Genomic DNA, 68,255 nt, shown 5'->3' on the forward strand with positions numbered 1-68,255 from the left:
GTAACTAAAGCACCCATAATGCCTTAATGATCAATACCAGGGGATGCGCAACCTCCGGTCCGTGGGCCAAATGCGACCCGCATATGTGGGTTCTATTCAGCCCACGAGAGATTTTCTTTCTTTCTAACCGAGCGCAATTCCAGTCTATTGCCCCATGGAGGATTCACTACCAATTGAGTTGTGCCGGAAGTGTGTGTGGAGGTACCTAATAATCTAAGTGCATATCTAGGGTTGTGTGTGAATTTTTAGTGCGCTGTCATCTATATTTCAAACTGTGAGTGAAGCGTAATGATTAAATACTGTAATTTTGCGGTTGTAGGTCTGTTGCTCTGTGAGACATTTTAACGGGGGGGGGGGATCGGCTCGCATTCGCGCCTCGAAGTTGGGAACCACAGAAAACCAACTTCAGCCGACCACCACTGTGGCACCGGTGGGGTTTGAACCAAGGTTCTTGCGATGCGAGTCCGTCACTATGATCACTCAATCACCACAGCGTCCGATAAATTTTCTCAAATATACTGTAGTATCGATCATCACATCACGATAAGTACACCAGTTTGAGACCCGTGAGTGGTAGTCACCTCGAATATCCGGTCCGCAGACTTTGAAAAGGTTGTGTACACCCCCGACCATCACGGAACTCACATTGACTTAATGCTGTTGCTTGAATGCAGAGAGTGCTCGAGTCAAAGTTCTCAACCGTGTCATCTTTCCGGCGTCCCTCTGGTGTATAAACCGCATCAGTACAATTATCCGAAAAAATTGTAAATTTTCATATACAATGCATCAAAAATTAAAAAAATTTCTCTGCAAATTAATCCATCTAATACATTTAGAGAATCAGAGAATTTTAAAACAAATAATTTTCCTGAATTTTACTTCAACATTTTGTTTTTCTTCACCCGATTTGGCAGCCCTCCTACAGTGGCATCCTACAGACATCCCTACTTGAATGGGATGTTCAAAATTATAAGGAGCTCATTGGAATAAAGGAGGAAAATTTCCTCAAAATGACTAAATTTACAGTAGAGGTAAAGAACATATTCTTCCGGAATGGGGACCGCTTTACAAAAGTCGAAATTAGCCAACAGGTGGCAGGAATATGGGAGCGGTAGAAGAAAATTGAACCATGTCTCTCTCTTGATCAACATTCAAGGGGAGTTATCAAAATTTAAAATTTGTAAATGTTCCGTTTTGATTGGAGCTGGTCGAGTCAGAAAAATTGGAAATTTCTAACATAAGAAACGTGACCATTCTGCAGTGGAACCTTCCGTAACGGATACCAGCGGCGGCTTAAGCGAGGATGCAAGGGGTGCGGTGCACCCGGGCGGCAGGTTGTAATGGTCGGCAGCTTAGATTTTATTTGGGCTACTCCAATTTTTTTTAAATTTCACACAGTAAAAATTCACTTGACATCACGCTTTTGAGCTATAGCTCGGCAGCATAGACTTTGCGTAAACTTGAGGGAATAGGCAGGGGGCCTGGGCAACACCCCCCTCAAAAAAATATCTTCTTTAGAAAGGGAGGGGGATGTTGGCCTGGGACCGATATACCACAGAAACAAGAATGTAATCTATCAGAGCCGGATAGAGACAGAATCTCTGCGAATGCACGACTAATTTTTTGCGCTTCGTGCCTATCCCATGGCCCCCACATCCAGCGTGAGCCCCCTTTACGTTGGAATTTTTCACGGGCCCAAAAGCCAGATTTTTCATCCCTTCTATTATCACAAGTGGCAAGAGTTCATTTTGGTCACCTCAACTAGCATTTTTTCCCTGAACGCTGAACGGTCGAATGAAGGCAAAGGAAAAATTCAGCTTCTCACTTGTCCGTTCCCGGGAGCACCAGAAACATACATCGTTGTATATCATCTTTAAAGGACAAGTGTAAGTGATGATGGCCCACCAATAAGTGCTGTTTTGAGGATTAAGTAATCTGGCATTATTAAGAACGATAAAATAATCCTGGACCACACATAAAAAAGCTTAGAAAGTCAGAAAGCAGGAAAATCTGCTTTAAAAGCATAGTCACGAACATTTTGCACGATTTTGTACGGCTTTCTTCTGAAAAAAAATCACGTCTATCTCTAGGTTCCCTAGACTGGAGCCCTGTCAGCCTCAAACCAGGGTAGCGTTTAAGAGTGGCAGGTAATGCTCACACCGCCCCTGACCGACATCCCCGCTAGCTACGTACTACTAAATCACATATGCACCTCGTCCACATTCCTCTACGTAATTTCCAAAGAACTGGTACATGTTGGAGTGTACGTGTTGTGAACCTAACGTGAAGTTTGTTTCTGTGTAATGCTTGTTAAAGTGCTGCCACCTATTTTTCGAATCATGAGTGAAGTGATTGAATATTTGCACCGTTGTAGGCCTGTTGTTCCCTGTGGCGACTTCCGTTAGCTGACATCTCCGCTAATAGACACCTTGTTTTGAATTACGTCGACGGGATTCAATTTATTTCATTATTCAACTGGACATTCCCCGTCAACCGACAAAATTTTTGGTCCCGTGGGTGTCCGTTAGCGTTATCGAGAGGTTCTACAGCAAAATGTGACTTCGAAGCGCTTATTATGAAAAATATGTCGCTTCGAAAAAAAAATTCTCTTAACATAAGAGATTTTACCAGATTCGGAAACTGAGAAGGAAGGATGCCTGCGTACACATACTTGGTGACGCCACTTCTAATTTCACAACAGATGGCGCTACTATTCTGACCGATAAAACCGGCCACAACAATAACTTTTTCTAACTAAATTTGCTTCTTTTCAAAAGAAAAGTCTCTATCAAGCAAGATGTATTATTGAATCATTTAAGCCCACAGAAGGGCGGATTTTCCGGAACGTAGGAGGACGCTTGAAGTAACATCAGATAGAAGGACGTTTGGTTACCTTATCGTAATGTAGGTAGGGCAACAGCTCTGTTATGTTCCCTTTAGAATGAAAATTACCAAAGTGAATGAACAAGGTGGGGGGGGGGGGCATATGTTCCCTTTTGGTAGAAACGACTAAATTTACATTTCAATTTATACCAAAAATATTCCCGTCTGAATAAATCCTATTGCAGTAATCCTAAAGTTACCAACGGTCCTCCTTTTTGATGTCATTTTAAGCGTCCTCCTACGTTTCGGTAAATTCGCCCCTTTGTCCTCCTTTTCATGTTTCCAGAATTACTATTTTTTTTTCCTCCACTTTCAAACACATTAGATATGAGCATTCCCCCTCCCCCACACGCATCCTCCAATATCGCCGTCGAAATTTCCAGATTTTTTCTGTTTCTGCTTTTTTCAATGGTTCTGTTTTAGAGTTGGGAAAGATTATTGTTGTGACCAATTTAATTGATCGGAATAGTGGCGCCATCTATTGGGTAAATTTGGATAAGCATACACCTTTCTCAGTTTTACCAACGATTACATCTATAGCTAGATGTAGTTATAGGTGGTGTTGGTTTTACGCATATCGTAACCCTACTGTTGCATAATCCGACAGAGCTCATCCCAAAAATTCAGAAACAATCGAAAAATGAAATTTCGAGAAAAAAATGGAAATGCTCGCTTTTGGAAATAAGCTTCTCACATGAAGAGTAGATCGCGATTCGCGAACCATATAGAGCAGTGATTCCCAACCTCGGCGATGAAATGTTCCGGGGGGGGGGGGTAGAAACTACGGATATAACATAGGATTCTATGGGTTTGATTGCGTTGGGGGCGATGGCGGAAAAAAATTTCTGAAGAAGGGGGGCGCAATGGTACAGAAAAGATTGTGGTTGGGAAACTGATATAGAGCTATAAATTGCTATCTTTTGCATGGGTGGAGATACGGGAGCGCCGACTGATGTAATGTATATATGAATTGACATCATCGTGACCTCCCAGACTTTCAAGTCTATATCCGGCTGTGCCTTCTTGATTGCGAATAACAAACGACTTGGAAAACAATAATCAGACTCGATTTTTAGTGTCGTCATCTGGTAAAGACAAATACAAAATTAAAAGTTCTTTGATATCTTTTAGAAAAAAAAAAGTTTAGGTCTTTCAGATGACACACAGAAAATTACTATTTCAGCCTGTATTTGCCAATTGTCAGAACAGCATTGCTAAAATCACGAATATTCACAGTTCCCCTCCTCTCAACTCCAAACAATTAAGAAAATTGTATTTGTATCGAATCACTCTCCTTCAATACAGTATTTCTTTAATTTCTGTTTTTCAAAAATTTGATTCAATGTTTTTTTTCATTGCTAAAAGGCATTTTTTCCTGGTAAATTGGAAAGAATTGTTTGCAATCAATTTTGGTCTCCGGAACTCGTTAAAACAGCCTGTTTAACACGTAATGAAAAAAAAGAACCTATATTATAGTTGAAAAGAAATTAATCCCGGATAATCTTAATTCTTCACAAACCCGAACAGGGTCTGATCCCATTTAGTCCGGATTAGCGAGGTTCTACTACTATTACTTACCATGCACCTCGTACACATTCCTCTACGGAATTGGTACATGCCGGAGGAAATGTGTGTTCTGAGTGTAAGTGTGGCACTACCGTATTTATGCTGTCGAGTTGCGCTTGTTCCGTGCTGCCATCTACCTTTTATTTTCTGAAGATAAAGAGAGAGAGAGAAATGCTTGGATTTCCATATTACATCAGCATCGTGTTGTAGGCCCCAAAGCAGAATGTGCCAAAATGTGCGACGTACGTCGCAGAACAACCAGTGCTGTTGCAGAACAATCTGGAAGAATTTTAAGAATAGTGTAAAAAAACGCTATTATGTATATGCGAATTTTTACAGCAGAACATTTTCAGTCAGCTGAGGGCTCGTTGCAGAACATCGCAAAACATTCTGCTTTGGGGGTTGTAGGTATGTTTGCACTCTGCAGAGACTTTTTCAAATGGGAGACCGGAGCGAGGTTCCAGTATGTACTCTGCATTATGTTGAAGAAGCGTCATTTCATAACAGAATTTTTTCCAAAGCACTCTGTGGGCCCCCAAACAATTTAACCCCCCCATCCACCCTTGGCCCCCCTTAACCCATTAAAGACGACTTTGGTTTTTAAAAAAAGAAAAGAAAAACAGTGGGACCACTCCCACCATTTATTGGGAAAGAAAAAAATTAAAATTTCGAATGGCAAATTTCCTTACCAACCAGCGTCAATGTGTTAAACTGCTCTAACACCGCGAGAAGGCCATGTTCCCAAGCTGAGAATCACAGCAGTCTAGTATTATTATTAATTAAACGTCAATACTCCCTACCATTAATATCCACCCGATCTTCTGCTAGGCGTAACGCTACATATTCTTTGCCAATTATTCACAAAAACATAAAAAAAATTCATTTCTCTTACCTAATACCTAAGTTTTATAACTCTCTTTACTCGTACAAAAAGTACCTCAAAAGATATCTATTGATGATATCTCTGTGCACACACTTTTAGTCTTGTTTTTTTACAGAAATCGCCCCTCACACTAATCAAAGTAATTGATTTTCTCCCATTATATTTATTAACATTTTAAATATTTTGCCTTTCTGGCAGTAGCTCAATTATTCAAATCATACTTATCCCTAATTTCGATATTTAAAATGCACCAACCATGCATTGCCACAATGACGTTACTATTAATTTTTTTTGTTTTCCCCCTTCACATATCTATTATTTGATATTTAACTATAAATTTCCCTCCTCATTTATATTTGTGTTTATGTAAAAGTGTTTGTATATAGGTATTTCCCCTCTTCACACATTGTACTTTTTTTTAATCAATAACCCATCATCCAGTATGTGACAGTCATGTTCACCTTGGATGAAAAGTTGTCTCTATTTGTATATGTATGCTTGTACATTTCTTTGCTAAATAAAAAAAAAGATTACAACACTGAGAGATGGTAGAGGTGTTCCACTACACATGGTTGGGAAGCAAAGTATCTAGGCAAGTGATTTTCAACCTTGAGCCATATGGTCTTAGGATATTTTCTGGGGGGGGGGGGAACGTGTTAAAATCAGGTGATTAAGGGGGGGGGGAAGTCACAGAGAGCTGTGAAATTATTCAGAAATTAAGAAATTTAGCTTTTAAGTGAAATATGGTGGGTAAAAGTACAGATTACTTTTAGAAATTAGCAGAACCAGGGGGGCCATGATAATGCATGGGCCCATCTGGAGGCTTTATGAGCGAGGAGGAGGGGGGGTGACACACGATCATACCTGGTGATATGATTTTCACGAATAAGTATGCAAATATTTAAGCTGTTACTTCTAGCAAAGTACAGGACCCCCAGAACATCACTTTGTCCAGAGGCCCCATGATCTTGAGAGGGCCCTGAATGAAACCACGACAAGAGGGAACTTTGTCCAGGGTTCTGGGAACCGATCATATTAATAGAATTTTTTTGTTAGAAATTTTTAAAAAAAATCAATTTAATATGTGGAAAGATCCTCATTTTGTAGATGAGGGGTGGGGGACACAGAGAAAAAGACCAGGTGCCACAAGTATAAAATAAGGGGTGATAAACACTTGATTTAGACAACAATGACAGATACTTTTCCCGTCAATTGTTTGGTGATGATGCTTTGGATTCAAACAATTACAGGCTAACGGACAATTACAACTTTTTGAATAGTATTTCATGATTATGGCAGGGCGGCAAATCATACTTTTTACCATATATAATCTATATTTTTTACCACCCTTTTGAATCATACAAAAAAATTCTTAAAACATATAATATAGAAATTTATTCGTAAACTTTTGATTATGTTAAAAAAAATTCACAATGTACAACTTGCAAAAATATTGTGCATTTATAAATCACAGAATCATGTTGCTATACATGTATAAGCATAAAAATTTATTCATTTATCTATAAATCGACTTTCAAAATTGTACAGTGGTGCTTCAAAATTTGATTCCCAAATTTTTTGAGACCCTGCATGCATGAAATCTCAGGACAGGCATTGTTGCCCAATTCAACATTAGTTTAAGAGTCAAATTGCAAAAAAATTGCACTGTGTGAAAAAATATATATATAAACCCACTCCCCCATCTTTTCCCCAAAAACGTCTCTGAAAATTAATACTTTTTCCCTGTGTATATAGATAGAATGGGAATAGTGTGGAATAGATGGGAATAGTGTCAACATGAAAATACTGCAAACAACTTCAGCTATACTAATCAGTGATTATAAAAACCAAAGGCTTGACAAATACCAGAAACCACAGTGACTAAAAAAAAATCAGCTTTGGCAGAAAAAAAATCTATGTGTGATGATTGGAGTCCGAGGACAATGCAGAAATTTCGGTGTTTATGTGAGTGTTTCTACCCACATGGGAATCTAACCCCTCTGGTCATCGGGAACCAGAAAAGCCCCAAAAAAAATTATTTTGGCCATTTTTCTCTGGGGAAAATAATGTTTGGCTCCTAGAAAATTTGGCGGATACATTATTATTTGGTATTTGTCAAGCCCTATAATAAGGAATTTCAAAATATACAATAATAATCTGGTATTACATAATACAAGGTATAACACAATAGTTGGACTACCACAAACAAACATTTGATGTGTAATGTATTCAATAGATTCATATTATAACAAATGGTATGCGTAGGGGGAAAAATCACCAAGTCAAATAATAATTTCAATATTCACCAAGTCGACATTAATACAAATCATAGTCGTTTTAAAGCAGGGCACTTGGGCTGGTGGTCATAAACTTCCTTGTCTGTTTGAAACTGTTGCATGCACCGCCAGCACATATGGCATTGGCATTTCCAACAGGTTACGTGAGTGCAGCCTCCATTTTTCTCTATAGGCGATTTACATGACGGGCAACACTTTCTGTTTTCTGGGTCTTTTTTCATCCAATTCTACAACATGGAAGAGAAATGAAATAAGTAATGAACTGAATCATATGTATCACCATATGTAAATACATTTATGATGCCACAATCATCTGAATGATAACCTAAATACATGCAAACATAGATAAACAAGCTTTTGGGTTTCTATGTCGAGGTGGACTTGACATAGGGTAGCATCAGGAAACAACAGTACTTCATTGCTACAACACACTTATGATAATAGGAAATCACCCATGAATTTGGCTTCATAGCAGAACTCATAAGCTATACAAAAACTGAAAAGGGACAAACATACAGGGGCCTTCCTCATTGCGAGGGAGGTACTATAACGTACAAACTGCACCACCAAAGTGCCAGAAAACCTCTGAACCACAAAGGGTTAATAATTTTTCAGTATGTTCCTAGTACAGGAAGTGGGTACATCATTCTTCAATGCGTCTCTTTTACTTTCGCACACTTTGGTTTCATCATCAAAATGCAGCCGTACTTGGAATACTGATGATAAAGCAATTTTGCATTGGTCCTGTCAAATTTTTTGCTGCCACAATACATTAGTACTTCATAATATATTCCAGTGAATTTCATATTGCATTCCGATTCTTATTAAGCTGATATGGATATAACAAAATTTTTATACAATGACTTTGTTACAAGCGAGTTCGACTGCAATCTTAATCTTCCAAAAGTTTTTCTATTTTCTGATTTTTTTTTAGGTTTTTTTCTGCTGACTTTTGTCAAAAGTTTCATATTTCAATAATAATAATGACAGAGTTGCCAACTGCTACGCATTGTCCATTGTTTCTACAGACAGCCGCAATAAACTATGGGGCTACTGGAGACACTCTCAATACTACGGAAATCGGTTTAAAAAAAAACAGGTTTTTGAGTTTCATTCTGTGTTTTACTTATATATTTTTTTAAAAATTGCATTGATCTTTATCACAACAATGAATACACATGTGATAGAGTTCGAGAGAAGTCAAATTCAGAGTTCATCTGTTTTGTGTGTGGAAGGCGATATGTAAAACTGCATCTAAACCCGCCGCTCTACTCGAGCCAGAACGAGCAAAAACCTGTTTTCAATCAAAACTGCTCATGCTGTGGGCTAAAAACAAGTTATTGAGTGGTTCAGTGCAGCAGACCTGGCTTCATTTCCCAAGTGCATGGTCGAGCTCGCAGAACTTATGTCAGAAAGAATGCTTCGTTGTAGGTGCTCTAATACGAAGAAAACGGGGATGAGGGTCTAGGGTTGCTAGAAGTTTCTATATACGATTCACAAGGGCATGTGCAAGTTGGGATTGTATTGAATATTCATGACTTACTAAGGGACTCTACGACTTCGGAAAGTTGCTTTGGAAGGTGGGAGGGGGCTCATGTGGCCCCAGCGTTTTTAGGTTCCAGTGGTAACAGGTGCATTATGTATTTAATGAACTTTCAATTAATTTTTTTTTAAACTGACTTTGAGTATTTTTTATTGTGCTACGACTTTGCCATGGGAAGGGGGGGGGGGGGCTAGCAAAGCTGAACACACACATTCATCACTACTGACAACATTTAAGCCAATGCTGGCATGTCTGTAATAATAATTAGTTTATTGAAAAAAAGAGAGAGAAAAGAAAAATACAATACATATATATACATACAATATTCTACTCAAGCAGATGCTTGATTCCTCCAGAGTATACAAACAAATATTTCTGTGGTGGCAAACACTTCCACGTAATAACAAGTAAAAACAAAATATACAAACAGACAACATTGTGTACTGAAGGCTGAGAAGTACCTTCTTATTGTAGTAAAAGATTGATGTAATTAATAATTAGTTTTTTGAAAGCTCTTAATTAATTTTCATATTTTATTTCATTTGGCAGATTATTAAAATATAATGGAGCTAAATATATTAATTGCTTTTGGGTTAATGTTTTTTCAGGTTGTATATTATATTGAAAACTTCGACGAAGATGTGTGTTCGTTGGGCATTGTCTGTAATTTTTTTCAGAGCACTTATTAAAACATTCAATTTGGACTCATAATCACCTCCCCAAACAAATATAGCATATATAATAAGTGAGGGGCGCGGTAGACCAGGTCAATAAGATACTCGCCTGAAGTACCAAAGGATGTTTAGAGGTGTCGTGAGTTCAATACCCTGTTCGTTCTTGTAAGAAAACTTTCCTACACAGAGGTACAAGAGAAACAGTGATATGACCACAGAAAAAGATTGCTGCCGCAGGGAGTCCCACATCAAGGGGTTAGCACACCAGCCTCTCAGTGAGGATAAAAAACGCTGCTGATCAGAATCGGAAATAAATTGTAGGTCCCAGTCTAATTAGCCCTCAAGTCAGAACATCCCAACTCATGGCATCGAATTATAAGAGTTTCAATATTTCTATTATATAATTGAACATTTCGTTTTGCTGAGATTAAAAGTTAACTTATTATGCCTGAACCAAGTGTTAATTCTTGTTAAATCCTCTTTAGTATCAGATTTCAACATGGTATATGTTTGTTATGACAAAGAAATAGCTGTGTCATCAGCATAGCTAATCGAATAACCATGTAGGTAGAAATGATTGATATCATTAACAAAGATTAGAAATAAAATTGGTCTAAGAATAGAACCCTGTGGGACACCATTTTAGTTACTATATGTACCTATTTACGGTTTTCGGACAAGAATTCCCACCCATTCATACTCAGGAATTTTTTACAAAATTTCCCGTTCCCAAAATCCCGAGAATTCTGGAAAAATGCTGTTGCAACACAGTAACACTTGCAATAAAATATAAAAAAGAAATCAATAGGGAATATTCATTGAAAAATTAATCAATTTTCTCTAGCATTGCTTGGAAAAGAAATAGGGGAAAGAAAGATACATGGAAGGGGGTGGGGGGGGGCGGAGCTTTCAGTTTCCAATTCTAAAAACTTTACAAGTAACTTTGTGCCTGCTATAAAATCCTAATACTGAGAGAACTATACAAAGAGCCTGAAGCAAAACAAAAAGTCTTTCTTTCCTCTTCCATTTTATGAGCCTGTTTGGGGAACACCCACAGATGAACACAAGATAAGATCTGAAAAGAAACTTTGCCTTTTAGAATGTATTGTGCATTTTTCCATAGAAAGTGTTCAGTAGATACTCTCCTAGAAAGCACCCTGCCTTTTGTGATTTCTTAGATTAATTTTACTTTCCCATCCACATCACAATGACAGGCTATTTCGCAATTGTAAGTAGAGAGGCCAAAAATGTGAGGGAAAACAGAAGGATTCCTAGGGCCTATACATTATACAGCCCTGATATAGCAACACTTTGTTTTTTAAACAATCCTAAACACAGATAAAGGTTGGTACAGGATGAAAATGCACAGCTGGACAAGGGTCTGAAACAACCCCACTTCAGGGGAGAAAAAGAGTGATTCAGGAATTTTTCAATTACTTTTTCTTTAAGTGGGGTGATGATTGTCCACTTTTTGAATGTCCAAAACACTATTATACAAATGGGAGAATAATTTGTTCATGATTGTATACAACCTTCAAATGTTTGCAAAGAGAAGAGGGGAGGGTGCTGCCTGTCTTTGAGGTAGGTGGGGGGTATTTTGGAAAGAGCTACACTTTTTTTAAGGGTGACCATTAAAGCCAATGGTCTTTAATGGTCACAAATCAACACTGTCAAAATTTTTTATCATGACTTGTGATTGTGTAGAAACAGTCAACGCGTTTGAGATGGGGCCTACTAGTACAAAGAAAAAAAAAATAGATTCAAAAACATAATCTGGAGAGAAATTCTCTAGTTTTTATTTTGTGCAAAAAACGTATGAATAATTATTTTTATCAAAGGGATTGTAAAAATTTGATCAGAATTAAAGCTATAGAAAAGGTAAGATATATATATATATATATATATTTTTTGTGCCCCTGTATGGAGCTCGTTCGTTTTAATATATCTGTTATTTATTTTGAAAAGGATTTAGTGTCCTTATACCAAAGCTGTTCTGAAAATTCTCTTCCAAAGAAATTTTAAATTACTCACCTTGTGGAAAAACATTTTAAATCAATAGAAGTTGATTGAGGTATCCGTCTATGTTTAAAAGCTCATTTTTAAAGAAAATATTAGGGTTTTTTCCATTTTTATGAAAGCCCTATTTTTTGTGATTCCAAACCACGCTTTGCTTTGTTTATATGGTGTTTAGAACTGAAGTTACGTCCATTTTATAGTTTCGTTTTTACATCAAGTAATCTGTGAATGAAAATTTATAAGGCATTTTACGAAGAATGTTATTTCTGACATTTCACTTGAGTTTGACACATAATTTCTAAAAATCTATTGACTGTATCATAGCAAAATTTTAATATTATATTTTGCCGTTTATTGTTAAGGGTTGTAAACTAAAATCTAAGGTGTATTAAATGTATTTGTCTAAATGCAGTGTTTTATATGCACAATATGTTAAGTGCATTTAAAAAAATTCCCACATATATCAACTGAGTGAAATGACTTCTGCCAAAATTTGTGATTCGAGTCATAGTGAAAACGTTGTAATGTTATGTGGTGCATAAATGAAATATTTTAATATGAAAAAGTGTAGAGAATAATTGAAGCCAAACTTAAACATCATATAAATGAGAAAGTATTATAAATTAGAGTCGTATAAACGAGGTTCCACTGCAAATAAGTGATTTCCTGAATTCTCTGGAAATACAATTTCTTGTTCCCAAAGGCTCCAACATGTCGGGAATTTGGAAACCCCTATACCTATTGTATCATTTATTTTACTGCTTGCATTCTATTTGACAGATAACTTTTAAAAGGCTTTTTTTAAGTCTAAAAATACAGCAAGGGTTCCATTGCTGCCAATACTTTCATATACTTTTTTTGAAAATTTCAAAATTGCTATCTCTGCAGTTGCAGATTATTTTTTGTTTACCTGACTTTCCAGGTTGCTGGGAACCCTGCATAAACAGTCATGGTTGTGGGCTGAATGTAGAAATTATCATTGAATCACATGATAAACAATGCTTGAAAAATAATAAATATATATATAAAGGAACTCACAGTTAAAACCTTATCATCCACATTCTTATACATTTGATAATAAGCGCAATCTGTTCCAAAATGGTATAGAATGCCACACCTGCAAACAGATTCAAAAAACAATTAAAGATGGAAAATAAATACTGATTGAGACAAATATTTGCAATGTATACATTATCACTCGCTTTTAATTGGTCTTCATGACTGCTGCATAGGTCTATTAAATCAATTTCAATGTACAGTAAAACCCCCTCTTATAATGGCCAACCCTCTTTTACGGCCAAATAATGGTTTCCCAGGAAGAACCCTATTTAAATAATGTACTTCGAACCTCCTGCTAAATGTCTCACACACGCCATTTTCATCATTCATTCTATTAGGCTTAAACTTAAACCCCTGTAAGGACACAAACATTCTTTATTAGAATATTATATTCATCCCATAATTTTTCATATGGATTTACTGCAATAAAGATGTAGCATATAAGGTTTCAGAAGTTAATTTTTAGCTTTGGCAGCCAAGGCTATCCTGGGCCCCCCCCCCCCAACCCGGGACAACTGATTTTTCTGAGGCCCAACCTGGCAAATTCTTAAGAATTTCCAATTCTCATTTTTGTGAGGTCTCCAGGCTGTGACAGAGTGGGCCCATGCTTTAAGAAGGGAGCGTTGACATCCCATCTGAATCCACGGCCTGTTTAATAATATTTCTTTCATTTCGTTAAAAAAAATTTTTTTGTCCTAAGGGCGATGCCTAATATTTAACCAGTATTATTATAAAACTCTTGAAGAAAACTTGAATGGCAAGTGAAACATTTAAAATTAAGTTTTATTTAATTACTAGTGTTTTATGAGACTTGAATGAAAATACTGCAGCTTATATGAAGCATCAGTGTTTCCCCAAAAACTTTTTTCTTCAGGTCATTTTTCTTTATTTACAAGAAACTATGATTGTTTATTTTCTTTATCCATTGTAAATTAAAATTGCATATTTGTACCAAAGCATCACACACAAACTTTAACTGATGTTATTGAAACTGGGTTTATTTCAAAATGAACAACAGTCGAACCTCCCAGGCGAGAATGCGAGCCAATCTCCCCATTAAAAAGTCTAACCACAGAGAGCAACAGGCCTACAACAGTAAAATAGTGAAATTTTCAATCATTACAGTGCAATCAAAGTTTGAAAATAGGTGGTAGATAGCAGTACTATAACAAGCATGAATGCGAGCTGGTCTCTCAATTGAAAAAGTCTCACCGCAGAGAGCAGACCAGGGCCGTCATTTCAACTTTTTCCGGGGGGGGGGGCGGCGGCAAAGAGCATGTACTAAAGGTACGCATATATATATTTGTATATATATATATATATATATATATACCATTTGTAGTGTATTTTCAAAAGCCGGGGGGGGGGGGACGTTGCCCACGCCCCCCCCCCCCCCAAATGATGGGTCTGGAGCAGGCAGACCTACAACAAGATACTGACATTCACATTACTGAAAATTCAAGCATTTTCATCTTTGCTTAAGAAAATGGAAACAGATGGCAGCACGAATATGACATGAAACAGAACACACATTCTCTGTCATGTGCCGATTCGTTAGAAATTCTCTAGAGCAGCGGTTCCCAATCTTTTTTGCATACCCCCAGTTAACTCAGTTCCTTTCCGCATACCCCCAACCCCAAATCCCCCTAGGCATCCCCCAATCTGTTTCACCCATTATGGATTCATAATATAGCTTTTTATTTTTGAAGTAAGCAAACAAATTAACACAAAATTGGAAGAAAAAATTAATGTGATGTTTGAGACTGCACTGAATTACAAAGTTTTGAAACTTAGGCTCAAAAGAGGATAAATACAAACTCAAATCTGGAGCTGCATTCAATTTGCTTATATATTTATTTTTTATATAAGTATACGAAAAAAAAGCACGCTCAATAAGTTCCGTGCTAACAAACAGCAACAAAAACATTATGGCTTTTCTAGGAAGTTCACAGCAGCGAGCCCAAAAACTGACTAGGTTCACCATTCCGCCATTGAAGAGGATCTTCAGAGTGGTATCAGATGCGAGCTCTAGCAATTTCTCCTTTTCTGGAATCGACAATGAAGCCGGTTCAAAATATTCCTCTTTGAAAGGATTAGGCATACCCCCGGTTCAATACTTTCAAGTGACCGACTGTTAAATTTAGCTCGGCTTGTGACAAGAAATTGTGAAGTGCTTTGAACACTTCCAAAAACTACCTCGTGCTGAAGTTTGAACAGCCGTGTCCGGACTTAACCCCAGGACAACAACCATCTAATTCGGTGAACAAAAACAAAATGTTGTGAAAGCTGTCCATGTCTTCACACAACAATTTAAACAATCTGTAGTTGGTAGGATTCCCCTTGATAAAGTTGGCAACTTTGACCGCTTCATCAAGAATGTTTTGCAAATTTGGAGGCAGGGCTCCGTCTGTGAATAGAGCAGTGAGTCCATTTCATTTTGGGACGACTTCTGCCACGAAGGCCTGAGTAGCAACCTTCTGTAGATGTTCCTCCATCTGTGGTGAGCCCAATACATTTTGACCGTTGAATTCCTTTTTCAACGAGATAATAATCAATTGCTTCAAATAAGTCTTTAACAGTCGTACGACCCCTTCAATGGATGGCAAATAAAAAGATTTTCTTTGAATTCTCTTTCAAGTACTTAGCAACTATAAGTAGCACAGAATATTGTGCAACGTTTTGGTACTTTTTTGACTTTGATAGAAAAAAATTCAGAACCTTTGACCTAACTTATGACTGCGCACTCAACGTCATCTGACATGCACTGTATTCTTCAAGACATCATATTACTTAATAATAACGTGATCATCACGTATTCCCAAGAGGTCTTTACAATCCGTCCAGAGGCAAAGAAGTATCATTTAACAGAGGTATTAAAGTCATTATATGAACACTTTCCTCTACAAGCATGCATCTGACATCTTCGATGCACAGTGAAATCAAATTTTCACCATTGGTCTGATTCGTAGCATACAAAGGCATTGTAAAGGAAGCTACTTTACAGGGTGAAACAACCAACTGAATTTCATTCATCAACTAATCAATTAGAATTTTTTGCTACCGAATAAATGCTTATAAACACATTTTATTGTGGTACTAACAATGTCAATTCAGAAGAGATGCTAACAACAGCATAAATTTGGCGGCATCTGATAATAATGCTACCTCTCAATATAACGATAAGAGGCTATTCAAGTATTACATCAGCAGATTTTTAGCCATTTTTGATCACTTCCCCTTACATTGAACATTGAAGGACCGGGCGCACCCCGCTTCCCATCTCAAGGAGATATCAAAGCGTTCCCGAAAGATGGGTGCATCCGGAATTTTATTAAATATGTATATATATATATATATATATATATATATATATGAATTTGTATAACAGAATAACAAGTCCAATTACAGAAGTATAAATCAACGGAATAATTATGATAAATCGTGATCTAAGAATCGAAATCTAAATTAATATTATAACGTCCTTGGCACGTCCGGACTCGACAATCAAATTCCGTTGGTGGCGGCCGTCCGCGTTCGTTGGATGTCACTAGTCGTGTAGGCCGTACAACGACGAATCGATGTCATGTTTGCGTCACATGTCATGGTCCAAGTGTTCAAGTCAGCACTTCCCCTTACAGCAAAACTGATCCCCTCCCTCACCCCCATCAGCAAAATTTTGTCAGCTTTGTCCCCCCCCCCCCACCACATATTGGAATCAGAGGTGTGCACAGGAGGGGAGATGAGGGGCTCGTGTTCCCTTCCCCCTCCCCAAGACGATTTGAAAAATTAGAATACAGGAAGAAAATACCTTTATATGATATTATATTCAATTTCTGTTAATTTCAATGCTATTTGAAGGCTAAGAACTCAAAATTTCTCTCTAAGAAATTCATTGCAATCCAGTCCTTAAGAATTTTGTGCCCCCCCCCCCCCCCCATCAAAAAAACGGTCCTACGTCTCTGATTGGATTGATTTCTCTTTGAGAATATACATAGGGAGTCCGACCACCAGTTTGACACTGCCATAGTGAACTTTGGTATGTATTTCATTACACCTGCGAGACTAGGCACAGACGACACGCGGGACGACAAAGAGAGACTTTGTCGGAATAAATGCATCGAAATTATCCGATCGTTATAACAAATATCTTTTTCATTTCCCCCAGTCCTTTTATATCAAACGTATTCCAAAGGGTTGAAAAGAATATAAAATTCACAAAGGGGGTACGAAGATACACGGAATTTCGAGCCAGAGGGGAATTGGTGATGCATTTTAAAGAGAAACGCAAACTATAAAATCCTCGTACGATTTTGTTATTCGCCTGTGTAATTCCGTATGAAAATTTCATCACCCAGAAATTCGCGAATCAAGGGAAAGGGTCGTAGGAAAATCGTAGAGGGCGATGCACTAGCCGTTGTAGTAATAATTATTATAAGCGGGTAACGACGTCGTCCATCAAGCGGATATATTCCTCCCGGGAGGAACGGTTTATGTTTGACTTTTAACTCATCAAGTACAAATTATCACGTGCCATCGTAGGAGCTTCCTAATTAGACTTCTGGGATATTAACGAATGAAACACGGCATATTATTTCCTTCCCCCTTGCATTCGATAGACCCATCCTCACCTTCTCTCTTTATCTGTCTCCCTAGCTGCATCATGTCGGTTTACACATGCACAAACGCTTGGCAATTCTGTCAAAGTTTCCTTCACTTTTCAGGACCAATTTTCTCAAAAGAGTTTGAACACTTTGCTTAGTTCCTTCAGCATGGCAATCTTCAGATTAGAGCTCATGGACAGCGTCACGACAAAAATAAATCTTATCAAGATTTTAAAATTTACTTTAAATGAAAACTAACCTACATTCTGTTGGTGTACATGGGGTTTTCAGCCGAAGATACGTCTTATACCTGTGTGCAATGAGGGTATCGTAGGTATGCAGCAACAATTTTTAAAATAAATTGAAGGATTTTTTTTTTTCTTAAGGAGGCCAAACATAATTTCCCAACTTATAATTCTGTTTCGTAAATGTTATTATTTTTGGTATAATTTAGCTCTAGATTTTGGTCAAAATCTGGGTCAATAATTAACCCTATATGGACCAGTGTGTATTTGAATATATATGGCAAATAATGGTCTCAAAAACTGATTATACCTAATTATTGTTTATAATTTGTGTTAATTGCATTTTTATTTAATTGGGTTGCTGTATTTTGTAAATATATGACATCCATATTTTTATGGGCATCTTTTTATCAGCCACCTCGTTGGGCATTTTGCCTGTTGTGGCGTTGTATTTGTATTTGTATAGGGATTATTTTTCACATGATTATAAACTGAAAACACTATATTTTTAAATAGTTGATAAGGTTTTCGCGGCCATCATTTGATAAAAATTGTTTTTTCGGGTTCGAAGACCGTCGTCCGTTTGAGTTTGTTCTCAACGTTTCCCCAACACTAGTGGTTGGCATCATCAGGAGAATTGATAAACTGGATCAAAGTCAAGTTTTCCGGAGTCTCAGGTTGTATTTATGCACATAAGTGGCTTGAACTACTATATTTTTAACTATATTTTTAACTTGTGTATTAATGGTCCCTAATCCCTTTACAACAACATTTTTTTCTTGGTCCGCAGAGTATCATTGTATAGAGGTTTCACTTCATATAAAAATTGAAACGAGAGCATTTGCATATTTTTCTACACTTACTTCCGACAGATAGTATTTCCACATGCCACACAAACATATTTACTATCTATAGAGTCACGAGAAACACGATAGAGCATCGTGCAATCAGGACTTGGACAGAACTTGACTTCCTGGTTATTTCTCTTGACGTAAGAATCCAGAGCCTTTGATTGGATCTGTTTCTGCAAGCTCTTGTTCTTGCTTATGGCCCATTCTAAATCTTTCAAGCAGACAGGTTCACCACAGCCCTATGTATATGTTCAAAATTTATATCTTATATGTATATATAGATAGAAAATTATTCAGAGTAATATTAAATTAAATAATTGGCTGATCGTCAACCAGATCTACACTTTTAACACACTGACACACAAAAATCGGTCAAGGGGAAAGCGGCATAACATTAGCAATGAGGACATTAAAATGTAACATGAGCAACTCTGCGCTCAGGCCAACATGAATGTTGGTACATCAAAGAAATGGCTCATTCGTGGGAGCTAAGCTGAATCAGTCTTTCAAGCTGGGATTGAGTGATGGAACACACCAAAAACAATGTTTTTCATCATAATTTATCTGTGATCAGATGTGAAGCACCCCCAAAGCCGAATGTTTTGCATCGTTCTGCAACGAGCCCTCATCTGAATAAAAATGTTCTCCAGCAAAAGTTTCCATAATAGTCAAGACACAAGAGTTTTTTTCTTATTTCAAAAATTCTACCAAACATTTTTCTGCTATAGAGGTCAAAAATTTTGGTATATTCTACTTTTGGGGAAAGAGTAAAGCTGTGAACCATTAACACATTATATATAAAGAAATCCTATTCTATTTTTCAATCAAAGAAATTCTCCACAACTTTTAAACAATCCCTTTCTTATCAATGATGGTTCTGTAGGCTGCCAAATCTATATTCAGTATGGTAGACACTCTTAAATTAATAATTATGTGATGACTTTCTATTCAATGCATTTCTATTCAATTTTTCATCTTTGGGCATAGTTGCTAGATGTTCCATATGCACCAGATTCAGGGTCGTCCGCATGAGCCCCAAAGCAGAATGTTTAGCACTGTTCTGCGACAAGCCCTCAGCTGACTGGAAATGTTCCCCATAATGTAAAAATCCCCATATATGTAATAGTGGGGGTTTTTTTTGGTTTTTTTTTTTGCACTTTTTCTTAAAATTCTTCCAAATTGTTCTGCTGTAGCTGCAATTTTTCTGCGACGTGCATCACAGATTTTGGCACATTCTGCTTTGGAGCACATGAGGAACATACAGTGGTGTCAGAGCCAGGGGTGCTGTGGGCGCTTGAGCACCCATGAAAAACTGTAGAGCGGGTCCGAGCACCCCAGATTCATAAACCAAAATTTCATACATGAAATTCAAGATGATGACTCACAGATCTGAAACACCTCACATGCATTGTATATTACAATTACATTTTACATCCATGAATTCTTGGGGGAAGGGGACTAACCCCTCTTACAAAGTTCATTGTAGGGGCATCCATCCTTAGTCTTCAGGTTCCGTTGTCTATGTCCAACACATCTGTAGGTAAGATGAACTTTTCTACAGATATACAAACATACACTTTGCAATAATCAAATTTATGACTCAAAAATAAAAACAATTTAAAACTCATAAGAGTGATGAATTGAACATTTTTCCCGAAAATGAGAAGACAGCTAAACAATAATTTGTAGAAATTGAGAGAATGCTTGTCCCCCAAAAATCTGGACATATGGTCTCCTGATCAAAATTCATGAAGCGGCACGCCAACAGAAAATAATTTCGATCGTGGTATGGCTTTAACAAAGGTTGGCGACCCCTGGTTTTACTTCTTTTTTTCAATTTGAAAAATTCTAGTTGCTAAATTTTCATATTATTGACAATACTTTATGTGAAGCAGGGAAAAAAAAACAACAAACATTTGTCAGCCTCCAGAGAATTAAATGTGCTTCCTAGTTTGAAACTGACCATTTCTGTGCTACTTTCGTGTTTTATTAGTTTGAGCAATATGTTAGAGTTTTTTACACACATGCATATTGAATTGTTAAACTAGAAACTGGTTCCATCTCTGTGCATCCAATAAGACAATAAATTTTATTATTAGTTTTATCCGGCAGCTGCAAGAAAGATGTTTTTGGAAACATTTTAACCCCAAAGAAGTGAGGATTCTTGAAACTCAAAACTTTTGAAAACTTTATGGGACATCCAGGGCCATCTTAATATATGGGGCTAAACCAAGAAAGGATCAGGGGCCTCAGCTGCACAGAGGCCTCGACAATTCTGAGATTTGGTACAATGGTACATGAGAATAAGTATGTAAATTAACAGGTGGAGTGCTAGCATAACATTTTAACAGAGTTTTGTGGTGATGTTGAAACACCCTTAGGAGACCAACCTGCATGCTAGTAAAATATTAAGAATTTTTGGGGGTTCCCTAAAATAGCTTCATAACTATTAAGGGTTCCAGAAGAGTTTCAAAGAAGCTTCCATGTTGGAAATCTCTGTCCTAAAATGTAAGGTCACCCGTGAAAGAAACCAATTATATGTGAATGCATATTTAAAAGCATCACAGTTTCCAATTCTAATATTTACTTTATCGCTCAACGTAAAGAAATCTCAGGCATGTACTGTGAATAATAGTTTTCTTGATGTGGCAGTTGTTTCTTGGTGTTCTGAAAACACATTCTTAAAAATGAAAAGATTTTGATAATACAATTACTTCTTTGCAGCAAACTACAGGCATATCTTCTACACTTTGGAGCTGAAGTAAAAAGCATGTAATGCAATATGCATGACCACAATATGCCAAACGATATGCAGGTTGCACAACAGATTCAAAACAAATGGGACAATCCTCTGTAAAAACATGTTGAACCTCTCTACCTCCCAATTCTTCGAACATCTGTGAGATGAGCTTCTTACACTGAAAGCAAAGGGAGAAAAAAATTCATCTGTAAATTTTGAAAGCATTCTCTAATGTTAACATCATCAATACTACTTCCATGGCAAAAGAAAAATACTATCACATCTTAATACGTCACATTTGTGTTACATACATTACACCCAAAATTTCACCATTACATTTAATATCAACTTTCTAAAAAGTATACATAGGTAAATTACTAAAGAAATGCAATAATAGCCAGGTCATCATAAAGCTGTAATAACTATTCTAATAATGATATAAAACAGAGCTTGACAAATGAAGATAAAAAATCTAGGTGCAAACAAAATATTTTTGGAGAAAAACATGTTTCTTTCTTTCGAGCTAGCAATTGAAAATTTTATGCACCAATACCAATTTTTTTAGTCCCCAAGGTGACCTGGCATGGGGCGTTTGTCAGGCCCTGGTATAAAATAATTTGAGATCAATTATACATTACATATATATACCTGATCAATGTCAGCTGTTTTTCCTGAAACTGTCAGCACTTTCCGATAGACATTGATACTGGCTGAAGATAACTTGCATAGTGTTTTGAACTTGTTTAGGTTTTCTCCATATCGTCTGACCATCTCTTTAAGAAGACTTTTTGAACCAGATATTAGACTTATTTCCTCTGAGCAAACATTTGCTATGGAATCCAGGTACTTATTTATCTGTGTTTTCATATTAGTCTGTGCCGATTCTGGACCAAACAATGATATTACTTTGGTGCAGCCATTGAATGTCAAATGGCCATTGGAAACCTGAGATTTCAAGTTCTTCAAGAACTGTTTACCAGCCGGCAAAAACAGCTTTCCAAGAACTTCACTTCTATTACAATCGATTTTTTCTCCCTCTATATAAGTTTGAAAACACCTACTGGCATCAAGTATGTTGCAGATGCCATTACTATGAAGGCTTATACGGACTCTATGATCTTCAGTTACAGCTTGGATGTCGAGCCAATCTTCTTTGTTCACTGTGGTTGCGTTGAAAAAATTTAAAGCATCATCTATGAGAGGCATTATAGCAGTAAACACTTCATTATTGCAAAACAGAGATGTTTCTACGATAGGTTTCAATTTATTAATGCTCAACCCATCCAAATATGGCGATTTCTTCAACCAGTCATAAGCTTTCTGTCCATCCTGGAAATTATGAAAAACTGCCATCATTCTCCATTCCATGTCAAAATCTCTCGGAGGTTTAAGGTTAATGTCCAGTTTGTTTTCTGGAGTGTACAGCATTAGTACAGAATGGACGGAATTTCTCATCGAGTCGATATTTTCTTCAGAGCTTGTGAAACTCTTTTCTCTAACTATCACCAACTTATTGATTTGTACGTCAGGAGGAAGATATTTCAACAGGGAAGCTCTGAGATCTTTATCATTTGCATAAAGTGGAACATTAGTAACACAAAAATCATGAGGGTCCTTTCTACTTATGGAAACCCTCATGGACTGGCTTGGCTTCCCGGTGGAGGAATAATAAGTCACGTTTGTGGTCATCAAGCGATGAGATACTAGCGGAAATGAAGTCTCTGGTTTCACATTGAAGAAAACTAATCCCTTACAAGGTCTTCGACTAATGTTTATTTCTAATTTGAATGACGACGGTGAATTTGCAAACCAAACAGGTGCATCAGGAACAACAACAATATTTTTTTCCAATTTCAGACGTTTTACTGCATCGGAAGCACTAGATACAGACCTGAATGTAAACTTTCTGTGCTTTTTATATTCCTTAACACTTATTATTTCTCCAAAAGGTTTTAATAGTGTGTGAAGTGCTTTAATATCATAGTCTCTGGGTGTTATTTTAACACTGCGATATTCGCCTGGAAAAATTATTTGCTTCACAATCAATTCCGCTCCAAGCACCACAGATAAAGACTGTACACCAGCAAAGTCAGTAAATTCATGTTCGAATTCTTTTAGTTTCATCTTAGCTTCAAGCACCATTGGTTTGAACATGTCTTCAACAATTTTGTGATAATCTGGAGGAGTGAAAATGTCCAACTGACCTTTCTCATAATCTGCGTCTATCACACAATGCGGGGATTCCGTAATATCTTGTAACTGACTTTCCAAAGTTTTAACATTACTGCCTCGCACACCAATTATACTCCTCAACACATTTTCACTTAAATTGTGGAATGTGAAAGGTTTCGGAACTATGTATAACAAATAAAATGGATCTGTTGTGAGCTTACCATCTGTCATCGCTTCATCGCACATCAAATTAGTAACCATAGTAATGTTGATAAGAAAAGTCTGAGAAGTCTTGAGGATAGAATCGTACACGAGAAACTGAGGTCTCCATTTCCCTAAGCTGTATAGAGATGAGGAAGGGTGTATGTGCAAACTTTCAGTGATATTCGGTGATATATACCCTATTCTGTCATGACCACCATAAATACACAGGTTTTGAGAAAAACTATGAAAGATTATTTTGTGTAGTTTTTCAATGGCTTCGGCATCATTGCTCATTTTAGCATTAATTGTAACCTTCAGCTCCTTAGTCAGCGTCTGAAGTATTTCAGTAACCAGCTCATTAGCCAGTCTCATGGACTTTGCATTGATGAAATTCATGCTACACCAACGAGACTTTTCACTCTTTGATACGCTCAACCATTCTTTATAAACTTCAAGATAAGTAAGATAGTCACTCTCTGATAAACAAAATCTCACTTTCTTAAGATCAGCAACAGATTTGTTCTCAGAGTTCCTGAAGAAGATGCTCCTGGATAATGTGGCCAAGGAAGCAATTATAACAGTTTCGTATCCCAGTTCTGAATCTATGCCCTTCAGCAATAAATGCGCAAGTCTAGGTTCTAATGGGAGAATTGCCATTTTCTGACCCATGACAGTAACCGTGCTTTGATCAGATGCAACAGCTCCGAGATGGACCAACTGCTCCATAGCAACTTCCATGGAATGTCTTGGTGGAGATTCCACAAATTCAAACTGCAAAGGATCTTGAATGCCCGCAACCATCAGCTTGAGTATGGCTTGACCAAGATTGACTCTCAGTATTTCCGGCACCATCTGGTCTGCCATATCGTTTGTATAGTTGGAACGACTGTACAGCCTGTAGCATCTTCCACTTTCAACTCGACCTGCTCGTCCTCTTCTCTGCTCAGCAGAGCTCTTGTTCACGAACCCAACAGCTAATATACTCAGATTACGGACAGCATCGTATCGAGCTTCCTTCACCATCCCACAATCGATAACATACCTGATCCCAGGAATTGTGACAGAAGTTTCCGCACAATTGGTAGAGAAAACTATCTTTCTGCATTTAGCGGGAGTCCTTTCAAATATTTTTTGTTGTTCTTTTACGTCCATTTTGCCATGAAGACAAAACACCAAAAGCCGGGAATCACATTTTACAGTCTGATTAAAAACCTGAACTGCCTTTTCTGTCTCTGCAGGCGTAGGTAGAAAAGCAAGGACATCACCAGGGTCCTCTCTAACTAATCGAGAAGCAGTATCAATCGTCTTGTCGAAATAATTTGATCCAACATCTATATCATCTTCTAACCATACATCCTCTATGGGAAAGGATCTACCAGAAATGTTCATCACGGCACTGTTGGGCAACGAGAAATATTCTTGAAACAAGCTGACTTTGATGGTGGCCGATGTTATGACGACTTTTAAATCACTTCTGGACCTGAGACATCTTTTGATCATACCCAGCAACAAATCAGTGTATATGCTTCGCTCATGCGCTTCATCAATTACTATGCATGATACACCATTGAATAATGGATTCTTTGTACATAATTTGAGCATTGTGAAATCAGTAACATATAAAATTTTGGTTTCTGGTGACTTCTTCTGAGACAATCCAACCTGGTATCCAACAATATCTCCGACCCTGCACCCAATCTGGGAACTTACATGGTTTGCGAGCGATACGGCTGCAATCTTTCGAGGCTGTGTACACACAATCATTCCATTGTTAGCAAATCCTTCCCTCCACATATACTGACATATTTGAGTGCTTTTACCGGAACCAGTTTCAGCTTGTATGACCACTACTCTGTGACTCCTCATGGCATTTAAAACCGTGTTTTTCTTTGCATAGACAGGGAGAGCATTTTGAATGCAACAACATTCTCTCGAATAATCAGTCAAGATATCATCTGCTTCTACCTTCAAATCTAGACTGCTCATTTCTTTGAGCTTTTTACGAACTTTCTCAGTAAAACTCAAAAATGTAGATTTCATTTCATTAAGCTCATTAAGCTTACCCGCTCGTGCTGCCCTAACATCTGCAGTAAAAGCAAGTTTACTATTAGAACCTTGTGGACAATCCCTCCTTACTTCTTCGATACGTTTTTCATGTTCTGCTAGATACCTTTCGCACTGGGCATTAACACGCTGGACATTCTGCATGATAATCTCTCGTTCCTCTATTGCAAAATCTATGAGATGGTTGTAGGAACTACAAAGTAGATTTGAATCATGAGACAAATCTGCATCATCCGAGTCTTTTACTAATTTTAAGAACTTTGGTGCTGTAGAATTTCTTTTCTGTGCCTCCATCAGTAGTTTCTTAGCTTTCTTGATTTTGTTCAGACTGTTGAATATTATAAGAAAGATACCACCGTATAGAGAAGAGGACCACTGCAAATGAAAATCATGATGTTGAAACATTTTTTCAAATTCGAGTTCCCAATATGAAACATCACCAAATCGGAAATTCACAGAAACATACAATGTAGCAGTCACACTTTTTTGAGGTTCACATTGATTATTCCTACCCGAATTAGTGCTGTAATTGGCGAGCGATTGCATTACATCCCATATTTTTCTATCTAGATTGTTTTCCTTATTCTGCTTACCATATGATGCTATGTCCGTTTCCTCTAGTGATTTACTTCTACCAGAAATTATTTTTTTGGTCGAATCATGAGGTTTCTTCTTGTCACCAATTTGTTTCACCATCGTCCTTCTCTTACGCTGAACATTAATTGCATGATTATAAGGCCTAAAACTTTGTAATATGTGGTATGCATTGATGCACATTTCTTCAGTACAAAATGAAATTTCAGTGGTGGTGCTCGTCAGCTTTTGCATGTTATTCTTGATATGTCTTATCTGAAATTTCAATAACTTTTTCAAATTCGGCCACTTGGCTTCACTTGGCAAATTTGAAATCAATAGATAGTGCTCCAATGTATCACCGATGGAATCATTTGGAACTTCTTTCAGAAATTTACTGTATGGCACCCACTCGTTCGCTACATTTCCTAATGACATTTGTGAGACTTCAGCTAAAATACCATTGAAAATCAAAGTCTTATGGATATTTTTTTTACAAGGCATGCTACTCAAAGCACGCACAGCTCGTGTCAAAACAGTTAGCAAAACAATAGAACCAGAGTCAAAATTTTTATTAGAAGAATGACGGAAAACAAAATTATATAATTTTCTATCAGCTTCAACTGCTTGCTTTGTATCGGCAAGTATCACTGAAACACCACTTGCAGATAGTTCGTCACCAACTCTGGAATCCAAGCCAAGACTGTAAACAACTGTAAAATTTACCTCAGTGTAGCCCAAACAGAACTTATCTCTGATTTTCTGCACAATCGCTGTCACAGACTTTCCAGATGGTATCGGACAATCTTCCAGTAACCAAAACACTGCCACAAAGTGATTTGCATCAATATTATGCATCTGAGTATTACTTGCAGATTTTACTTCATTTCTTGAAGAAAAGCTATTCATACTCTCTGGCTGACTTTCAAATGATCTAATAGACTCTTCCTCGTCACTTTCTGAATTCCACGTTTTAACAGAGGAACTGTGAGAAACTGTAGACATGGTATCATCATCTGATTCATCCGAAGATAACCTTTTCAGCCCATGACTGAATTGAAGCAAACACTGCTGTTCTACAACTGCTGGTTTTTTATTTTTCCACCACTTGTCTCTCTGCATGCGCGGTGGAGGCTTCGTCCTCCGCCTGGATCTATTTTTCTTCATTTGATTACCAGATTCATTTCCTGAGTTGGTTTGTGATATTAAATTCTGAATATGTACTCCACTGATGCTCCCACATTTGGCCGATATTCTGTCTACATCCTGAAGCTGATTTGAACTAGTCTGCACAAAAGTTCCTGCCACACTCGAAGAATTGGTATAGCTTCTACTTGAAGTATCTATACAGTTTTGTCTTGCGAAAGGGGGAGGTGGCGACACTGGACAACTAGAAGATGGGTAGTCACTTCTATGCAGTTTATCTCTATTTGACATCCCAATTTGCAGAGTCAAAGGATTTTGTTCACTAAATATTGGTGGTTCACTGCAGTTCAAAGAAAAAAGATGTGATTGTTCACTTCTGTTTGAATTGTTACACTGTTTCTTCCCTGTATATGAAAATATACGGTTAGATGAATTAGTTGAGTTAGTAAGATTATATAAATTTGTGGTCGATTCATTTGATTTATAAGGAAAAGGGTCTTTTGTACTCGGAACTAAATGCTTTTCGTTTTCCGTAGAATTTTCTGAATCAATACCAGGGTTTTTAACTGCATTATTTATTAAACTTGAAGCTGAAGCAAGTTCTTGCTGATTAACAACTGTGTGCAGTATATTAGCTTTATTTTTAATTTGCGCAGCTTCACATGGCCTGCTGCATCCATCATCTACAGGAATTATTTTCAGAGTGGATTTGCAAGCTGTCTTATTCATTGGTTGAGAGTCCTTAAAAGAGGCTTGTTCCAAAATAACATTGCTGCCTCGCACCTGTTTCACCATACTCTGTTCCAAATTCATCACACCGCTTCGAGTTTTTGAGGCAAGTGACTCTGTGGTTGTATTCGAGCTATGTCGCTGATGCTGGGGTCCATCTATATTGCTTCTAGATTTTGAGCTGACTGGATGAATTCCAGATGAATATCCTAATGGGACTGCTGATGTACTTGAGCTACTTTGTTGGAGAGACATAGCTTCAGCACTAGTAATGGGTTTAGAGGTGTGAGAAGCAATGCCGGATGACATGGAAGTAACAGAGTACATGCTAGGAACTAGTTTTTGGCAAGAGAGTCCATCTACATTACTGCTTGACTTTAAACTGCCTTGGTTGACTCCAGTTGGACGAGAAGCATTCTTCCTTGACAGCATGGTAGATGTCCTCGAGTCACATTGTTGGAGAAGGTATGCCTTCGGATCAATAGCAGGTGCAGTATATGGTGTAGAAGAAGTAGGATATATGCCAAACATTGGGCTTTTTAGAGAGATTCCACCTGCATTGCTGCTTGATTTTAAACTAGCTTGACTGACTCCAGTTGGATGAGAAGCATCATTCATTGACAGTGTAGCCAATGTTTTTGAGTCACGTTGTTGGAGAAAATATGCTTTCTGATCAATAGCAGGTGTAATTGTAGATGTTGTAGAAGAAGCAGGATATGTGCCAAGAATTGGGTTTTTACGAGAGAGTCTATCTATGTTACTGTTTGATTTTGAACTGGTCTGGTTAACTTCAGATGAATGAGAAACAAGATTCCCTAATGGTGTAGCAGCAGTCCTTGAATTCTGCCGTTGGAGAGAATTAGCTTTTGAGTCGGTAATGGGAACAGAACTACGAGAAATAGTTCTAGGTGGCACAGAAGTAGCAGAATACATGACAGAAACTGGTTTTTCTGTGATCTTGATAGTTCCTTCAGATGATCTACTATAATTATTTTTTTGATTACTCTGTCCTTGTAATTTTTTGACATGATTCTTGGTTTCAGCATGGACTGATCGACTTATCCTGGACTGCAGGCCAGCTGCATCAAATCCTGTCGCACTGTAGTTATGATTTCCCGCACGTTGCTGAGCAGCTCCGAGTGGAGAAATGATAGATGGAGAAATCTGAGACTGATGTTGTCGAGAAGAGCCCAGATCCCTCCTTCTGGTAGATTCAGGGGAGGGACGATCACCACCTAAGAAATAATAGATAAAAGTATCAAAAGTTGTAACTGTTATGCACAGCAGATAGATAACGATGTTATGTTAAGTATGAGACAATGTATTAGGCTTACGTGCAGTTGTAAAAATAAAGCAAGTAAATTTCTAAAACTTTTAGCATTTTTAAGATTTGAAATATCCTATTTCTTACTGAACTCTGGATCATTCAAGTAATGGAAACACATTGTTAATTGTGTCAGTCAACGTTAGGGGTGTGAACGTTTCTATCTATACAGGGTGATTCAGAAAAGATGAGAAAAACTTTAAGAGGTGGTAGTACACATAAAAACAAACAATTTTCACCAAAGAATGCATGGTGTAAAACGAAATGCAAACGTGTTACAGGGAGCAACATAGTTAAACCAAGAATACGAGGAGAAAACACAAGAATTAAGCAATTTTAATGAATAATTTGCAATAATTGCTCAAAAGAACGACTGACCACAGACGGTGATGCAAGAAAACAGCGGCAAAGAAGGGATTGGCAAACACTCTGGAATATTCCAGGCATATCGCAAATCTCCCCAGCAGCAGCCGAAAGTCTTGTGATTAGGTCCCCTTCATAGAGGACTCTTGAGTACTCTCCAGAGGAGTCTCATACACCAGACTCTTCAGCTGTCCCCACAAATAAAAATAAAACAAGGCACGACAGATCAGGAGATCATGGTGGCCAAGCTACAGGACTACCTCGCCCAATCCATCGGTTTGGAAAATTGGTGTCCAGATAGCGTCGTACCTCTAGCCCAAATTGGGCAGGAGCTCTATTGTGTTGGAACCACATACGCCGCCGAAGAGCAGTTGGAACATCCTCCAGCAAGTCTGGCAGCACAAAAAGCTGATGTTGCGGAAATGTCCAGTATTTGCCCTCATCAAGGCATTCTGGCAGAAGATACGGCCCTATTAGGTGGTCACTAAATGATTCCTGCCCAAACATTGATGGAGAAGTGTCACTGATGCGCATGTGGATATGTGGCATGTGAATTTAGACACCCAGACATGTTTATTGTGGGTATTAAATGCACCATCTTGTGTGAAAGCACATTTATTAGAGAAAAGAACAGGTGACGTAAAATCTGGGTGTGCTGCACTCTGCTGTAGGAGCCAGCGAGTAAAGTCTACGTGCGACGAGCATAATCTTCTTCATTCAATGTTTGGACTTGTTGAAAACGATATGGTGCAATTGTGCAATGCTATTGTGGAACATCAAGGCTATGGCCCACAGCTCGTGTGCTTGTAGTTGGTTGATCTGCCACCATCACCAAAATCTTGTCTTCCACATCTGCTGTTCTGGCAGTCTTTGTACAACCTGCATCAGACCGGGAAGCAAGAAAGCAACCCGTTTTGCACAGCTGCCAATGCAAGTGCAGAAATGTTTTCGGTTGGGCAACTGCCTTGTAGTAAAATACATTTCAGCTACTTCGCAAGATTCATTTATCCATTCAGTAAGTCATTTGGCAAACTCAAAAGAAACATTGACAATTTTACAATTAAGTCATTTATTTGAGCACAATTCATATCTTTAAGTTACATTAAATAATTACTGTTAAAGTTCTTGTTAACATTAATCATATGGACCATGATCTCAACATAAAATAGGATCAATCTCACCTGATTGCGTCTATGACTTTCCCTATTACTTGGGAAAATCGAAAATTTCCACGGAAAGTCAGACTATGATCATGAAGAACAATCCATTTCGAACGGCGAGAGTGCAGGATCACCATGTACTACTTCCCTTTGCAGCTCCATAAATGAAATGAATGTCTGCTTTTTCAGTATTACTAAAGTGTGCCATTATCTCACACATTACAACTGTTAGAACGGTTGCACACTGGACTAACTTCACAGGGCTGACGTCCGCAACTTTTATTCACTGTGATGCAGATTTGCAGATGGTTTCTTCTTTTTCTCTAGGTTACATTTGCATGCATGGTGTTCTTTTTCTCCTGATAAATTTCAACAGGAATGTTGCTTTAATGTCTGCGGAGCATCCATTTCAAAAAGCGCTAGCGCGTTCTATGTTAGACCACATATTTTTTTATGACAATTGTTTTTATTGGTGTGTACTATCACCTCTCAAAGTTTTTCCCACCTTTTCTCAATCACCCTGTATATTTTAGCTCTTTTGCAACATTATGGAGATATTTACTCAAATCTGAAACCAGGTTTAGCTCCCATTATTTCAGATAAGGGAGGTTATGCTTAAGTTCGGGAGGTCATATAAAGAGAATGACAATCTAATACAGTTGATGCTCATTATAACAACCCCATGTTATCGAGCCCATTCCATTACAACGACTGGTAGGATAAGTTTCAAACGCTTTATATAAAGACCATCATATATGTTCCCTTTTTGATATAACGACCATCCCAATATAACGTCTGTTTTCAACTAGACGAAGAGGGATGTTGTATCGAGCGTAGACTGCATTTGGAAGGGCAATGTAAAGTGGATCCAGCTAACAACGTTTTCCAAAAAACCATCATGGAAAAAAATTTTGTAGGCGGAGGAAATGCTTTAAACCTCAATGACTATTAAGTTAGGACCTCGAAAATAAATTTTACCACGCGGGAACATTATAAGCAGTATACAATGATTACCATGAAATTATATATAATTTTGTCGCCAGTAATTTACACGAAATAAGACATACTTGTGTCGCCAGTAATTTACACGAAATAAGACATACTTGTGTCGCCAGTAATTTACACGAAATAAGACATACTTGTGTCGCCAGCACATGCGATACAGTAAAACTTTGGAGTGTGAATAACTCTTACAAGTGCTTTGAAAGATGAGCAAAATTTCTATAATTTTTTTCAACAGATCTTTACTAGATAATTGAGATATTTCTAGCAGCCGCACCGCTTGACAAATAAAAAAAAAATTAGGTGCCAGCAAAATTTCATGTGTGCCTAGCTTTCCTTCTCCCCCCAACAAAATCAATACATCCTTAGACATGTATAGAACCCCTTTCTATGATATAGTGATTAAACGCAATAATATAGTTTTCCACAATTTTGTGCTGTTCTGTGGCGAAACCCTGTAAATCAGGGTACAGTTTTCCTTAGAAATGCATAAAAATATTAGTTAATTGGGACCAAATTTTAGAAAGAACATATTTTTCCTTCGTACTATGACTATAATGCTATGAAATTGAGAAACCACATCACCTACACTGGAGAAATGCAGATGTCGGGTGGGAGGGATATATGATCGAAGTGCTTGAAATTTTCAAAATGATGGATAGGATGGGATAAGAGTTATTAATGCAGTCAACAAAGTACTTCGAAAAAGGGGACACAAGTATAGTTTAGTAAGGAACAACTTGAAGCTGTGGTGTAGCAGGGAATTTTTCACTAACAGGGTTGTTAGTAAAAGGCGAAAGATTAGCTCGAAGGTTGAAGAGAAGCCAGAGCATAGGGTTGTTAGTACATGGAATAGGTTATCTTTAAAGGTTGTAAATTCTAACACAATTAACACATTTAAAAAAGAAGTGCCATAAGCAGAGATGCCATTAATGGGCTATAACGTGTCAAATACCCAGAATTTTAGAGAAGGACGCGTAAAAATTTTGTTCACGCGTCCTCCAGGACGTGTTCTTTCCTAGTTCTGCGAAGAAAAATTAGAGAGAAAAACCTCTCCCCAACACTTTTCCCCTTTCTTTTTTTCCTTATTTTTACTGTGTATCATGATCGTGCGACCTTGAAAAACGTACACTGTACCGTTTTGATATACCGTATATACTCATGTATAAGCTGAGTTTCTTTGTGGAAAAATTCATTCCTCAAAAGTGGGGGGGGGGGGTCGGTTGGCTTATACTCGGGTAAGTTTTTTTATGAGAAAATATCGACACCCCCCCCCCCCGACCGCAATGAGTAGTCATTTTTGTAGCAGTGTTCGAGAAACCGGCCTTATTGGTATGGGATATGTTTAAACCCCACAGAACTGATAATGTTAAACCCAGGCAAAGAAATTGAAAACATCACTGGCTTTGATACTAGATGTGCTAAAGTTGATTGTACAGCCTTTAGATGTGAGCATCAACAAGCCTTTCAAAGACTATTCGAGGAATTTGTGGATCGAATGGATGAGTTCCAATGATAAAGAAACCAAAAAAAGTGATAGAATCTAATGGCCTAGTGTGCGAATGGGTACATGGAATTCTATTTCCACCAATCCTTCAAAAAGTGTTGCATCAGCAATGCGATGGACGGAACTGAAGATGATATCCTCTTTGAAAGTGACAATGGCGATGAGACAGCCTAGATGAGGATAAAAATGAAGATGCCGCACCCCCTATGATGATCTGATGGATTACGATGATCTTGGAGACTCAGAAGAAACAGATTAAAAAGTTTGAATCATTTTCTATTGTACATTTCCGCAAGCTATCAATTTTGCACGAAAATATAAAATTTTTTTTTCTCTAAAATGCACAAATTTTTGGGGGGTCTGCTTATACACGAGTTTTCAATTTATTGCAGTTTTGGCGGTCCCGAAGTGGGGAGGTTGGCTTATACACGAGTATATACGGTATATACACACAAATTGTTGAAGAATATGATGAGGGATCTCCAGTTGCTTCCCTAAATGAGGGGACGTGTGCAGAAGTTTCAAATTTCGGAGCTTTTGTCACCCTGCAGATTTTCTCCCTTCAGGTTATATACAGGAAATTACGGTACTTTCGCGGCTATTGGCTGGCATTCAAAGACCATTTCCATACGGACGAAATTTGTCTTGTTCCTACAATATTGCGAATGCACGTTTTTTTATTTTTTTAAATCGTGAAGGATTGGAACGCCCGTTCAAATTGTAAAACCTTCCCGATATCGTGGAAAAAAAACCGAATCTGTCAAAACTTGATCTTGAATATCCACAGTTTTGTCATCTAGCTGCTATGCGGTAGTCACCATTTCGCATCGCTAAAATCAGGGGTGTGTAAGCAGAATCGGCTGTTTGAGGGGCACAAGATCTAATTCTTCACAGATAGTATAAAAGAAATTTTATTCCAATATTTTAATTCTCCACAAAAATATTTTTAATTTTTGATCTTCGGGGGAAGGGAAGAAAAGAGGCCCCTTATAATCTCCACAAGTTTTGCTTTTGGTAAAAATCTGTGTTTGGAACTTGCGATTGCAAAATGGTAATTGGTTAAATTGGTAATGGTAATTGTCGAAAGATTTCAAATTTTCAGTAGGCTATTCCTTTGAAAAAACTTCTGGTTGCCACTGCAATCACACAGACCTACAACACAAATATGCATACATTAAACTTCAAATGCACGCATTACCAGTTTGGAGGATAGATGCAGGGCCGCAACTGGGAGGGGGGACAATGAAAGTAAATGAACCTTTGGATAGAACATGTTTTTAGAAATGAATTACTTGATTCACAGATACCTTCTTCTCTTACCCAGAACATGACCCACCGCTCAGTCTCAACGAAGAAATATAAGCAGGTGATCAAAGACCTGGGGCATGCTGGAAGAAAATCCATAGAGATACCAGTGAATTATGGGGGGGGGGGGGAAGCCATAATTTTTTTCAAGATAATTTTTTTTTTGAAACGGACCCATTTTCACTCAAAACAGACCCAGATTTTTCAAATAACCTGGGTCCCGGGACCCAGGTAAATTAGAGTCCAGTGGCATCTCTGATAAGCATATTGGGATAAATTGAGACGCTATCCATACTTAAATAAGACAACCATAATCCTTTGCATGGGCAGTGTATTATATAGTAATGTGTAAAACCTCTCTTAACCCTTTATACATCTCAGGATAATAATTTCCCACCACTAAACATTAAGTAAATTATTAAAATTTATTCTTTTTTCTTGTTAAGTTATATGAAGTTGGTGATGTTGTTCATAGATGTAAGCATTTTATTCATATGAGATTCATTTCCTGCCTTCGATGAATGTTTTTCATGAAAGTGGGAAGTATATCTCCCAGTGGTTCAGTGGGTAGTGGTACTTAGCTGGATGTTGTTGTTCTGTGGGGTTCACGTTCAAATTTTCCATATTAAAAAAACAGTGACTTATTTGAAAGATATGCAACCAGTTTCAATCCGATTCAATGTATAATTTGGTATTACACATTTCTCGATGGCATCAAAAGTTTTGCTCACGAGAGAGTTTTAAAATAATAATGACAGATTCAATTCTACATTCTTAATTTTTCTTTTGGTGTTTTTTTGTCAGCAATGAGCCATAACTTATGAATTTTTTTGCTGTTTTCGAATTTTTGAATGTGTAACCCTTATAAATAACATTTTTATTTTGTTCAAATGTTATAGCAAAGATGTTATAGACAGCAATTCCTTTATCATTGCACGCATAGATTCTAGCTCCTTGAAAGGCATCTGCCCTATGCATGAGCCTGCAAGTAATGGGGAAATTAGGCTCTGTCAAAAGGCCAAACGGAAAACAAGTACATTTATAACCCATAATCATTAGAAACCCATAATAAAACCAAATTATACAGTTCTACTCAGTTTTAGAAAATGAATTGATAAGCACACTTTACAGCAAAGCACACTGGTTACGTACCCTTAAACAGATTTTGCAAGAAGACAAATAATTCTGATAGGCGGCCCCGTGATCAGAAATAAATTGTGTCTTTCAGATGTATCACATATACCAATTCATATTGATAAATACAGGAGCTGTGCATTCTGAATAACAAATGCCAAAGAAAAAAAGGAACAATACAATCTGTAAGATGTGTATGGCTTTATGTAAAGTTTGTTTTGCGGCTTTTCACAGCTCCCAAGTCTGATATTCAGGGCTCCGCACCTGCAAAACCAAAAGAAAACAACTGAAAGGGATTTTTTAACGCCCTGTCTCATGTCGGAGCCACATTTTGAGCAAAGCATTTGAGACTTCAGGAGCCCAGCATCTCCAAGAAATTGTAGAAAAAGGGGCCTATTTTGGCACAGGTACGCCTGATAAAAAACGAAGTTACCTACTCCCTCATTGCCCAAGGTTGGACTACCATTAGAAAATTTAAGAGATCCAGTTCGTTTGAAATAACGTCCTGGTACTTCTTGACCACACTGAGGACTGAAGGCATGATAAAATAGTTGAGAAATCACAAAAATCTAATCAAAAAAATATAAAAAAGAAGTGTAACGGAAAAATACAACCTGGCAAAAAATGACAAAAATCCAGAAGAAATAATCCGAGGTAATCCGTTGGAAACTAGAAACGAAATGACGCTACTGCACAAAGGGAAAAAACACTGTTGTCCGTTTGAATCACCCGCGCTTTAAGCGCCATCTATAATGGATGGGTAATAGAAGATTCTAGAAAGAAGCTACTGAGAAACAATCTAGAACAACGACAACCCGGCAAAACAAGTGAGAGCACCGGCGTTGGCGATCTGGATTATATTGGATTTGGCGGTCTGGATTATACAGCGCCCGTACCGGATAATAATTTCCCACCCCCCATAATTCGTATAATATCAATGATGTTCATACTATTTCTAAGTAACATGATCTGATATACCTTCTGACATATAACATGGCAAAAAAGGGATTAAAATCTGTGCCTTAGGCTTTTGCGCTACAAAGGACAGGTCTCAAATGCTGTCATTTTTCTTTTTACAGCCAAATAATAACCCCTTTGTATAATAAAAGTATGAATTTCAAATCCCTGATTAATGCCACCTTCTTTAATAGAAATTTTTCTTTGCCCCGCCTGGTGTTCGCAAGAGGTTTTTACTGTATTATTTTTTTTTCCTTTTGCAATATATGCCTTTATATGTATTTATGGCATTTTTGTTTGTGGTGGAGCATTTGTCTAATTTCAGCCACCTAATGGGGAAATTCGCATGTTGTGTCTTTAACGTTTGTATATGAATTGTTTTGAAAAGTGAGCCTTTATTTAAAGATAATAATTTCAGCAACAGGTGGAAAATTGTAAATATAATTTTCATATTCCTCACTTCATTTATATCTTTCTTTAAAAAAACAACCAATTTTTTTTACCTCTGGGTCATCCCCATATGCCCAGCAAAACAAATGAGATAACAATCCTGAGATTGATTAGAGGTTTTATCCGCATATTTATTATATATAATTGCTAATTAACAATTCAAAAGCGGAAACAACAATAGGCATTTTTATTAAGAACAATTATTATTCATCGTGACAAAATAGAAATGTCAATTAATTACCCGATTCAGAATTCCCCATTTATCATTTATTTCATCAAATCGTTGCCGCAGGAGCAGGACACAGTCTACTACAAAACAAACCAAGATTTGTTTGATAAAAGTTTTAGTTTTGGTTCACAACAGACCAAAGGTTTATTAAGCGCTACCTAGCGGCGAGGTGAAAAATACATGGACTTGGATGTTTTCGGTGAATGTTAGGAAAGGGAGCAGTTACATTCACAATAAGTTTCTCAAACATGAGTTTTAATCCCAGCGAAAATGTTTTTGTTCATATATTTGAAATTAATTCCAAACTGTAGGTAACACAACGTGAGTTGACTATGATCAATAATCACAAAAGAAAATTGTTTCTAGAAATGCGGTTTATATGGTCATACATTAATTCAGCACAGCACTTCAAGTACTCTCGTTCTGATGCGTACTCGTATGTTTTACTTTCTTTGATGGCATCACATTATTCGATTTCGGCGGGTAAAGTTTGTTTATCTATTTAGTTGATTGCTATAGATGCTGAAAACCCTGAATAATTAAGTCAAGTCAAGTTGGTTGTTGATTCCTGTGATTGTTTACACGTGTTAGTAGAGGTAATATAATAAGCATTTCTATGAAATCTATATAGTAATAACGCGCGGTATTTAATTATTTGATTCGAAAATTTGTTACAGCCAGTGAAATAAAAGTGTAGTAAGTATTTTGTTTTTCTCTACGAAGTTCACCAAATATGCACTTTATATTGTAATCCAAATTAAATTGACTAAGGTTTGATATAAATTACACTTCTATTCGAAAAATAATAATACCAAAAAAAAAAAAATATTGGATACGAATGGAACTTATGATTGCCATATTAGAATGTATAAATGATCACAATATCAGGACAAAATTATTTATTGCAGAGAACAGAGCAATGACATAAAAAACACTAGTACTGTATCCATAGGCGTACACAGAATTTTCTTAATGGGGGGGGGGGGGTGTTTACGTTTTTTCCTGTAAAATAACACTATAATCTCGGCTTGTGGGGAAGGGGGGGGGGTTAGAACCCCAAACCACCACTCCTCTCCCCGCCCTTACAAAGTTCTCGCTGTTGCTGGCAAGTAACTAGCTGTATCCACACAATGTTAAAGCTATAGAGAGAGTTGACTTATAGTGAGTGTTTTAACACATTTACCTGTCTCGATTCCTTGTGCTGAATTGATTTACTTGAAAAATCATTTCTTTTTTTGCATTAATTTGATTGTATTATGACATATTTTACACATTTTACTTCCGTTCTGAGAAAATATAAGCTGTTGGCAGCTGCCGCAGAGAAATCAATCTTTTTTGTGATGTGGGCTGTCAACACTGTGTCGCGCCTATTTTTATTTTTAGGAAACTTGTAAAAGTTAGTAACAATTGCTATAAATGATATAAAAGAAAGGACTTCCAGGGCTGTGGTAAAAACACAGTAAGTTTTTTTAAACTTTTCTTCTATGCTCAAGAATAAGAACTTGCTTCAGCTATGCTGGAAGAGTGGGGGACTGTTTTAAAATAATAACAGCCATTTCGACACATTCAACGCACACATCAGGCAATAAGGAGGGGATGTGGACAGGCTGTCAACAACCGCACTCAACGTGCTGAATGTTGTCTCATAAAAAAGTATTGTAAGTAAAAACTTGATTATCAGGACAAAATTATTTATTGCAGAGAACAGTGCAATCACACAAAAAACACTAGTACTGTATCCATAGGCGTACGCAGAATTTTCTCAATGGGCGTTCTCAATTTTTTTCTCTCTCAAGGGGGGGGGGGTTTAAGTTTTTTCCTGTAGAATAACGCTAATCTCGGCTTGAGGGGAGCGGTTAAAACCTCAAACCCCTCCGTCACTTGCGTATGCCAATGCCTGTATCTTGTTTTTTTTTTTTTTTTTTATGGGAGAGTATACAAGGTCTCGCTGTTGCTGGCAAGTAAGTATGTTAATATACCATCCACTGGTCATATGCCTACAATAAAATCTCTCCGATTGTAGACACCATATATATTTAATATAAAATTCCATATTTTTCACATGAGTATCTGAATATAATTGTGTTCTTTGCTTGTGACAATATGGGCCATAATTAATTTTTAATATCTCTTTCTAGGGAGCAAGGTGATCACTTATTGTGATTAGCATAGTTCCGTGCGACGCTTTGTGTCAGAAATACTGATAGCTGATATCATTTGCTTGACATATATACTCATTTTATCTACATATATCCAAAAATGAAAATCACTGAGTATAGAGAAATTATTGATAAGTACAACAGCATGAAGAAGCGGAACTGCATCCCAGAACTTATGAAAGAATTCCCAGATGTTTCTGAAGAAACTATGGATTGTATTATTTATCAGGAGTATCAGAGGAAGATGCAGAGCACAAAAAAGTTTCACGTGGTGCCTGATAAAGTCGACGAGTATTATTCGAGGTATCTGCATTCATCCAAGTCTGAAAAACCTGGTTTTTTGCTCAAGATGGCTGATGAAGTGGATTTGTCTCCAGCGCTGATGGCAAAAATAGTTTTGGAACATCATTACAAATTGAAATACGCGGAACTCAAGCCAATCAATCTCAAAGAAAAAATTGAGAGACATTTGAAAGATCCTTCGCTGATACAAGATGGTCAGCTCGCGTTAGAAATAACTTTTTGTAACCGAGATGATCAGTATTATGGCTACATTCCAGATGTGATAAGAACTTCTCTTGGCATGGAGTATGAACTCAACCTCAGGAAAAAATTGACGATTATGGGAGTTTCTTTCCTAGATGAAGAATCGCTGCGATCGAAAGGGTTTGACAAAACCCCCGACATCAGACTGGAAGTTCCCATCGCTATTGGAGATAGAGTCATAAACTGGATAGAGAGTAAGGCATCCTTCGGAGACATAGAGCGGCACAAAAAGTACCTGGAAGAGCAGTACTCCAAGTATAAACATAGGTTTGGCCCGGGTATGGTGATCTATTGGTTTGGTTTCATCGATGAACTGACTGCTTATAAGAGAAAGAAATTGATCATCAGCGATCATATGCCTGAGAATATAACGCTATTGAAAGTCCTTCCGATCAAAGAGAAGTCAGATGGTGCTAAGGCTGTGTTGAGTGATTCAGAGAACGATAGGGAATGAGATAACAGCTTCTTAGCTCACCATTCAACGATTATTCTTTGCTCTATATAGCTAGCCTTGTTTCCTGCTTCCGTACCACCAACTTTCAGAATGATTGTTTTGGTATGGAAATGAATCCATGTAATGTGTCATAGGTGCCAATGCTTCCGATTTACCCAGAAGCCGTCCGATTTTCAGCCTTATTAAAATCTTCCGATCGGAGATCAGATTCCTCTGATTTTTGCATCTTCATATAAAAATCCCTAAAAGTCCTCAAATTGTACTTTGTTTGAATAGAATATCCCTAAAGAAAATAGTTACTCTTCCAGTCCTTACAATTTCAGGCTGGCCCCTGTTTCTCAGGAAAAATATGGAAATGAGGATTTCAAGTAGCTACAGAAAATCGGCAATTGTCGCCAAATATGATGCCAAAAACATGCAAAGTGGCCAGTTATTGCTAAAAAAATTCGTCCTGGAAATACAGGATTTATATATAGTCATCCGTTGAAATTTAAAAAGTCCCAGGCTTTTCCCTTTTATTTGTGTGACGTGTTTTCTTTGATGCGGAATGTGCTATCACGTGATAAGCTACAGATTTTTCAAGTCTGTCAATTGGCACCTATGATGTGTGAATAGGGTCGTAACACATGCGGTACTTAAGAATTTGATTCAAAATTTATTCTAAAAACAAGTAGCAGATATTTAAATTCGGAATCACTTGTTGGTTTCATAACAGAAGACTTTGCAGTTTCTTGAAGGGAAAAATAAATTATGGTTACTGTTTTAACTAAACCTCAACGGTTGTCCTTCATGACCATATCACACTGGAATCGTGATTCTATTGCATACTACAGTGTGCAATCTTCTAGCTCAAAGTAATTATACCATGATTTGTCTCCTGCTTTTTCTATGCAGACAGAGTTCTTCGTGTTTAATGCTGAGAATCAAAAACAATTTGCCTTCTGGTGTTAAGTCGGTATGGAGAAAATCCACCTACAATGCTCTCCAGCATTTCAGGTCATTGGAGACAATGTCGAATGCAGCATCAAGCTCACCAAATCATGGATGCTTCATCGCCAGTTTGCTTTGACTGTGTTGCTGTTGTCCATAATCAGACAAGCAGCATCATAGACTCGTATGCTGTCCTGAACATTGCAAATTTGCAATTCTGTGACAGCCACTATGTAATAATGGTAATAAATCAGTGAGAGTTTTGCAGGCATTTTTCTTTGTATATTAAGATGATTTTTCGTGAATTTCCAGCAGCTTGCATCCCTTGGCCATCAAATACACTGGTGTAAGAAATTAAGCGAATTTGCAGACTTGGTCCATTATCTCTAGAACTACTGTACCGGTTTTAATGAAATTTGATATGTACATACATTGATACAATACAAAACAAATAACCATTCAATAATTGTAATACACACGCATGATCCTGCATAACACTCATTGGAGTCGGAAGGTATGAAACAGCGGTTGCAGAATAAACAAAAAAATGGGTTAATAGGGGGGTATGGTCCCCTCTTACAGATATACAGGTTTCGCAGCGTAATTTCATACTTGAAATAAGGCAGTTTATCATTTCCTGTGGCAATTGGCCCCACTCGTTCAGTAACACGGTTTTCATTCCCTGGATGGTTCCGAGTTGCAATTGCCCTCCCCTGAGCGTCCCAGACATGCTCTATACGGTTAAGGTCTGGGGATCTGGCTGGCCAATCCATCCGGCGAATATCCTCACTCTCTAGAAAATCGTCAAGCAGAAGAGCTCTATGTGGCCTCGCGTTATCGTCCATTAAAATGAACTCGGGGCCAGCTGCACCCCTGAAAAGACAAACATAGGGCTCCAAGACCTCATCCCTATACCTCACACCAGTCACAGTGCCTCTTTCAAAGACATGGAGAGGTGTGCGGCCATCCAACATGATGCCTGCCCAGACCATTAAACCTCCTTCGCCATAATGGTAGATTTTGCGGACATCGGAGGGTAGGTAGCGGGTCCCTGGTTCTCTCCATATGAACGTACGGCGAGAATCGGTGCTTAGGCTGAACCGGGACTCATCAGTGAAGAGAACGGTCGCCCATTGATCCATACTCCAATCTCTATGCTCTCTGCACCATGATAAACAGATTCTCCTGTCCGTAGAAGTGAGCGGGACGCAAACAGCAGGTCTTCTTGTAAACAACCCTCTCTCATGAAGTCTTTTGGAAACAGTCACCCTTGATATACGGGTTCCTGTGGCTGCATACAAGAGAGCTGAGAAGCTGTAGCTGTAGCACTCCTGTTACACCTCGCTATAATCGACAAATGGCAATCTTCTCTGGCCGTCGTGGCTCTTGGACGACCTTGCCCACGCTTTCGCTTGATGGATCCGGTATCCTAGAACTATTTCCATAAGTTACACACAACGCTGGGCGTTAAATTGAACTCTCTACAAATCTGGACTTGAGATTAGCCTGCTTCTAGCCTCCCCACAATTTGCCACCTCATTTCATCATCTAAACGTTGGTGGTTACTCATTTTTACTGTTACAATTTGAAATTAACCGATTGCTGCAAAGTAACACCAAGAAATTTGCCGAGGTGTGCTAGCGAATGAAATGCGTCTTAACTTACTCGTGTTTATAAAGCCTGTTTCTCTACTGGCTCCGCCTACACACACGTGTACGCTTACGTATTTGACGTACAAGATTTGCATTTTTGTCTAGAAGCAGTGGTTTTACATTCAGTTCTTTTCATGAAATTCGATAAAATATGCAAATTCTCTTAATTTATTTCACCAGTGTACTATATATACTGTTTCCCCGAAAGTAAGCCCTATATAAGCCCTAGCTAAAATCATCAATGAGATGCATTTAGTATGTGATTGCAATACCTGACGGATGTATTGAAGTATATAAAATGATAATGGTTTAATTATTATTCATTTTCAGATAAAAATATAAATAAATGATGATATATTGAAATTTATACTCGAAATAAGTTTTAATATAAACAAAAATTAAATTGTCGTAAACACCCAAGCAGGCATTCTTGGACAAGAGGTGAATGCCCGCGTAAACAGATAAATTTGACTTTTATCAAAGAAAATGAAGAAGATTACTGCTCACAGCATTTTTAATTATAAATAAAAAAACATATATAACCGGTATTACACTATAAAAGTTTTAGAAAATTTCTTTTATAAAACTTAAAAATACAACCAATAAGTGTATTGGATATATTCGAGCAAATGCTAGGCTTACTGGTTGTTTTTCAAGTTTTGTAAAAGAAATTTTCTAAAACTTTCGTAGTGTAATCTCGTTCTATGACATATTCCTGAAACTCAATGAATACTGTTGTCATAAGCTGGGATTACACTATAAAAGTTTTGTGAAAGATATTTTATCAAAAATTTTGTATAAAATGTATTTTATCAAACTTTTATAGTGTAATCCCGGTCATAAATAAACAACCAGTATAGCTCGACGTTGAGGACTGAATGAAGCAACAAGTATTTCTGGTGGGCACAGACACACCCTCACCCCAAAGCAGAATGTGTCAAAATCTGCGACGTATGTCGCAGAACAATTAGCTCTACTGCATAACAATTTGGAAGAATTTTAAGAAAAAGTGAAAAAAAAAAACACTATTACATGTATGGGGATTTTTACCTGCATAACATTTCCAGTCTGCTGAGGATTCGTCGCAGAACAGTGCTAAACATTCTGCTTTGAAAACTCTCACCTCATTTGTCCTGAAAATCTAAATTGAATTTCCTGTTTACTTTAAATGATGGCACCCAAAAGAAATGTTTTATGAAGTTGCAATTTTTTGTCGATTTTTGTGTAACCATCATTCATAAAGGTCTTCAAAAAGATAAGAGTTATTCTACCAGAAAATAAGCGTTATCATGATTTTTCGGGATGATCCTAATGCAGTTTTTTGAAGAAAAAATGAATATAAGACCGGGTCTTATTTTTGGGGAAACACTGTACTCTTTGGTCCTACTTAGACAGGTTTGGAATCACACCAGCTATCTTCAATGTCTGTCTGGACTGACATGATGGGCACACAGTTCCAGACACAGCAGAAGTGGAACATGCGGCCTCTTTTGCTGTGGTATGTTTCAGAAGAAGCGGTCAGAACTGGGTTGTGCTTGGGGAAGGGGGGGGGGAAAAGAAGGTTAAAAACTAAACAAAAGAAAGCGAGTACTGTAGACCAGAGCTTTCTATTATAAAAGTTCTTGTGGAATCCGTGTGGCTGTCACAGAATCCAAACAAATTTGGAATATTTACAGGTTGTCCTGTACATATATTAGAAATGTTTTAGAATACTTAAGAGTACACACAATTTTTATGATTCAAGTAAACTCGCTCCTAGGGAATAAATTAAAAAAAAATCTGGTTTTTCGATATTTATTCTGAAATATCACAGTAAATACGGGCCCTATGGTCACCCCAATGATTTCCCGATTAAACTTGAAATACAAACTCAGTTGTAATGACATAGAAGATTCTGTGAGATGTTGTTGTTATAACAAAATTTCACATGGTTGAGCATTTTGCTGGGAGAGTTGAAATTATGCACTTCGGAAAAATATATCTCTCTTATGAACAAACTCAAAACAGTGAGAAAGAGTGGTATAGAAATGGCTGCAAAAAGTTTTACTCAAAGACTTACACCAAAATTGAACAAAATAGGCCTATGTATTCTGACATTCTTAATGGAAATTCTCCCATTGCGTCAGCAGGTCCTTTGATAAAAAGAGTTGGAAATGGCTTTGTATTTTCTAAAGCCGGTGATGATCATTTTGAACTTCATTCGGCCCAAAGAAACCCCCACCAATTAGTTCTCATTCCCACAATTTATTTTAATTCTCGCAATTTGTTTTTACTGCTAAAATGAGGTAAAATTGTTCCTAGAAATGAACGATCAAAATGTTTCATCTGTTAACAATAAGACACACGTGCTATATTTAGCATTCTTAATTGATATTATAGGACAGTGGCACAGAGAATGAAGAAAACTGGGGGGGGGGGGGCTGAAAGTTGCTGGTCATCTCATATATACGCTACTCAAGTGCATATACAGGAGAAAAAGGGTGCATTGCATTGTTTTATCAGAAATTCTTGGGGGGGGGGGGCCTCAAGAAGCTAGGAGCTTCCGGCGCCTATGTTATAAGGCATCTGAATAACTTAAATATCCAACTTCAAAGGGAAAGATTAGCTAATGGCACATATTTTTCCTTGCACTGACAAGTTTACATGTAAATTGAATTTGCTCAAAAGCCATTTAGAAGAGAATATTCACCATTATATTTTTGGTTGGTAGAATTAATTTTATGTGGTTTATTTAGAACTCTTCTTTTTCACTTCCCTTCGATTAATTTTTAATTGCTAAATAACAAATTTTTGTTATTAATTAACAGGTTTTTTAAAGTTATTAACTTTTAATAATTAGCAGTCCCCCTTGAGGGATAATTTTGAAGCAAATGGCCCAAGGTCCAATCGAATCTGGCACCCTCTGATATACAGATGCACCTTAGCAAACAAAAAGGGTACCTCCAACCGGGGCAGACTTTATCTCGATTTTCTGTACCTTATATTGAATTTCGCTCATTTATGGCATGTGAACTGCTTTTTACTTCTTGTTTTGAAACTTTTTCAGTAACGGTGAGATACCAATGATTCGTTTTCACAACGTTCTATTTAAATGGGATAATCACACCCGGGCTTGAGGGTAGGTTTGTCTTTTAGGTAAAAATCTTATTCTTTTTCAAGAAATATCCCCTTTGAGACAAAACTACCCTTCCTAAATAAAGCTGAATGTGTTTAGTTATTTTTTTAATAGGTACTTTTTTTGTCAATAAAAAAAAAAAAATCTTGATTTTTTGAGGAAAAGAAACGAAAAACTACAATAAATACTGTTGAAAAAAACAAAACTTTATTAAGAAAATGCAAGGAACAAAAAAGAAAATAAGATTAGGCGTCGCAGAACTAAAAACTTGAAAGGAAAATGCGCCTTCTTTTAGGAAAGAAAATCGTTCATTTCTGGGATAGTGAAATGAACGATTCTCTTTGGTTTGTGTAAAGCAGTCAATTCTCAACCTTTGAAATGCTACGGCCGGTAGAATTACATTTTAGAGTGGAAGTGATCATAAACTCGACTAATGGGGAAAAATGAAATGAGAAGAATCACTTGCGGACCGGTTTGACTGATCGCAGTTTCCGGTACCGCACCGTGGCCCGGCGGTTGAGAAACACTGGTGTAGAGACTCTACACTGTAGAGGCACTTAAGGTGATATTTTCTTTACCACTTCGTTCCACTCGTACTGAAGAAGGTCCATAGGGTATGACACCTAATTAGAGACAACTTATGACTGGGCCTCGATCATTAATTTCCGAAATTCTAACACGAGGAATTTTTTAATTTTTCCTTGCTTTGCATCTTTGACACTACCTTCATACTAAATTTCACATTTCTCCCAGATTGATGTTGATTCCCAATGATGATGAAAACTTGAAAATTATTGATTGTAACCACCTTGTGTGAGGGGTGACTTTGGATCAACAAGCTAAGTGAAGGATGGAATGTCAACTCACTTTCGCAATTAGGGGCCGTTCAAGTATTACGTAAGCAAATTTTTAGCCATTTTTGACCGAACCCCCCTCCCTTGTCAGTAAAATTTCGTCATCAGCTCTGCCCCTCTGAATCCTAACTCATATTTTCATAAAGGGTGGTTGATGACGTAAGCATTATCCAAACCCCCTCCCCCCTTGTCATTAAAAGCAAATCGGAACTCCCCCATCGATGATGGCATATTACTTGAACGGCTCCTTATGGAATAATTATGGCTGTCTCCTGTAGAAAGTTCACCGCCTACATATTGGAAACTATCAATGTAAAGGTTTTTTTTTTCTCGCTTGAATGAAACTTAAAAGCTTGAATATAGCTTATAAACGCCCACGCTAATGAATAGTGTGAAATATCGCAAGGTTCAATATCTCAACACCAGGGGCGTAGCCAGAAATTTCGTTCGGGGGGGGGGGACCAGAGTGACAGAACAATGGATTTGGCCATCTTTTTCCCTTTTTTCGGTCATTTTCTCACATTTCGGGGGGGGGGGGACCAGACCCCCATGTCCTCCCCCCCCCCCGCGCTACGCCCTTGCTCAACACTCCTACCCTCTCTAATTTGCATACATGAATGGCACCCTCCTTGTTTATGCCATAGTTTTTTTCGTGCGTTATTGGTATGATTTTTGGTTTCACTGAAGCGTAACGCAGTGTTTCTCAATCTGGGGGGGGGGGGCATACCCCTTCCCCCTTGTGGTCCTGGTATATTGCAGAGGTCCATACCAGAGCCACTAAGGCCCCTTTCACGCGAACGCGGGTCCGGATCCGCATGCCCTTTCACACAAGCATTGAAGATGCGGGCGAACATCTTAGACTGATTTTGTTTTCACCCAGTGAACGCCATACGAGGATAGCATAGCGTTGTTTAGTAAAAAAGTATTTAATTTTTTTTGAAGTTTTTATTCAGTTTTCTCTGCGAGTCACTTAGTCCAGTGCGCTCTCAGTTTGAAATTTGCGCGTAAAAACTTTTTTTTTTTTGCAATTTTTGTAATTATTTTTCTGCACCCCTGATTCAATGCTTATTGGCAGTCTAGATCCATTCTTTGGGGGTTTAATCTAGAGCCCCATAAAATATGGGTATAAAGATGCCTTCAGTTCGATCCTCACAAGTAGTCGACAGGAGAAAATATCTTAAAATATTTTCAAAAGTTTGAAAAAAAAATCTAAGATCTGTCTTTTTGGAAATATGAAAGAAAAATTCCAAAAACATCCAACGATGTTAAAAAAAAAAACAACTTCATAAATTTTAATTATTTGCCATAAATACCCTTAAAAACACCATATGAAGGTCCCTGTTCATTAACAGGATGTACCCCATCGAGCTTACATTACTAGAGGGAGCATCCAGCCACCGCGACGGCAGCTACATCAGATGCAAGGAAATCACGAGACTCGGTGAAAACAAAGTTCATGCTTGGTAATAATTTACCCATAGAAATGTACAGTTCGGTCTCCAAATATTGAGTTTTAACTTCTAAAAAAAGGATTGGGAATTCATCTAAAGATGAAAGAAAAGATTAAATCATTTCTTTCATTAATGCTGGAATAATTTCTTTCAATTCTTGAATTTTCTTTCATTAATTCTGGAATAATTGCCTTCATCGATTCTGAACTTGTTTCTTTCATTAATGCTGAAGTTAGGGGCCATTCAAGTATTACGTAAGCAGATTTTTAGCCATTTTTGACTCCCCTTGTCAGCAGCTTAGAATATTTCATATCTTCAAAAAGGGTGGCTGATGACGTAAGCAACCTTCAACCCCCCCCCCCCCTCCCTTGTCATCAAAAGTCAGCAAATCCGAAACCCTCCCTCCTCGATGCTGACGTAATACTTGAATGACCCCTTATTTCTTTCATTGATATTGAAATTACATCTCATTAATGCTGAAATTATTTCTTTCATTTTAATGCTGAAATTATATCTTTAAGTTATTTAAAAAAATATAAATATTTAAAATTATTTCAAATATTTATTTTTTTGTTTTTTAAAATTTTGAACTTCCAATTTTTTTAAACTTTTAAAACTTTTATTATACAACATTATCCACGTACGGCGTTTACTCAAGGTCGGATTAAGACGTCTGAAGGCCCTAAGCACTTGAATAGTTTTGGTGTGTCCCCCCACCCCAGATACCTACATATATATTTTACACGATATTGAGTCTATAAACTAAAAAAAAGTGAAATTTTATATTTCAGAAGTAGCTAATCTAAGGATGGGATTTCCCTCTAAAAGGTTTATGAAAGTTATTTTATAAAACTTGAAAAAAGCTACCAGTAAATTTATCGGTTACATTCGAGCAAATGCAACCGATCAGCTTATTGGTTGTGCGGCGGCTCACCAAAGACTGTGGCCAACGGTCGCCAAGTGCGGGGACTGCGCGAGAGAATTTTTTGTGACTAGACAGACCTGAAGATAACGCTGATTCAACATGTTATGTTCTCGATGATACAATAAAAGTGGACAGTAACAGTGGTGACCCGGACCGAAGCAACCTTCTGATGACATAAAGATGACGAATCTACTCAGCCGAAGCCCAATGTGTGTAGCACCGCCGATGCCATTAAGATCAGGGTAGGACCTTTTTGTGATCGCTCTATTTTGTTTGGTCAGGATAACAAATGTTCTTATTTTTATTTTCGCAATTATATAACTAGATTCGCATAAAAGTCTGTATCCAAAAATGCCTAACGATAACTCTCCTAACCCTTCGCCACCTGACCCATCACCAGAAAACTTACAAATTTGTCGCGTTGCCTTGAAACTCCCGCCCATATGGCGGCAAAATATAAAGTTATGGTTCATTCAAGTGGAAAGTTGTTTTTCAATATCCGCCATAACTAACGACGCTACCAAATACAATAACGTGATTGCGGTTATAGATCCAGAAACGCTCGCTTCCGTTTCAGATATTTTATTGAACCCACCCGAAACAAACAAGTATGAGACTCTTAAACAACGGATAATCGAAGAATTCTCTGATTCTAACACTTGTCAAGTACGCAAGTTGTTGTCCGAACTACAGTTGGGGGACAAAAAACCTTCACACCTATTAAGGGAAATGAGAGATTTAGCCGGCAAATCTGTAAGCGACGATTTTCTAAAAACTCTATGGTTCCAACGTATGCCGTCAGAAACACAGGCCATCTTATCAGTTAGCTCAGAGAGCTTAGAGACATTAGCGAAAATGGCCGACAAAATAATAGAAGTTAGTAAAGACACATACAACAACAGCATCTATGCCATGGGGAGAGCGGAACGCACAGGGACCCCGCAGCTACATGTCAACAACGTTGAACCCGATAATCCCTCCCCTCTGACAGAAATGAGTGCCATGAGAGCGGAGATAGCTTCTCTTAGCAAAAAACTCGACCGCTTGTCTAGAGAGAGAGAAACAAACTATACGAGACGGAGGTTCAGATCTCCTTATCGTCGTTTCACTCCCTCATCACAAACAACCGGCTATTGCTATTACCATGCTAGATTCGGCAACAACGCCTTCAGATGTCAACAACCGTGCTCTTTTCAAACCAAGGAACAGGGAAACTAAACACGGCCGTCGACTATAATATATCGGCGACGTCAACACCGATGGCCGTGAAAACTTGTCGCCTTTATGTATTTGATAAAAGATCCCATTTGAGATTTTTAATTGATTCAGGATCTGACGTCTCTTGCATTCCACTCACAAAACATTACACAAAAATAGTTCCTGATTCATTTGAATTGTTTGCTGCCAATAACTCTAAGATACACACTTACGGCACCAAAGTTCTCAATGTTGACTTTGGATTAAGACGTTGTTTTGAGTGGAAGTTTCTCATTACAAGCGTACCAATACCGATCATAGGCGCGGATTTTCTTCTGAACTTTGGACTTTTAATTGATCTCAAACACCGCAGATTAATGGACAGTGTCACGAAACTTTCGCAAATTGGAAAAATTGAATATAACTCTGAAAACTATTCCATTAAGGTAATATCCGAAACTTCGGAATATCACAAAATCTTGGCAGAATTTCCTGAACTGACAAAAGTGTCGCACAAAGTGAAGCCTGTTCAGCATAACACTGTACATTACATCGAAACCACCGGCCCGCCTATACATAGCAAACCCAGGCGATTAAATCCCAAGCTCTATGATGCTGTTAAGGAGGAATTCCAATTTATGATGAATCAAGGAATATGTAGGCCTTCTAAATCGCCCTGGTCATCACCATTACATGTCGTATCAAAAAGTTCAGGCAGTATTCGTCCAGTGGGTGACTACCGCAAACTCAATGCCTGCACGGTCCCAGATAGGTACCCCATTTGTAGTGTTCTGTAGCGCGTCTCTCAGTTGACAACCTTGACGAAACAATATGGTATAAGGCTCGAGAGCATAAGAAGAAGAAAAGCCTCAGGAGACCGGAGGTTGCAAAAACAAAATTGGACATTCGAAAATAAACAGGGAGAGAGAGAGGGTGTGAAAAAGCGATCGAGTAGGATCGTCGTCTCATGTTAACGTTCTTATTTTATTTTTTTATTAATAAATTTCTGTTTATGCTTGTCATCATGAGTGCTCACTATTCAAAGAACAATAAGGTCACTACATTGGCGCAGTCGGTTAGGATAGTGAGCAATAGATTGGACAATATTTAACGGAAAAACTTTCGTCGTGAGAAGGCGACGCGAAGAGAACTTTTGTCGTGAGGAGACGATACGAAGAGCACTTGAAGAGTGTTGGAAGAACGAAGGAAAAGTGCGGTGAGTGTTTTTTTCATAAGAAAATTCGCTGGTTTTCTTTTCTTTGAGAGAATCATGGCTTTCTTAGCCAGAGGCAAAAAAGAGGACTTACAGCAAGTCGCTGCGGAAATGGGGCTTGAAAATGTTATGCAGATGAAAGTATTTCAACTCAAATCCGCAATAATGGAGGCAGAATGCTATGACAAAGAGTTCATCGAACAGTTTCTGAACACCGTAATTGAGGAGAGAAAACGGACAGAGATGGAAGCAAGCGAGGAGAGAAAACGGAAAGAGATGGAAGCAAGTGAGGAGAGAAAACGGAAAGAGATGGAAGCAAGTGAGGAGAGAAAACGGAAAGAGATGGAAGCAAGTGAGGAGAGAAAACGGATGGAAGCTAGTGAGGAGAGAAAACGGATGGAAGCTAGTGAGGAGAGACGAATGGAGTTCGAACTCAAAAAAATGCAACTAGAAAATGAAAGGATTCGCATCAGCGCGGCAGGTGAATCCCCGATTAACTCAATGGCAAGGCCAAGGATAGAGCTACAGAACATTTTGCAAAAGTTCGATCCGAAGAGCAACGAGATTAGCCTCTACCTGGTGCTGTTTGAAAGGCAATCGAAAAGAGCCGAAATAAAAAGGGAACTTTGGGTTTCATATCTGATTGGACTATTACCTTATGAGGTGGCGCAAGTCATTGCTAGAGAAAATGAAGAGACAACAGATGACTATGACCAAGTCAAATCCATTTTGCTTAAGAGATATAAGCTTACTCCCGAGAGGTTTCGACAGATGTTCACGAAGCACAGTAAACGATCGGAAGCAACGTGGTGTGATTTTGCTTATGAACTCAGAAACTTCTTCACTGAATGGATCCGAGGCCTGGAGATTACCACGGTTGAAGAACTGTCTGATTTGATTATTACGGATCAGATAAAACGCAAAGTACCGTCAGAGATTCGAGATCATTTTATTGACGAGTGGTCTCAATTCAAGCGACCCGACATCCTTGCTAATAAGTTGGATGACTATGAGAACGTCAGGGCAGACATCGGCGCGGATAAGAAAGCTTTTTACGGAGAAGAAAAGTCATTGTTACAGCAACAACACTTCAGTTATAGAGAGGGACGAGGAACATCGACAAGAACAGCATATCAACCACCAACTCGGAAATATCATAGCAATAAGGACTGGAACAAGACCGAAAACACGATTATCAGAAAAACCCCAAAGGAGTGTTACATCTGTGGACTGAACCATTTCGCTCGAGATTGTGACCGAAGATATAAGGCTAACACAAAAGAGAAATCGGAAGATAATGTGTTGATCGCAGAAATTCGATCGGAATTATTTAATTCCAGTGAATCGAGTCTGGATTTGAACCCTTTGCGTTATGCTGATATTTGCGTAGACGATAGAAAAATCAGAAGCTTAGTGGATTCTGGTTGTCAAATCCCAGTGATTCATTCTGACTGTATACAGGGACCAATAACTAAGAAAGGGAAAATCATCTTAGCGAGTGCATTTGGAGAAAGAATTGAAGCATCCCTTGTGAATATCAGTGCTTCGCTGGAAATAGGAAATAACGAAGATTTTTGTAAACCTGTTGAAATTCTCGCTGCAGTAACAGATAAAATTCGAGAACAATGCATTATTCCACCAAACGTACATGGACTACTTTGCGAGGCCGCAGACACCGAAGAAGGGCGATTGTCCTTCCCCACTATAAGGGAATATCACAAGCCTCCTGCGACAGAGCGAAGGAAGAAGAGCGTGAGTGTGAATATTGAAGAGGACAAGATGTCATCTCTACCCGAGGACAAATACAAAAGACAGACTGAGCTGGTGGATGACCTGACTGAGCAGGTGGATGACCTGACTGAGCATTTCGACACCACCAAAATCTGCGAAATCAAACGCGAGAAGGTTGGAGAAACTCACCATCTCAATACAACCAAGAGCCGAAGCAAATCTGGGTGCACCCTACAAATGGAATTGGATCTAAGAAGGATCATAGCGGAAGCTCGTGATTATGACGAAATGGCATACTTGTGGACATCTTGGAGAGACGTCACTGATAAACCCGTCAGGAAATATTTCTGGGAATTTGAGAAGCTCAGCAACGAAACCGCGAAGCTTAATGACTTTGAAAACACCATATCCATGTTTCGGGATAGCTACGAATGTGACATACTCGAAGACGCCATATCTAAGCTGTGGAATCAGGTGAAACCGCCGTACAAGCAATTCCCCGTTTATGTCCAGTGCACGACCAGGAACTGTTATGGTAGCGACAAGATTCAAGAATGCGGACCCGTACCGGCGTATATTTTAGAGGACATGTGGACCCAGCAATGGGGTAGCAATATGGACCACGTGAAGCAATTGACCGAGAAGCCATCGGTGGACGTCGCTCCGGCATCAAAAGCGGAAAATATAACGGTGCTGGAAGTGAAGACGGCTGAAGAGTTTTTCACTTCACTGAGATTGAAGCCGAACACGAAGGTCTTCTGGAAGACGTCTATATTCGACAGATCCAAAGGCAAGATAGTTTGCCACGCGTCTGTCCACGAATTGTCCAATGGATTGGACTTCTGGATCAAAATGTTCGCAGACAGAACCGAGGGTGATTTCATCACTATTCACCATGAGATGGGACACATTCAGTTTTTCATGCAGTACGAGCATCTGCCACACGTTTTCCGGGGCGGAACGAATCCTGGTTTCCACGAGGCCACCGGGGACATCCTCATCCTGCTGTTGATAAAGGGCTTCGACATGAAACACGAGGGTTTAATCACGTTGATGTCCGACGTAATGCGGTCGTTTCTGAACATCGACGTGAACGTGCTTATCCATGCCAATCGGTCCGACGAGTTGACGTCCGAGAAGTTCTGTGAGTGTGCCATACATTGCAGGAACACGGCGACTGGAAAAGTGCTCAAGAAACTCCTCCAGACGGATTTCTTCCGAATCTCGGTGATACGCGACGTGAAGATCATCGAGGTGATAACGACCAGGGCATCTAGAGAGTTGGTTGATGCTGGACCGTTGCTGAGATACTTCGAGCCGCGCTGTTGGAATTCGTCAAAGAACAGAACAAACAAGAGAATTCAGTTTGTGTTTATAGGTAAACCCAATCTTGCGTGGGGGGTGTAGTGTTCTGTAGCGCGTCTCTCAGTTGACAACCTTGACGAAACAATATGGTATAAGGCTCGAGAGCATAAGAAGAAGAAAAGCCTCAGGAGACCGGAGGTTGCAAAAACAAAATTGGACATTCGAAAATAAACAGGGAGAGAGAGAGGGTGTGAAAAAGCGATCGAGTAGGATCGTCGTCTCATGTTAACGTTCTTATTTTATTTTTTTATTAATAAATTTCTGTTTATGCTTGTCATCATGAGTGCTCACTATTCAAAGAACATAAGGTCACTACACCATTCCTCACATTCAGGACTTTTCAAATGCATTACACGGTAAAAGTTGTTTTTCAAAACTTGACATTGTGCGCGCGTATTTTCACATTCCTGTTCATTTCGACCACATTCCGAAAACAGCTGTTTGCACACCTTTCGGCTTATTTGAATTTCCTTACCTGAATTTTGGCTTGTGTAATGCTGCCCAATCTTTCCAACGATTTATGAATGAGATTCTTGGTGATCTGAAATTTTGTTATGTCTATTTAGATGACATTTTGATTTTCAGTGACAGTGAAATTGAACATAAGGTTCACTTACGCACTGTTTTGCAACGGCTCAATAACTATGGCCTCACAATTAATGTTTCCAAATGTGTCTTCGGTGTTGCGGAGATATCATTCTTAGGCCACTCCATTTCCAAACAAGGCACCAAACCCTTGCCAGAAAAAGTTGAGCCGATTCTCAATTATCCAAGACCAAGAACAATTAAAGAACTGTCCATTTCCCGGACCGTTTCGAACCGTAAGTTCGCTACTAGGGGGGGAGTGTGCGGCGGCTCACCAAAGACTGTGGCCAACGGTCGCCAAGTGCGGGGACTGCGCGAGAGAATTTTTTGTGACTAGACAGACCTGAAGATAACGCTGATTCAACATGTTATGTTCTCGATGATACAATAAAAGTGGACAGTAACAGTTGCATTTGTAAAATGAAAAAATTTACGTTGTAAAAGTTTTTTCCTCGATTAGCAATCGTACTTGTTTTTCATTTCTCAACCGAAATTTGTTTTGTTTCGTTTTGAATTAATTTCAAAATTTAATATTAGCCATAGCCGAAAAGGGCATTGAGTAATTAGTAAAAGAATTCATATAAGTTAATTAATGAGTAAATAAACGTAATTAATTGCAGAAAAATACATTTTCTAACTGAAAAAACTCATTATCCAAGGGCTGCAGGAAGTTGTCACATTGCACTGGGGTGCGGGAAAGAAAAAAAGGTTAAGAACCAGTGGTGTATTAGCACAAGATCGACCTTTTGGGGGGAGGGGGCACAAGGAATTTCTTCCAGAGAAACTTTTTTGAGTTATCAGCCTTCAAAAAGCATTTAAATTAACAGAAATTGATTTAAAAAAAAAAAAGACACATTTTATTTCGATATTTCATTTTTTTACAGAAATATTTAAAAAAACGAATTTTCGGTTGGCTTGGAGGAGGGGGGGGGGTGAACGATCCCCTATACTTCCGTGTCCCGTACTTCCCTGCGTACGCCTCTGCATATGGCCATCTAAACTCATGGGCCTGTTGTGGGGGGGGTATACTCTTCCTCAGGCCCGTAGTGGGCCTTCTTAGTCAACCCGCCCCACCTCTTCAAAGGATTATTATTATGCAAAACAAATGTAAATTTTTGTGGGTACCACCATTCGGTTCAAAGCCCTGGGGCAGTCGCCCAAGCCTAGTTACGGGCCTGCTCTTCCTCCCACGCGCACTTCCGTTTTTCTTTCTCTCTCCCTTTTTTTTATTTAGTCCCCCACTCCTAAATATCAACAGTGACATCATCACAACTGCTGGGGCAGATTCCGAGAAGAGCCGAGCTGCTCTTGGTAGACTAAACCAATGTGTTACTGATATATTTTGTCATTATTTCTTGAGCTGCGCTATCAGCCACATCTCAAAATGTACTCCATTTGCGTCAAATTCTTAAAGTTAAAATTAAGAATAGTATAATAACAGTATATATAAATAGTATGTATTTTATAATTAAAAGAGACATATTTTAGAGTCGTGCATCCCTTTTAAAACTGGTGACCTGGTCAATTTAACGCTAAAGTTAATTTTTAACACGCAGGATAATTTTTCGTTTTTCCTTCTCACCTACTAGTGAATGTGTTTCAACTCGCTCGTTGGGATATGGATATAACATTCTGTTTCGGACTATGTTATGCAAGTACAATTTGATTTTGATTTTCTAATATTTTATGTTACTAATATTGTATGCTTACATTGATGAGTATTTTTTTTCCCTATCACATTTCTGAATATATACTATATTTTGATGCATGTAAAATTTTGTGATTGCAGTCTACGCCGCTTAATTTGATCGCAGCGGGACTCGGGTTTCATTATAATAATAACCGAATGATAACTACATCCGAAAAGTCCTGTTTGCAAGTATGGTGGCCATACATCCCGTTCGGTTTTTTCGGGACGTATGGTAAAGTGGAGGGAAAATTTTTTTTTTCTTTCCCACATTCTAAACCGGGACTCCCCCCACCCCAAGAACCAAAATCCTGCATTTTTGTTATTCGGTCATTGGGAGGCGTTAGAATCGACTGTTCAATGTATATCACGAATTACGATACATATGTATATTTTTTTCAACGTACAATACGTTTCCGTAAATCCCTTGAGAAAGTCTCTCTGAAAAAAAAAAAAAAAAAATTGAATTTGGTCAACTGAAAGAAACTGATCAAGAACTGAGGGAAAGGGGTTTTTTCGTCATACATTTGCCTTAACTATAGGAAGATCATTGCAAAAGAGCAGATCCACACGTACATGGATCGCAGCGAGAAATATACTGACTGATTACGATACGGAATACTGATTAGTACGGAAATGTTTGACAACAGGGGCGGAAGGAGAGAACACCTTCTAGCCTCCTATGTAGTCTTGTAGGTTGCTAACGATACAGGGGAAAAATAAGTTTGGTCAATCTTTGTCTTCAAAAATGCGCAAAAAAATTGTCAGCGGAAAAAAAATTTGATGACATAAACCGAAGTCCCTATAACAATAAACGAATTTGTTCACGTTATGGTATTGGTCCGTTCCGTTCCTTGCAAAAGTGATAACAATACCTGAATGATAACATTATCTATGATTCTAATAAAGGACGTCGACTATTTTGTTTTTTAAGCCAACATGACTTCGGAAACGCGCAACTTCTTAACCTGTCTTTGTCAATAAAATTTCCGTCCATCTACCAAATTTTTGGAGGATAACCAAAATTTGTATTTTGTGTAAGTGGAGGCTAGTTTTTCCCTTTCTGGAATAATAGCCGAATCCACTAAATATTTGCCCACATTAACCGCGGCACTCGATCAGCAGACAACGCTTGTTGTCGCAGATTTGATTAGGAACCCTGATGCAGTCAGTCCGTACTCTGAAATCAAAGACAGGCTGATCAAAGAATTTAGCGTTTATTATTATTAAGTCAAACTCATTCAATCGCTTTTAAAGGACTTGAGCATGGGCAATTCAGTCTTCTGCTTTCCTTTGCAAAATTCGTGACCTTGCGGGAACAGAATTTTCTGACACTGGACTTAAATACATGTATATCTGGCTTTCGCATTTGCCAACATCCGTCCAGTCGATTTCGAGCACTATTGATAAAGATATCAATAGTCGCCAATATAGGCCTCACTGATGTTACGGACAAAATTTTTGATGTAGCTAATTTCGAAAGTCCATATTGCAACTGTGTTTGAAGTGAATTGAACTGTGAATTGAAGAAAACTTCAATTCTTTACTAACTCAAATTGATGTTTTGAAAACTATGAATAAGTGCTTGTCACATAAAGTCGACCTTTTATTCAAACAATCTAGATATCATTCTGGTTCAGGTAAGCGATCACCGTTTCGCAAAACAGAAAATTCAAATCAGCCGAAAATTTCGCAAAATTCTATACTATGCTGGTATCACAAGAAATTTGACAATAAAGCTGATCGATGCATCGAACCTTGTTTTTACGATGATTTTAAACTGATGTGCCCAGCTCTGAATACGGTGGATCCAAGTCAGAGTGGGTAAATTAGTCGCCGAGTATTCATTCAGGACCACCACCAGACCAACCATGACCCCCGCTCTGTCCCACTATTCATTCAGGACCGTGAAAGCAATTTTTACTAGATAGTGGTTCTGATGTTAGCCTTTTGATAGGCCTAGAACCTTTAGAAACTGCAGGTCCCCATCTGCCTGTTTTGAATGCTGCTATAAAAACTTACGGTGCTAAATTATTATCGACTGATATTAACTTGTGCAGAAAGTTTACCTTCGCATTTATTATTGTGGATGTCATAAAAGCCCATACTTTGCGCCGATTACTTCTTACAAAGGTACGGTTTGTTAGTGGATATCAAAAATCTCAAAGTAATTGACCCACTCATATCATGTCAACAACGTAGGGAAATTTTACCGACATTCGAATGAAGAGTAAAAACAATTGTTGGAAATACCAAGTACCGCAATTTATTGTCAGAATTTTCGGACATAACAAAAGTAAAATCTTATTCTGTCAAAATTAAGCATGATACTAACTCATGATACTACTGTTCTTCACATTGAGACATTTGGTCCCCCAGTCTGCTCAAAAGTTAGAGACTTGGTTCGACTCAACTTAAAGCTGCTAAAGATGAGTTTGCTTTTAGGCTGGAACATGGCATTCGCAGGCCCGTCGGAAAGTCTAAAGGATATCAATACATACGCTGTTACTTCCAGTTCAGTACGGGTCTCGAGAGCATCTCTTTTCCCGGTAGAGCATAGTGTTTCTCTAAGTGTGCGTCGGGGAGAGCTGGAGATATTGATTTGTGTGCCTGTTTATGCATTGAAGTGGTTATTTTATATGTGAAAATATCTACTGAACAATTTAGGGGAGCCGCTGATGAACCGTGAATTCGGCAAGGGATCTGCGGGTGATAAAAGTTTGTAGAAACGCTGTCTTAACTAAAAGTTTTCGCTTTTTTTTTTCTAATTATCTTTTCTCGTTTTTTCCTCTATTGCTGATTATTTTTCAAGTTCCCCTGAATGGCCCGTCTCGTATGTTTGACAACCACTGTGGTAGCCCATTGCCTTGAAACGGTCTGCTGATATCACTCCACAAAGTTCACTAAACTCTTGCCTGGAGGCCGACTTTGCTTAAAGAAAAAAAGAATTCCCAGTATAAATTTACTCTAAACAAATTCACGATATTTTGCCATAATTTGAAGGGATCTCGCTTCAAGTGTGGCGTATTTACTGGGGGAGGGGGAGTGGCTAAACCTAGGACGGCAAGTTCAGAGGGCTGAAAATTTGAGGAATGAGTGGCCAAGAAAATTAGTAGAATATGTGGGAGAAGGACGGCAAAATTTGTATAAATCTCGGTAAATCCGCCTCTACCCAGACAGTAAGTTACTAGGTTAGTGAGTGACCTAGAAAGTTTGCAAGCACGTGAGTGAGCAAAAGAGTGACTTAGAGCGTGAGCAAGCATGTAAATGACCAAAAGAGGGACTTGCAGAGGGAAGGACTAGATAAGTGAGTGACCAAGCGTGTGAATGACCAAAAGAGTGTCCTAGAGAGTGTAAAAGCATATGAGTGATCAAAAAAGAGAGACCTAGAAGCATGCGAATATCCAAAAACTAACACAGAGCATGTGTAAAAGTGTAAATGATCAAAAGAGTAACCTATAAAGCGAGGGACCAAAAGCGTGACCTAGAGCATGTGAAAGTATGTGAATATGTGAGTGACCTAGAGCATGTGCAAGTATGTGAATATGTGAGTGACCTAGAGCATGTGAAAGTATGTGAATATGTGAGTGACCAAAACAGTGTGCAAGCATGGCAGTGATCAAAACAGTGCGCAAGCATGAGAATGACTAAAAGAGTGACTTAGAGAGAATGTAACCAAAAGAGTGACTTAGAGAGAATGTAACCAAAAGAGTGACTTAGGTGTACTTGCAGGAGTGAGTGGAGGCCAAGTCCCCCAAAGAGTGGCGAATTCGAGGAAAGAGTAGTCAAGAAAATTAAATTGTAATGGGAGAAAGGCGGAAAAATTCACATGTATATATAGCCCAGAGGCGGCAAAACTATAAATGCGTCTCTCCTCGCTTCTAAGAATAGGGCCCTTGAACAATGCAGGGGCCACGAGAAAAGAATATGGCCCAAAGGAAACCATGGACGAAACACTGGCATAATGCATCAGCCATGTCGGTGAATTAGAAAACTCGAGATTATTTTCTGCATAAAGTCAGATTTAATGGTTGTCATTGCCGATCTGATAATATATAAATCAGGGGCAGGGGCTCTCGGTGACCTGGAAAGTTAAGGGAAAAAATGTGCAAATATTTGATAAAAGTTGGGGGGGGGGGGAAATATACCGTTCGCAACGTCAATCGCCCAGCGCGACACGCCGTCCACTCACCAATAAGAAAAGCAGTACGACTTTTTTTTCCCGCAATACGGCTCACGACAGCGCTTTACGTTGGGCGTGATTGGCGGACTGCTCCCGGAGGAGTCAAATGCGTCGGGCGCTGCGCGTTTCACCGATCTTCTCTTCATTTTGTTGTGTTTTCTTTGCCTCCCTTTCAAACCAGAGCATGAAGACGACAGAGTAGCTGATGCGAGGCCCATATACTATCCTATAGCCGCCCTGATCTGATGCACCACGCTAAGAAAACACAAACGCGTAGCGTGATTATGTAACGCGTTTCTGCCGACGCGAAATGACCCAGTTCGGTTCACGTGGCGTAAAAAACCTATTCCTAAGAAAACCCGCCTGAACAGACTGAGCACGACCAAGCTCTGTCGCTTAAGCGATTTTAACTCATTACCCCGGAGGGTGCGATCGTGCCGGAGAAAATTCTGAAAGCCAAGGATCGAGATCGCCCCCCCCCCCCCCCTTATCGTAAGGGTACAATATAAATTCGTTAATCGTTATACATCGTGTAACTCGTTATGCATACAATCATTATGACAATATACATTCATTCGAGTTTCAAAAATACAATTCACAATGTGTAAATGCAAAATTACAAAAAGAAAATTCGGGAGCCCTATCATGGGACCCAAAGGAGGAGAACCTAACTCATGTCATTAGTGGTTCTGCGCAAGTTCCAGGTTCTATCCTTCTGCGTCCGACTGGATCTCTGTGTACACTTGCCTTGTTGTCAGTGTAGCTGATCTCCGGGGGGGGGGGGGGCACTGGGGTGTCCGAATCCATCCTTTCTTAATCATCATCCGGGATCCCCATCAGCTTGGCCTTTTCTGGGTGGTCGCTGAGGAAGGTGATGAGGTTTGCTAACCGTTTGGTTAGTTCCGGTCTTTTGAGAATCCATTTTATCCAGGTCGCTGTCTAGCGTTCAGCAGGGGCCCTGAAATGCAGATGAGCTGTGTGAGCGCAGGCTGTCGCATAATGCATTTTGGTCCCAATCTGACCGATAAGACATACAGGGTGTTCTGTTAATGGACTGACAAACTCAGAGGATTGTTAGTAGACATCAAGAGGAACAAAAATTGCAATGGAACATGGTGTCGCAAACCACGTTGAGAGGGTGGAAATCGCGAAAGACGCATGCAGGCTCTGAGTCCAGGGGAGATGAAAGGTGCGTGTCAGTTGACCGCTGAATGCGTTCGTGGGTTCCCTCACCCATGGCCCCCACAAGGGGTGGGCTGACAAGGCTCCAGCCCTGGGGCCCGTGAGGATTTTAATCATTTTTTTGTTTTTTCACGCTATAAATTCATCATAAAGGAAGCCCGCGTGAAAGTCTGGTCGGGGGGCCCGTAAAAGATCCCAGCCTAGAGGCCCTGCTTCAGGATGTGGGGGCCATGCCCTCACCATATCTGACGTAAGCAGCGTCGCGAAACGCATGCGCTGGGGTAGGATCACGCACTGCGGACGACGTTTATGAGACGCCTGTGGACAGACCGGAGGATCTCATAACGCGGATCATCTCGCTGCGGCAGACATCAAAAGCATAACTGGTATCTTCGAGCGCGTCCGGGAGTCGTTTTCACATCATTGTAGACTGCGCAATGACGTCAGCGGCCCCACTTCCAAAAACTCTCGTAATAATTAATCAAATAAATCTTTTTGTAGTTATTTATTGTACTTTTTGTCGTTCCAGCGTGACGTCGAGACCTGCATGCGTTTTTCGCGATTTTCACCCTCTCAACGTGGTTTGCGACACCATGTTCCATTGCAATGTTTGTTGCTCTTGATGCCTACTAACAACCTTCCGAGTTTGTCGGTCCATTAACAGAACACCTTGTATACAGCAAAATCAGGACAAAGGGTGCCTTGAACATTTCTGGTGCCCAGAAATCGTTGAGACGCACCAGCTGGCCCCGCGCCTGGTTGTTCGGCCCTGGGGAGAGGAATAAACTCGCAGGACGAGGGAGAAAAGCTCAGAGTAAACAAACACTATTTTATTAAATGGGATATCGATACCTTTCTTAGCCGAAGAACAGCCGGGTCGAATCAAAAGCCATAAATCATTAGGGAAGAACCTAGAAGTGAAATTCATTTTAACACGCATTTATCAAATTTATCTTGAAAAACAACAACAAATACAAAAAAAAGACGCTATTTTGAAAGATCTCTCCGCTTTGTTTGCAGATGTAACAACAAATGCGTAGGTTCGGATGCATCTTCCCACGCTAAGGTGTTTCAGACGGAAGTATTTACCCGGGGAAAGACTTGTTTTCCGTGGTTTTCCATTTCCCTTGTTGGATATTGACGATTTAAGACTACAAGGGATTTTGTTTTTTCTTAACAAATATAAGAAATGATTCAAGATAAAGAGAAAAAGAATCCATAAAATACGCCGTATATATCTATATAAGACTCTGGGAAACCAATTTTCGTATTAATTAAAATTTCTAATTCCATCTTGAATAATCCTTAATTAATTTTTTTTACAAAAAAGGCTGTTCGCGAAAGCCGGCTATTTTTTTGGTGAAGTGAAGTAAATTCGTGACGTCAATGGAAATCAATGGACGCGTAAATTCTTTCTTTGTGTGAAGAGATTTTTTTTTCTCTCTCTCTCTCGTTTATACCAATGACAGGAAGCGAGAAAAAGTTGACATTTCGTGTCCAATAACAACGAAAACAAAAGTATTTTAAGTCTCACAGAATACATAGTGAGAATTTCCTAGGAAAAAACCCAAAACGGAAGGATATATATTACCCGGAAGAAGGAATCGAGTCTTTTCTATGAAAAAGAGGGGAAGAGAGAATTCACCTTTTAAATACCGTAACTTTGGGGTAACTTGAAAGTTAACAAGTAACGGATAACCCTAAACATTTTAATTAATTTTGCTGATAATCTATTTTTTACTACTTTTATGGCATTTTTTCTCTAAGATTCTAGTGTTTTTTTTCCGAACTAAAATTTAAATAGATTGACGAGATATCTCGTCTCCACAAAAGCCTTTTAGTTTAGTATATATAGACAAGATCTATATATTAAGTAAAAATTATTTCTCAAATGGGGGAAACTTTTCCCTATACCCTTCCCTTTAGTTTGCACCTGCTGAAAATCGGAGGAAAACGTACTTAATTAAAAAAAAGGATACAACATTTTGAAATGGGGGTTTGGTGACTTCTAATTGCCGCTTAAGGGGGTTGGTGCACGATCTTGGCCTGTCGTGCTTTCCTATGGGAAAAGTCTTCTCCCTTTAAGAAACATTTAAAAATTTTCTATTCACTTTTAGGCACTCAATTTTTTTTTCTCAAATACTATGGATACTTTTATACAATTTAACACGAGCAATTAGAGTTTTAATTTTGTTGCTCATTTTTTTCTCGAAATTTAACTTCAACAAAATTCAACTTTTTCAAAAAATCACCAAAATTCACTCATAATTTGTGCCATGAAAATTTCGAATAATTTTAATAACAAAAACCCCTCGTGTAAAGTATAAAGTATGTAATAATACCATAATGTTGTGAGACCAGCGCCGTAACTAGAGTGGGGGGGGGGGCAACTGCCCCGGGCGGAAAAATTTAGAGGCCGGCAGTTTTAGCTGAGAACAAAGAACACCATTATAAAATTATCGAATTTTAAAGTTGAGGGGGAGGTGGCAAAATAATGTTTACCCGGGGCGGCAAAAATCATAGTTACGGCCCTGTGAGAGACACAAAGTTTCAAGACATTTGAATGATTGGTGATCGAAAAAAAATGTTCCTTATCTAACAAAAAATTTAGTTTTGAGAAAAGGGCATTCTAGTAGGAAACATTACCATATAAGTATATAAAATGCCTGCCAGCAGTTTATATTAAAATATTTTAAAAGTATTTCTAGTACTGATAGAACCAAAAACGTGAACACAGACGCAGGAAAGTTCATAGTATTTGAAAATTGAAAAATTCGAAAATGTGTTTCCTGGAAAAAAATTGCTTTCACCGATCTCCACCCCCCTTTAAAGGGTTAATACCTCATTCCGATCTACTACTACTACTGAACCAGACATGCACTTCTGCAGAACTTCTAACGAATTGGTACATGTTGGAATGTGTGTGTGTGTGTGTATAGTGGACCTTTCGTGAAGTTTGTGTTTCTGTATAATGCTTGTTATATGTGTAGTGCTACAATCTAAAATCAATTTTTTAAAAACTATGAGTTTTCTCTCAACTCATAGAGAGTGAAGTGTGACGAATGAATAATTGTAGCGTTGTAGGCATGTTGCTCTCGACTTTTTAACGAGGAGATAGTCTCGCATTCGCATCTTGAAGTTGGGAACCACAGAAAACCAACTTCAACCGACCACCACTGCGGCAACGGTGGAGTACCTCTTCCGTCTGGGTACCAGGCTCCCTGGTCGCTTCCTTAACGAAATTGTTTCGGAAGGTTCATAACTCAAATAAAAGGTATGTATCGTCTGTTGGATGTTTTAAAGACAAACCCAATGATACCTATTTCATTGAGGTGTACCTACCACGCGATTCAAGGCACAAAGAACATATTCACATCAAAATTTACGGCCGTGTGTATGAAAATGACACAGTTTACCTCAATTTTCTTTAAATGCGGTAACCTTCTAGTCGGGAGATGGGCACTCTGCATAACGCCCCTCTCCCCGCCCCCCAGACTATTCGGACCTGAACTCGAACTTACTGAGCGAACAGAAGAAAAAGAAACAATAGGAAAAAAAAGCCATACCGTAATTGTTAGCAATGGAGGAATTTGCTGAGGTGACTTAACGGAATCTCGTTACCGTTACCACTTACTCTGCACCTTCTACTCACAATACCTCGAATAACGTCCATCGCGTTCGGTGAGTGGTGGACACATTATTGTGCGACTAATAGGTAAAAATCTTTTAAGCTGAAGATTTTGCCGCTATTGGAAACGATTCTGCCACCGCCGAGAGAGGAAATTGAGCTGCTCTTAATTTCCTCCATTTTCAAGATGTTTATCGTTTAGGGAAACTCATTTCCACGTTTAGGCTCCTCTGGATTTCTCTCCATTAGCTTAATGGAAGACTTGAAATCATCGGGTTTGGGGTTGCCAGTCTGCGATGTGTGTGTGTGGGGGGGGGGGGCACTAACAATTACGCCATATATTTCGATTATTCACGACGATATACGTTACTCATAATTATACATATTCCTGTTCATACAGGGTGATAGTAATTAAAGTTGCGATTTTCGGAACGCTGTAAAGTCAGAAGAACTGGTCAGAATGACTTTAAAATTTGTATGAATACTCCTGAAGCAATGCAATTTTGTTTGGCGAAGGAAAAAAAACACTTTTACCGATAGGTTGCGCTGTACTCGTGAAACATGGAAAAAGTCGCTCGCAGAATGGAAACTATAGTCACCCAGGGCAAATTTAATCAACATGCAAAATTTCATAATTCATGAAAACGGCACAAAAATTAAGTCGCAAAATAAACACCTATGATTCATACAAGAAATATTCAATGTGTTGCTCACCGTGTTCTGCTACGAGTTGGAAATGTAAAACTGCATGTTCCACAACAGATCAAAGTGTGCCGGTGGTAATATTGTTGATTTGGTGTCGAATACGGGCCTTTAACTCAACCAAGTTCGCAATCTGACCACTGCACACAACAATCTTGAAGTACCTCCACAGCATTACTAGTCGATCTATGGTGGAATATGCAGTTTTTAGCTTCAAGCTCTTAACAGAACACGGAGGACAACATGTTGAACATTTCTTGCGTAAGTCACAGGTGTTGGTTTTGTGACTTCATTTTTGTGCTGTTTCCATGGATCCATTCTGCGAGAGAATATCCCCGTGTTTCACGAGTAGAGCACCACCTATCGGTAAATTTTTAAGCTTTTTTTCCCCCTTCGCCTAACAAAATTTAATTGGGGACGTGGGTGCAAAAGAACTAGACAGCTTCAGTTTTCTAAACACTGTTCATTGACTCACTTAAAAATGTGTTCAGAAATCACATTACCATTAACATCATCATCACTGGACGTCAACGACTTTCTGATGCAATTCAGAGAAGACTGTTTCTCTGTTTTCGACACACAAAAAATGATCGTGTCTGGGTGTGGAACTCTCTTGTTCAACGGCACAATGTGAACCCGACCATCCCATATGACACATTTTTTTGCTCTTTGGAATTATTAGCGCCTGTGTGTGTGATCGGTTGTAATTTCGAGGTGTGATTGTGAGTTGGCATCCACTTCGAAAAAGTTTCTCCACTGCGAGCATAACAGCAAATATGCATTCAGGTGGAATTACAGAGGCCGCAAAAAAGGCAACTTGCCCAACGAGGTGGTGAAAAAAAATGACATAAAAATGTGTGTGCCCACAAAAAAATTTTAAAGCAATGCGCGTGTGCACGAAAAGGCAGTGTGATGAGAAAATAGATAATTAATATCGTCACTAGAAATAATGAACGTAAATACTCTGTTAATAAGGTCTGCTGGGGAAAATGATGGCTCAAATAATGATAGGAAAATAA

The 68,255-nt window shown here is 38.5% G+C and overlaps 3 protein-coding genes across 4 annotated transcripts; 2 read left to right on the forward strand and 1 right to left on the reverse strand.

Annotated features, from left to right (window-relative positions):
- Window positions 1-6,825: 6,825 nt before the first annotated feature.
- LOC149088681 (uncharacterized) lies at window positions 6,826-37,773 on the reverse strand. The gene is made up of 6 exons (XM_089248878.1): window positions 37,690-37,773; window positions 22,007-29,481; window positions 21,333-21,536; window positions 18,631-18,857; window positions 12,901-12,979; window positions 6,826-7,856 (listed from the first exon to the last, which is right to left on the reverse strand). Exons 1-6 carry the CDS (start codon window positions 37,706-37,708, stop codon window positions 7,659-7,661), a joined length of 8,202 nt encoding a protein of 2,733 aa, XP_089105004.1. The 5' UTR covers window positions 37,709-37,773; the 3' UTR covers window positions 6,826-7,658.
- Window positions 37,774-38,145: 372 nt separating this feature from the next.
- Window positions 38,146-42,029, forward strand: LOC149088682 (CDAN1-interacting nuclease 1). 2 transcript variants are annotated; one of them, XM_089248886.1, is made up of 2 exons: window positions 38,146-38,273; window positions 39,816-42,029. In XM_089248886.1, exon 2 carries the CDS (start codon window positions 39,937-39,939, stop codon window positions 40,834-40,836), a length of 900 nt encoding a protein of 299 aa, XP_089105012.1. In that variant the 5' UTR covers window positions 38,146-38,273; window positions 39,816-39,936; the 3' UTR covers window positions 40,837-42,029. The 2 variants fall into 2 exon arrangements, with proteins under 2 accessions (XP_089105012.1, XP_089105010.1); XM_089248884.1 differs by having other exon boundaries at window positions 38,219-38,373.
- Window positions 42,030-50,114: 8,085 nt separating this feature from the next.
- On the forward strand, window positions 50,115-50,981 carry LOC149088683 (uncharacterized). The gene has a single exon (XM_089252199.1). It carries the CDS (start codon window positions 50,115-50,117, stop codon window positions 50,979-50,981), a length of 867 nt encoding a protein of 288 aa, XP_089108325.1.
- Window positions 50,982-68,255: the final 17,274 nt, after the last annotated feature.

This window comes from Pholcus phalangioides, unplaced genomic scaffold (assembly GCF_987345545.1).
Source record: "Pholcus phalangioides strain wild (caught in Gottingen) unplaced genomic scaffold, Ppha-v1.0 ptg000003l_1, whole genome shotgun sequence".
Lineage (NCBI taxonomy): Eukaryota > Metazoa > Arthropoda > Arachnida > Araneae > Pholcidae > Pholcus > Pholcus phalangioides.

Coding starts and splice junctions, on each gene's coding strand:
- LOC149088681 (XM_089248878.1), bottom strand. Junction 18,858..21,332: donor CTGTAGTTTGCTGCAAAGAA/GTAATTGTATTA, acceptor ACATATACATAG/GGCTGTGGTGAACCTGTCTG. Junction 12,980..18,630: donor GGAAATACTATCTGTCGGAA/GTAAGTGTAGAA, acceptor ATCTGTTTGCAG/GTGTGGCATTCTATACCATT.
- LOC149088682 (XM_089248886.1), top strand. CDS start 39,937: ATGAAAATCACTGAGTATAGAGAAATTATTGATAAGTACAACAGCATG.
- LOC149088683 (XM_089252199.1), top strand. CDS start 50,115: ATGCCTAACGATAACTCTCCTAACCCTTCGCCACCTGACCCATCACCA.